Here is a 60948-nt window from a genome sequence, read left to right as displayed (position 1 = left end):
GACCTAAATGCTAGGATCATTCATGGTTGACCTGAAAAAAAAAAAAATCTATAATGATTTCAAAATGCATTCAAATTCAATGCATTTTGAAATCATTAATAGACTATGACATGAATACAAATTATCAATTTTCATATTAAAAATACAAAATATCTTGAATTTTTTTTATTTTTTTATTTTTTTTAGGTCAACCATGAATGATCCTAGCATTTAGGTCTAGGTCTAGGGACACTACAAAACCGGAAAAAAAAATAAAAACTTTAAAAAAATTTTTTTTTTTTTTTTTAAATTCGAGTATAGTCCCACCCCCAATTTTGACAAATGTTCACCCCAAAACGGGGTGGGACTATACTCGCGTCAGTACGGTATTATACTGATCATGGCAATCATGATTGCAGACAACAATCTGTCTATTGGTTCTGATCGTTGGAAGCAGTAAGAACCACACGCCCAATCCTCCGGAACTCCCTAAACGAAGAAGCTAAATCATTGGAAAAATTTTGGAAAAAAAATACAAATTGCATCTCATCTCATCTTACAATTAAATGGAGCAGGCTGTAAGTGTCTTGTGTGATTGTCTTTTGTGGTTTTTTCCCTCCTTTTTTCTGTCTTGCAGTTTGCAGTTATTATTATTAAAGGCTTACTTGGCATAGGTTTACTTGGATCTTCCACAGCTTCAGGCTCTGCCCTTTTCACCAAGCCTTCCTTCCATATTCTGGATTGTCTATTATTATTATTAAAGACTTACTTGGCATAGGTTTACTTGGATCTTCCACAGCTTCAGGCTCTGCCCTTTTCACCAAGCCCTCCTTCCATATTCTAGATTGCCTCATTCTGTTGGGACTAGCATTACACAATATGGCTGCTAGGCCTAGCTTTTCAATCCATTTCAGTTTGTCAGACTGAGTGGCACCATGTAAATAGACTGCTTGTGTGTTATCATGAACAGCTTTGAAGGCACTGTGGGATCAAAGGCATTGAAGTAATCAAAAGAGTCAACATTGCTAATACTGCACATATCGTCGGCCGTATCACATACTGACATATTTGCCAAATATTCATTTCGTGAAAATCTAACTTGAAAATCTAGTGATTTTCATTTTCATTTGCTGCATAATCTTGATTAAAACATTGTCTATTAAAAATAAGTTAAAGTTATAATACAAATATACCATATTTTCAATATAATTCACTTATCAATATCAGAGCATAAGTTATTCTCCAAAAATCAATATTAAATAAAATATGTCACTATGTGAAAAGGACTAATGACAAATATGTTGTGCAAATACTTCACTTTGTGAAACAGTTGCACAAATATGTCACTATGTGAAAAGGACAAATCAGCAATTTTACTGTGCAATAACAAATTCACGCAAATACGAAGCGCAAATAAATCACTATGTGAAACGGCAAATTCTTCAAATTGCAGATACGACATACTGGGCTTGCACAGTATAGGTGATCGGCAAATACGTTGTTATGTGATACAGACATTTAAAGGTTTTGCAAATTCGACAAAATTGAATAAATTAATATGTAACTAATTAAGCCACTTTGAGGCACGGTTTTTATAGAGTAGAACATAACATACCAATTTTCTCAAAAATGTTAAAAGTGTTGAATACGTCAGTATGTGATACGGGCGATGTTATAAGGCCAAACAATAAGGTTGTGTTGGCCTAAATTGGGAGGGGATGAGGGTCACTTATGAGGTAAAATGAAAGAAAACTTGCTTACTATCTTGGCTGCTTGACTGTGGTGTTCTACAGGGGATTTAACATCTTAATAAGACATTATTTCAAAATTGCTCTGTTGTTCTATATTAAGCACAATGAATCTGGCCTATTCCAATTAGGTGTAAGTTGGGACAAGTGTAAAAAATATGCTAAAAAATCAGGTTTTAAAAAAGAATACCAAATTCATTTTGAAAAGATTGTACATTATGGCTACAAGTGTCCAACTTTGGCAGTTCACTTTGATAAACCAGTGATCAGGTAACACAGATGAGAAACTGTTTCACTCATTTATGAATTTGCAAGTCTTATGCTTCCTTACATTAATCAGTCGAGAGATGTAATTAGGTTGAATACGACAAAAATATTATACTTACAACTCTTTCTTTATTTCAGGAGCTTCTTGTATTTTGTATCCAGGTAAACATATAACTCCTTTGGCTTTGGCATCCTGTGCAACAAACAATCAAATTTATCAGATGAAAATTCAAATTTCGTACTCACCTTGGTCTGGGGCGGACATTTTAAAAATGAATTTAGAAGGGCAGCAACGACACCACTTGCATTACATTCCAGATGTTAAATCTACATCATATGCAAAATTTGAGGAAAAATGTATGAGTCCATTTTATTTTAGGGCCATTTGTCTATAACTGGTCTTTACATGTAGCCCTTTGGAGAGAGTGCCTGTTGAGGGCGCTATAACCCCCATTTTAGGAACAAAAATGTGATTTAAAAAAAAACGGACTCGTGCAAATTTTCTAAAATTTTCAGAGTATGTAGTATGAACATATAGAAATATAATCAAGTAGTTACCCTACCTGCCGCTCTTCTCCGAAAAAATAAAAAGTCCTATACCTCAATGATAATGAAACCTAGGTGAATTATCAAATACTCTTTTTGACAATGAACATTTTACCATCATATACTGTTTACATTACAACACTACCGTAGAATTTTATCTACAAGCATAATGGCTGTAATTGAGTGCTTATTTTTCATTAAAGACAAACACCCTCCATAACAATAGCTTGGTCTTATAATAATACTTGCAGTACGAATTATTCACAATGTTGTACAAAATAGCCACAAGCTATTGTTATGAAATTGACCTTCATATACCATAGAATTACATCCTCCACAAAATCATTACAATAGATTGGTCTTTATACAATAATACTGGTCTTACAATAATTCTTGTTTGTACAACCACCTGTATCAGTGCTCAAACTTCAAATAATGTTTAATGTTTTTGTGGAGGGCACTCTGTCTTTTGTCACAAAAACAGTCATTTAAAGGCATATATATACTTGTACTATTCCAGTGGAAATCTATACACCTCATATGAAAGAATTGCCCTTAATCTCCCACACAGAGGGTGTAGATTTCAAATAAGGTCACACATTCAGATAACCCCATCTGAAATTCATACCCCCTGTGTGTAAGATGAAGGTCATGGTATGGATTTTAAATGTAATAGCCCATTTATGCTGATTGCGCCTTTAATTGCACTGTAGGGACATACCTCTTTCCTCTCGTAATAATAAAGCACATATTCTTTGAGAACAAACCACATCTCAGACCATTTATATGTGCCAAGTCGTTTCTGTTTTTTTCTTAGATGGAGTAACCCTTCGCATTCTCCTGGTCCTAGATCCACACATGATATATGCTTGTTTACTGTATACCGTCAGCTTCTTTTTTTCTTCTTGGCACATTCACTTCCTGTTAGGAAAATATAAATGAGAAGCAAAATTTAAAAATCAAGGTAATATTGAATATATTGCGCTTGGGATGAGTTCCTGAGAACAATTGTTGTAGCTCGTAGTGATGTGAAACACTATGATTGTACTTCACATGAGCTCCTGAAAGCAGTTGCTGTAGCTCGTAGGACGAGCTCCTGAGAGAAACTGCCGATGCTCTTTTTAGAGAGATGTGAAACACTATGATTGCACTTAAGATGAGGTCCTGAGAGCAGTCACTGTTGGTCTTTTTATAATGTGATGTGAAACACTATGATTGCACTTAGCATGAGCTCCTGAGAGCAATTGCTCCTGCTTTTCTTCTAACAATTTCTAAAGCTGATCAGATGTATGTATGCTACTGGCAAAATGTCCCCAAAATTACTAAATTAGCGGAAGCATACCCATTGCTGAAAGCAAAGCCATGATTATTCTAGATCACTTTGAAGGCAAGATCATATACAAAGTGCTTTAATTTAATACAAATGGTATCAAGATGATTGGAAATGATAACTTGTCATTTTTGCAGAATTTTTTTCACTAACTTATGTACCAGTTTAAGCACCAGGGTTTAGGCTAGTTAAAAAAAATATTATTGAAGTTTTATTATGTCTAAGAATTTTAGGTCATGAAGACAACACGTTCCATTCAGAAGTTACATGCTTTTAAAGGAAGTGAGACATTGAGAGCACCTATGCAATAAATGTTTTGAGTAGTGAAGCCATTCAACTTGTGTTGTGTGAGTAAAACTATGAATATATAGATCTTCATAGATCAAGTTAAGGTTAGCAACTATTTTAAACTGTTGCGATTTGGTAGTTCACAGCATCTTGCGAATGGTAGTGAGCTGTGGCAAAATTTGCATTGATCATTTCATAGCAGGCATGTAGAAGAATTCAAATATCACAGAGATATACTTTTGTAGGTACTGTGGTTCTTGAGTTATGTAGTAAAGAGGGCTGAAACAACAACACTTTTGTAAAATGTACATAACTCATTAACAACAATAAATCAAGGAAGTTTTCAAAGTATATAATTTGTAGAATGAACTTTTGCAAAACATCAAAGTGTTATTATTCAATAATATATTGATTTAGACAATGAAAATCAATTATTTGGCTGCTTCGACCAACAATACATGGTGTACCCTTAAAAGTGCCTATGAAGAAGACCTGCTGTTTTTTAATACTATTTAAAAGGGCATTTCGTGATCCACAGCCTCATCCCCCACTTTTCTCAAAAAAAGTTGAGATTTTTATATCACTGGAAACCTCTGGCTACATAATGTTTATGTACAAAATATTTCTTGCAGATTAATTTGTTTAGCAAAGATATCGTGAAATTTGAATTTCGTTCTGGTGCACCAGAGCGAAATTACAACACATTGTCTATGGAGCAGTGTAATACACATAATCATGCATAACTCATGAACGCATAAAATCGGAATCAACTGAAATTTTGGGAATAGGTTTTTTTCGTGAATATCTAATGAAAAATGACATAAATAGAGGATGCTAGGATCACGAAATACTCCTTTAATAGAGTAGTGCCCATATTATATGGGCCATTCCAGTTGAAATTCATACACCGGCTATGGAAGACATGACCTTAATCTCCCACACAGGGAGTGTAAATTGCATCTTTTGCATATGAGACTAACTGAAGGGGTGACTAGATTTGACATTTACACCCTCTTTGTGGGAGATTAATTAAGGTTGTCTTCAATTGGGGTGTACATATTTCAACTGGAATAGCCTAATGTTAGTTAATTAATCTGCCCCCAAAAGCACACAAATACAGGCGCCTATTTACTTTTTACATATCTTCATTTCATTCTAATTTAAATTTTTTCTTGCTTCATTGACCCAAATCAAAACAAATATTATTTATTTGCAGAATGACTTCATTTATCACAAGGACATACAGGTGTGCCAGATATATATGCAAATTTCATCAATTGTTACACTAATTAAAGCCTTGAAGATATTCATCAGGACTGTTCATGATAAACTGGTATTTGTAATTTCTTACAACTAGTCCAAAGATTTCCACTTACTTGCAGAAAAAGTGAAAAAAAAGTGGAAAAAAAAAGTGAAAAATAAGTGAAAAATCAACTGGCAACTCCGTTGCCAAGCAGCAGAAATCATCAGCTGTACACAGATCGTCATTGCAACAATAGCATCGATAAAGAAAACTGTCAGTTTTCGAAACGTCTGCAAGTAAGTGGAAATCTTTGGACTAGTTGTAAGAAATTACAAATACCACTAATTAAAGCCATATTGTGTGATTTGCTCCACAGCAACATTTTGCATGATTAGGAAATAAAGGGTAATGCATCGTCCTTTACATCCAAATGTGTCAAGAGGCAGTAAAAATGTAAATAATGGGTGAAGTGCAGCTAAACCCATTATTTTAACGTTTTACAGCTGAGGACATATTATTTGGGTGTCCAAATGATAGGGAATCTTCAATATAGCTGACCTTTGACATAGTGTACCTTTGACATGGCATGCCTTTCATAAAGCGGACCTCCAACATAGCAGAGTGCAACCCTACAGTCAAGCATTTCTCAATACAGAGATCAAAAAATAAATTATATAATACAATATATATCCACTACGCAGTTATTACAATCACTTTATTTGACCAGTTCAAATCATAGCGTACCTTGAACATAGATGACCCTTGACATAGTGTATCTTTGATATAGCATACCTTTCATAACGCGGACCTTCAACATAGCGGAGTGCAACCCTAGCATTGTGTGTTTCTCAATACAGAAATCAAAAACTAAATCAATATAATACAGGATATATCCACTATGCAGTAATTACAATAATTTTATTTGCCCAGTCCAAATCATAGCAGACCTTTAACATAGTGGACCCACAGCGTACATTTGATATAGAGTCGAGCATTTCTCAATACAGAAAACAAAACTAAATCAATATAATACAGGATATATATCCACTATGCAGTAATTACAATAATTTTATTTGACCAGTCCATATTATAGCGGACCTTTAACATAGTGGTCCCACAGCTAACCTTTGATACTTGTATATCAAACCTTCAACATAGGGGAAATCAACCTTAGAGTCAAGCATTTCAGATTTCTTAATACAGAAAACAAAACTAAATCAATATAATACAGGATATATAGATCTACTATGCAGCAATTACAAAATTTTATTTCCCAATCCAAATCATAAATACCCAATAACACACAGTACTTCCTTATGTAGCTACCTGTCGTGGGTTCTTCTCAAAGTGAATTTCCTCTTTTTCCGATGACTCCTGTTTTTCCATCTATAAAACTTTTTATTGCATGTGACCTAAATCAGTCCAGATTTATACATACATCACCTCTGCCTTATATCCATGTTATAATGCATCTATAGTTCATATTAACAAAGCACGTAGTAAACGAAAGTTTCTTAATTCCACAGTTTCAATTCCATGACACAACTGCCAGGAATAATGCCATTCGTGTTCACTGGACTGGCACCTAGGTTCATAAGGATGTGATACTTAAACATAGTTTATATTTTTGTGTTTTGAAATGTTCATACCTGGTTAAGGTTATTTATTTCCTATTTATATGAATCGGTGAATCAGTAAAATTTATTTCAATGAGTAAATATTTCACATTTTCATGGTTGACTTGCCAAACAGGTCATGATCATTATCACTTAGGTTTAAGTGAATATTTTTACAAGGGCTTTATTTTCACAAAATATAGAGGTGCTAAAAGTGAATTTCGAACACAAAAATACTTTTTGAATGTACAAACATTGTAAATATGGTAGTTTGAATCTTGCAAAAATATAAACATGAGTAAAGATCCCCTCTGTTAAGAATTGCAAAAAATCTGTATGAAAAAAATTAAGAGTAAAATTATACAGTAAGTGGAGATAGCTATCAATTCTTAGGACACAGTTCCTACTAACCAATACTTTAATGTACATATTGTGGTCCACTTCCTTGTTTCAGGGTATGAGAGTATATTCAGCACATTTTAGCTATATTATGATGACCATGAACTTATGCACTCTTGTTCTTGACAATACAGTAAACTGCACCTTACTATTGACTGAAATATATCAAATTGAGAATTTGTGGAAATAATTTTTGTCACTAAAATGTAGTCTGCAAACTTAAGACCAGTCAGGTGAAAGAGCTGATAAATTATGCAAATAAATGAAGTGAAAGTCATGAACTTTATTCAAATCTATTTGACCATTTACTGTTTTTATGTGGATAAGCATTTTTAAATTCCAAGCATGAACATATCAGCTGAAATGAAAAGCAAATAAGAGTGTGGGATGTTCTACATTAATCTATTCCAGTTAAAATCCATACCCCCTATTGAAGACATTACCGTAATCTTCCACACAGTGAGCGTGGTTTTCAAATTGGGTTACCTGAATAAGTGACTCCATTTGAAATCTACACTCTCTGTGTGGGAGATTAAGGTCATGTCTGCCATAGGGGTGTATGGATTTCAACTGAATTGCCCAATCCAACCTATCCTTATAGATCTGTTCTGTCATTGACTTTTTCTCTTTGAAAACTATTATTATTATTATTATCAATTTATCATTATTATTATATTTGCACAGGTCACCCTTGCATTTTTAAATAACAGCTAGTGGGGAAAATCACATAATGGGAATTGAACAGAGGACCTCTAGAGCTAAGCTGATGACTGAGCTGGGAAAGACAAGTGGCATTTGAGGGGTTTGCCAACTGAGTCCAAAGAGGAACTTGAAACTCTTTGATATTCAATCCAGGACCTGACTCATTTGGGAAAGACCAGTGGCATTTGAGGGATTGGGATTCACCAACTATGTCCGAATAGGAACTTGAAACTCTTTGAAAATCAGTCTGGCATAAATGACATTCAAAATATTTTGCTCATTTCTGTGTACATGAACACAATGGGCCATTTAAAGTCCACACTCCCCCTGTTGAAAATTTCAATGGAATGAAAACATGTTATAAGCAGCTCTATTTGAATTTCATACACCCTCTGAGAAAGATTCAACCTGAATCTTCTACAGCGGGAGGTTGGGTAATGTGCTAATTCCATTCGAAATTCATACTCCCCCTGGAATTTTCCACAGGGGGAGTGTGGACTTTAAATGGATTAGTCCAATGATGGTGACATCAAAATCACCTTTTTTCATTGTCACATACTGTGTTCTTTCTGTTGACATTGGCCCTCGATTATTATCCATGTGAAATTTCTTGTGGTGAAATGTATCCATTGACAATGGGAAGTTCATTCATCTATATACCACATAATTCGAGCAGATTTCAGGAAGTCCTGTATAAATATACAGACAGGCTTCCTTCCAAGGTCATGCAATAAGTATGCAATTATTGCTTTATAGTAAGGTGTATAATATATATACAATAGTGCTTGCATTGTCAAGCAAAACATTACTGCAGGGGAAGAATATATCTAAAATCTAAATTGCACCCACTGTCATTGTTATTTTTGGTGCTATAAGATATATACATGCTTATATTAATATTTGTTTTGAAAGTATTAGGAATGTAAACAACTTCATTTACAATTCGTGCCTGCTAGGTAAGAATTAAATTTTATTAAATTCCGAAGATATAATACTCAAAATTACCAACTCATAATTGCACCATATGTAACACTATGGCATATTCATCAACAAATCAACTCTATCTTTACAATTACACCCCTTCAATGTTAGGGTACAATATAATTATATATATTTGCCAAAAAAGTTTGTTTTTTGCTACTTCAAATTAAAAAAAATCACATCTTATTTATTTGTGGCATTAGAACAAACTTTGCATTATTTCAAAATTGTAATTTTTGTTAATTTTCGACTAAAATTTGTTTTGCCCATCTTTTATGCCAACAGGCCAAATGCAACTTTATGTCATTTTTTTTAAATATCTCTATACAAACCTTTCCATGCTAAATCAAGGATTTCTATTTTTTTTAGTTTATCCACATATCTAAAATTTTGCTGGACAGTAACAGACACCCAGTCTTGAGTAATAAAAAGTTATTATAACATCATTCTGCTTTTGCTAATTTGCTTGTATTTAAAAAGAAAATGTATATAAATGTCCTGTTTGGGGACTAAAACAAAAGTTATATTATCCATCCACCTGCTGGCATTCCAGGTATCTCAATAAAAACCCACCTCTAGATCCTTCACCAATCACTGTATAATTAGTATAAATAATCACCAACGCAAAGACAAATAGTTTCTATAGAAATTAGTTTGTTACATAGAGCACTGCTGAATCTGAATAGTTACCCAAACCAGAGTTTGATTAAGCAAGACATCCATCTATGATTAACTTATGTATCATTCTCATGCAGCAATTGATGATTTTCAACTTGAAAATGTGAAAGAAGATTGAAAAGCATTATATAGGGTCGATGATGGCTTAGGATGATGATGATATTGGGTGATGCGACACAAGAGGCCGCATTACAACACATTCCTAGGATGCGTTTCAATCTCCTCTTGTTCACGCAGACGGCATCGCGTTATCATGAGTGCCCTACACACACATGGCATCAAGTGATGAGCACATTTTAAAATTGGCATTTTTCTTAATTCCATATCTTTTCCATGAGGCTGTGTGAACCTGACACCAATGTATCAAATCATTGTTTACATGAAAGCTTTATATGATAAGCAGAACACACACATAAATGTATAGCTGTATTAAAGCAACAGAAAACCTGTTCTACGGGAGAAACTTTTAAAGTAGGAACGGGTAGTCAGGATTTTTGACAGTTAAAAAAAAATCACAGACATTTTTAAACATCTGAACAATTCTTGCAAACATATTTGGAAATATTTTGATATGACTTGGAATATTTTGATTTTTTTTCCAACAAATCTCAGTCAAAATCAATATCCATTTTGGATAAAAACAGCAGTTTTTACTTTCATCCAACTAAATTTAAAAAAAATCCCGAAAATGCAAAATCTGGGCAGGTCAGCCCTGTAAAACAGGTTGGGTTTTTTTGTCGCACAACATTAAAAAGGCTATTCCAGTTAAAATCCAAAAACTATGGATTTCAACTGGGATAGCCCAATGGAGATGTTAATTATTTAATGTGCGTAAATATTATATGCCACCTGAATATCTCAGATTTCTGATTATAGTACCCAGAGACCTACAAGTAGATTATTTAGCATATGTGTGAATGCATGTTATTGTGCTATGCCTGCTAGTTATGAGAGTATCACCTGTCCGTCAGACATGATGACTGTCTTGTATGTTGGTACTGATGTAGAATTACTGCTAGGCTAGAAAATAAACAAAATACAACAAAAATCAAAAAGCACTATAATGTGTAAATATCATGAGAATTGGACTGTCAGATCAATTGGGACAATCTTTGATGTTAGGGCCATATAGAGTATTAGCTGTTATGAATTGGTCAGATTGTGGTATCTCGTGAACAGTTACGACCTCTGGCGAATATCTTCATGGTTATTTTGATGCAAGCTTGATGAAGAATTAAAATATCACAGTTACACTTTTGTAGATCTTGTGGTTCATGAGTTATGATGTAAAGAGTGTCAAAACAAAACATGTTCATAAAATGACATATATCTTAAGAACCACAATACATTAAAGCCATTGTTGAAAGTGCATGTTTTACATTCCGACCATTCAAATCTTCAAGGTGTAACTTTTCATTACTCCCATAATCTAGACAATGAAAGCGTTTTTTGGAGTTGAAAGCCCATGAATACTCCGACACGCCTTAAGACATCACTTTAAATTTAATTTGAAGCTGAAGAGAAAAGTTGTTTTCTCTGCCCTGGTTTTGCACCATCCTTCGGTTACCAGAGACAAGCCTGGGGATAGTACGTACCATATGAGTGTTAACCCTGCCCGGGCAGCGATTTTGTGTGTAATGTAGTCTCGGAAAATTGGGCAACTGGATCATGTGGGATGCACGAGCTTGTAGTCGCTTTATACTGTATTGTTTGTATAGTCTAGTGGCGTTACGGTTAGAAAACTTCAAAGAAACATAGAAAGAGTACAAATACTTACAGAGAATTGTGACATCTGTGAGGCTTGTGATGTCTGTGACATTGATGATATTGTTGACACTGTTGACAACTTCCTACATGCAATAAATGTATACAAAGAAATATATTGTTTTAAGTGTTTACAAAATTAAAGTAAAAACTCCATAAAATACCACCATGAATTAAGACTTTCCTCCTGCAACCCGAAGCAGGACCAACAAGAAATGCAGGGACATAATGCTTAAACTGGCACACACCACTTCAAATCCGATGCGATCCCCAGCCAACACCCGATAACGACAGACCTAGCTTGACTAGACCAAACTCTTTTTCTGAATGCAGTTAACGCGGCTGTGTACTCTAGAAATTGAGTTTTTTTGATATGTTTGTACTTTGTTATGTTTTTATAAATACAAGGAATGAAAATCCAGATTTGTAAACTCCAACTGCAATATTTTAAGGATTTTATTTCACTATTCCACTCGTGTTTGAAATTGAAAAGGAAAGAAAATCTTTGTTGTACCAGCAGGATACACGCCGCAATAACGCAAGCAGCTTGCGTGTCGCGCAATTTGTTAACGCGCAAATACGCTACGCATACGCCGACGCTTATCTGCATGCGCGCCGCATCTTATGGAAAAGCACTGATTTCACAAAAACCTAGTGGTCAAATGGCTCCGTTTTAGCTGATAAAATGTGGGTTTTTTCAAGTTCTTTCCCCGATTTAAATATCAAGTTATGAATGGATTTCGCTCAAACTTCTCAAGGGGCCGTGGATTTACCCGATGTTCATGTAATGTAAGGTAGAAAAACGAAAACTGCCGCATTCTCCTGTGAGATTCAATGAAAGTGCAAAATGTGACCACTTTAAACTTCAACGGCCATTATATCAATGTTCATTTTCTCGGTAAAATGACGATTTAGGTACACGATAACTCAATAAATACAGCATCTATATGTAAGCAAATATGATCATCTTAAGAAGCATGATCGACTCGAGAAACGGTTTTCCCATTTTTTTATATTTTGGTCTATTTCCGATTTTGGGCATCATTTTGTGCAAATAGGCGTTTTTGAATTTTAAAAAGTTCATTTTGATGCCTTATATGGTCAATAACTCAAAAATAAGGCCAATATCAAAAACTAAAAAAACGTTTTTGGAATGGAGCCTCAAGATTGAGATAAAAACAAAATGAAATATTTTGGAAAGAGTGTTTTTTTGTTATGATGTACCAAACAAATATTGCCAAAAACTCACTTTTTTGTGATTTTCTTCATAACTGTTGTTTTTACACCAAATCTATATTTATATTAAGATTCATTGATGTCTTGCCTTTATCAAATTTTATACTTTTATGTGTGTTGCGTGGTTAATTACAAAGTTATTGCACTTTTACTACATACATGTCTGAGAGTACACAGCTGCCTTAAGAAAAATATTCATTGAAAAGATAGCTCTTCAAGCGAGAATTGCTCAGTAGTGTGAGAGTCTCTTACATAAATGCCATACATCTGGTGGTAGAGCATTCCACGGAGGGACTAAAGAGAAAGTGCAGCCTCCATAAGAAGATGTATGTCATAGAGAGACGCTGTTTCAATGAACAGAGATGGCAAGGGGTGGGTAATAATAATAATGTGTATTTCTATATTATGCACAAATCCGAAAAAAAAAAAAGCACTCTTGGCACAAGAAAAGCTCAAGAAAAGAGCAAAGAAACCAAACCAAACAACAATAAGTATATGCACAAGCAAAAAACAACAACCAAGGACTTAACCATAAGCAATATTCATTATACTTTGATCAGCTCGTAATCGGCGGGAATTTTAACATCGCGGATTAATATCAATATATGTTATTTAGAGAATTGTCTTGTGACACCTCGCCAGAAGCATCACAAATTATTAATTCAAGTCCTGTTCCTGTCTACTTTCTTTAACATGCACATTGTAGATCTTCCAGATGAACAATATTACTCTTAACGTGGATCTACTTTTTCGGCGTAGTGGTAAAAGCCTAACAATTCCCGCCGATTACGAGCTGATCAAAGTATAGGTGAGTTTTATGAGATGATTTAAATGATTCAAGAGATGTACGAGGGGGTATCCAAAAGTTTTTGACATCACCCAGAAGGAAAAGAGCTATATTGATGAAATTTTGTCAGTGTAATCACTGGTCCTTATGTACATTATGGTCCAAAAATGGTCTCCTAAGTATGTTTACTTTCTTTACAGGTGGCGCTAGATGGGCAGTAGGCGCATAACCTGGCGCATAACCTGCAAGATGGTGAAAATTGAGGCACGCAGCGTGATTAAGTTCCTGCATTTGGAGAGTTAGGCCTACAATGCTCAGAAAATATGTGATGAAATGAAAGCTATCTACGGTGATGATTGCCCATCATATGGCACTGTTGCTTTTTGAAAAAAGAATTTCCAAACTGGCCACATGTCCCTCACAGATGAGCCAAGAAGTGGACGTCAATCATTTACGGATGATGCCACCACAGTGAAGAAACTCAAGAAATTGGAGGATCTTATCATGAAAAGGTTATGCGCCTACTGCCCATCATAGCGCCACCTGTAAAAAATTAAACATACTTATGAGACCATTTTTGGACCATAATGTACATAAGGACCAGTGATTACACTGACAAAATTTCATCAATATAGCTCTTTTCCTTCTGGGTGATGTCAAAAACTTTTGGATACCTCCTCGTACATCAGAGCAAGTCCCTTGATGAAGGTTAACTTCAAACTGGGTTACCTAAAATGGTGAATCCATTTGAAATCTACACCCCCTTTATGGGAGATTAAATTCATGTCTTCCATAGGGGGTGTATGGATTTCAACTGGAATAGCCCGTTAAGAACTCACCTGTCGTTATCATATGACGTCTCTGTGTTGTTATTTGTGTTGATTCTCACACTCTTCTTTTTCTTCTCATCTTCTTTTTTCACAACAGCCGTTGCGTCTGCTTTTGGCGAGGGTGTCTGTTGAGAATCTGATGACGGTGGGCTACCAGTGATGGGAGTCCGTAACCAATCCTCAACTAGATACAAATGAATGGAATGGGTGTCAATTATACATGAAAGCATCAAACCAAGATTATAGTTGTTAAGTGTCTTGTTTATGTCTTGTCTTTAAATTTTAATTTATGTACATCAGGTATTTGTTCTATCTCAAGCTCTGATATTTGTTACAAGAACATGAACAAATAGCAGGAACTAAATGACTGAGCAACATTGTAGATGTCATCCAATCATAATTCTTATACTGAATGTATCAAAAAGATTGTTCTTCATCCATTTTGGTGTTTTAGAAATGCTTGCCTTTTGCAAACGCACCATTGAATCCAATTGAAGTGGAAATAACCAGACTTGTAAATAGAAAGTATAAAGTAACATAATAATTTTAATACAGCCTGTATTTGTAAATGAACTTCAACATTAACTTCAACATATTGCAAAACAAACCTGCCCCTCATCCATCCCCAAGTCCAAATCTTAAAGAATAACACCACCATTTCATTTCAACCCCCAAAATATCCATTAGAGAAATGGTCTATTCCATTTGAAATCCATACAACCCAAGACATGGCCTTAATCTCCACACAGGGGGTGTAGATTTCAATTGCAGTCACCCATTCTGGTAGCCCCATTTGAAATTCACACTCCCTGTGTGGAAGATCAAAATCATGTCTTATATAGGGGGTGTACGGATTTCACCTGGAATAGCCCAATGTAAATGTTAACTGAATGTTGAAGTGGTCAATCAATTTACATCCCTGTCTTTAATTTTAGTTGGAGTACATTTCAGTTATCTTTAATAAGCCTTATCTTGATTTAGAATTTTCTTCTCCTTTGGTCCATATATGTGTACATCCATATCACAACGATGCACTTGTCGGCCGCTACATGTGTCTCATTTCACATAATAGTTAAGAATAAATACCAGACTCATCTCCAAAGTGGGGGTCACTTTAAATCATCCCAAGTTACATGGTTTAGGAATACAAAGAACGTTCCTTAACCATGTGACTTGGGGATAATTTGAAGTGACCTCCACTTCGGAGATGAGTCTGGTATTTATTCCTAGCAATTATGTGAAATGAGACACATGTAGCAGCTGACAAGTGCATCGTTTTGATATGGATGTACACATATGTGCACTTCTCTTTAAAGAGGTTTCATATATGTACCAAGCGACTAATGCATTACCTCAATATCCAGGGTCCACCTTTTTGGAGGGATGATCTTAACATTCCGCATTAAGGACAAGTTCAATCACGAGTTGTTCATAAGTAAACATTGACATGTAAGGTTTAAAAAATAGATTCTGAAAGATGCTACACACACCAACATCGCCTGGTTAATAATAACTTTGTACAGCAGAGACACTAAAATCAATACCCGGGATCAATACACATGAATGTGCTATGCACGATTTGATATTCAGACCATAAATCTTTGGATACCGGGGTAGAAAATGATGAATATCCCCGTAATTTTTATTCTAAAGAAGACACATTTTTTTGCTTGCACTTGAATACATGTGTTGAAAGAATATGATAGTCGTTTGCTTGCGGATTAAGAAAGAACTGTGGGTATTGAGGTCAAAAACTGACAAAAATTCTGATTTTATATGTGCTGAACTATAGCACAGCGTAGGCCACTCGTGAAGGCAGTCTAAAAGCAGATGACCTCATGGCGTATACCATGCTCACTCACCCCCACAGAGGACAGTCACCAGGCTATTGTCAAAGCTATTAAACAGGTCGGAACAAAATGGCCATGCGTGGCTGTGTATTCAACCTACCATGGCGATTTCTGCCATGAAGATATCGGGGCGATGACACTCTGCTACATTAAACTTGAAAAATACAATGTAGTTTGACTTCACTAGAGATAGGACTAAAAAATTGTTTGTTTGCCATAACTAAAGATATTAGGGCCGATCTGTTATTGCACTCTCACCCCTTCCCTCTTTCTCCATCTAGTTATATTCTACTGAATTGTTATAAACAAAGTTTCTGGCACAAGTATACACGCTTTGTCGCCGGGTCACAACAATGAAAAATTATTTATGAAAGAATCATGCATAGGCTAAAAAAATCACGGCCAATCGGGGGACAATTTTTGTTAAATGTGTACAATATACCGAAAGGAAGTTTTTTTCACGGTCGGTCAGGTTACGGTAACAAACAATTGAGACCTGTTCTCACAAAATGAGCTGAAAGTTTCAAGTGATAAAAAGAGACATGGTTCATTGTTCATGTCAGAAAACAAAAGAATTCTTCATTGAAATATTGACTTTTGAAGACCAAGAGAGGGAGCAACCCAAACAAGTTATAAATCATTTTAAAACTTATGATCCAGATAATATGAATCTGAATTTAACTTTAAAAAAGAAAGCAACTTCTGTCTCATTTTGTGGGAACAAGTCTTAATTTTGTTACCCCTTACTTACCTGCAGTATTAGTAATAACCTCAGCAATATCCTCCGGTAAGGATCTAGGTCTTCCATCAGAATGGCGATTACTCTTGGACCCACCAGGCGGTCTTCTTAATTGCATCATAGATGCACCTGCAGTCTCACGACGGACTATCTTCCTGCTGTCATCAAAGGATGAGTCTATATCTAGAGGTTCTGTAGTTTCATTGTCACTATGGGCTCTGTAAAATGAAGTTATTGTGAAATTACTCAGTTTTGTAACATTATTACTATAGTCTATATATCTACCTCCAGTCAGCAGCACTAGCTATGAAGCACAGCATGTTCTGTGTTAGCTTAGCGTTACTTGGTGCGTGTACATACTTTTACACACACGATCAAAGTGGCGCGTATGTACACGCAAGAAACAATGCTAAGCCAACGCAGCACAAGCTGAACTCCAAAGCTAGTGCCGGTGACTCAATCAATCAATCAATCAATCAATCAATCAATCTTTATTTCATTCAAAATACAACAAATCAACAACAGCAATACATACACATTTGAATGAGATGCTCAGAAGGCCAAAAGGCCTGAAACAAACACCCCCTTAACATAATGGCCTAAGATTCATAGTTTATCGGATAAAAACAATTACCCACACACACACACCCACCCCCTCTTTCATACATTCATATAGAACTAACCAGAAAAATAAATTGATGGATAAAGAACATGAAGAACATAAATGTAAGACAAATAAGATTTCATAACATATAATCACATATATCGCACAAGAAAGCTGACATTTTGTGAATATAGTATAAATGGTAGGAGATCAGATAATTTAAGTGATTTTTTTTCAGGGAGAAAAAGAAAACAATTAAGAAGTATAACCAAACGAAGAAGTATTAAGTGTAGATTAATCTTGTCATAAAAAAGTTCCAAATTGTAAAATGTGATACGATCAAGCAAAATCAGTCGTTTGTCGAGCAAAATCAAAATTCAATTTTTCTAATTCAGTATATGTGACTATCCACCACAAACCAGGTGTAAAGTTGCCAGGGCCTGTTCGGAGATATGGCTCAAAAAACTTGACAAAATTCAATTATTGATTACTATTTACTAAGCACTTATCATGTAATACATCACAGTGCATAGTACACGCCTGTGTGTACACAATTAATGGTTTGCATTTTTCTAACATTTGCTCTGATTGGTTCTTGCTATCTTAAGGTCCGTTCATACTACACAGCAATTGCTTTGTGATGCCGATACATTGATTACTTTTTGCCACAACTCAACGCAACTTGTTGCATTTCCACGGCGAGAATGTATTTAACTTTATTGCGATATCGCAATGCAGTATTTTGCGGTATGATGCAGTGCGGCACCGCACCGCAAAGCAATTACGGCGTATGATACAGGACCAAAGTGATCTGAGTTAAAACATGCATTGGGCTATTGCAGTTGAAATCCATACACCCCTATGGAATACATGACCATTATCTCCCAGGGGATGTAGATTTCAAATGGAGTCACTCATTACAGGTAACCCCATTTGAAATTCACACCCCCTGTGTGTAAGATTAAGGTCATGTCTTCCATATGGGGTGTATGCATTTCAACTGGAATATCCCATTTGTGTATCATACCCTCTAGGTCCAGGAGTAGGCTCGTCCCTTTCCCTCATCACCACTCTAAGCGTTGTGGGGTCACTATTCTTTCTGCTCCTCTGGGCGTGTGTTTTCTCCTGCACTGGTGGGCGAATTCGGCCACCGTAGATAGGGAAACTGGTTTGTGGTGACCGTTGATATTGACCGGCTGTACTCAAATTCTTCGGTCGTTTTCTGAGCGTGAGCGTGACTGTCATGGGGTCTTCTTTTACAAGGTCAATGACCTTTTTGTGTTCCCAGGCAATCTGTGAAATTAAAAAGAAATAAATATGGTAACTTTAGTTCCAGGTTGCAGGGAACTAAATCTATTTACTAAAATTACACAGTAATTAAGACGGCCCTATAACAAATATTTGTAAATACGTAAAATATGCAAAAGTTCAGTAATATTCATAAATAAACAAATAAAATGACACAAAACTAAAAGCACGAGAGATCATTATACTTGATCACACTACCAAGTTTACAGTTGATTGGTTATTGCCTGTAGAGCTGCATTGTTGTGGGTGCCAGACATGACAAGGAGGCAATTTTCTTGTTTGACATGCCTGCCACCCTCCAAAAAGATAGTGTCAGTATGCAGTAGTAGAAATTTACTACTGCACTGATACACTGATGGTTGTTTGAACTGCCTTGAACTGTTATGTTGCTGAATTGCAGTTTGTCTGTTTTGCCCAGTAATCTATTCAACAATTTATAAGCTTCCCGACTTCACTTCATTGTATTCTGATGTACCTTTTGATATATTTGCTCAGGCCCGTATGCAGGATTTCATTTGGGGGGGTGCTGATTTTGAAAAAGTGGACCTTTTTCCAGGGGGGGGGGGGCAATTTTGTGAAAAATGAACAAAATTTGGACTTTTTTGTTCAAAAAAGCGTAAAAAAAATGATTTTTTGCTCGTATGCTCGCAAACTCTGAAATTTTTGTATACTTTTCCAAATGGGGGGTGCGACACCCCCCACCTCCTCCCCTGCGTACGGGGCTGTATTTGCTATCTTAATAAAGATAAATGAGTATAACTAGGTTGAATACTCACCACAGTTTGATAGTTAACACATAGAACCTCATCCCCAGAATGTACTTTACCAACAACACCAGCAGCAGACTGTAAACAAAAGTAGGAAATGTATGTGAGAAGATGAAATAGTAGATCCAACCAAGCTGATAACTTCTACTTCATCACAAAGGGTAGTACAACTTATTTCTGTGCTATATTCCATTCACTGCAAATTATTACAAATACTTCATATATTACTAAGACGTCTGTCTTTGTCTGCAATCCCAATGGATTTTAATACTGGGGTAAAAGTATGTGTTCTAGACTAAATTGAGCACGCTAATTGCGAATCTGAAGTCAGAATTTGTCCATCACATCAGGATTTTAAGATATATGTAAGGCCTATCAGCATATTTGCCTAAAATGAGTCTAAAAATGTGCCTCTTATATTCTCACCTTGATTTCGTTCCACCTAATAAGGGTGATGTAAGTGATAAGCATGGTGAAAGGTTCCATCAAGACATTCAGTGATGTGAACTAGGTATCAAGGACGGTTTAACCCTAACATTACGAGGGATATATTTCATAATGTCTTTTTATACAGCATTCTCAGTAAAAACTAACTTGAAAATTTGATGTAAATGTGAGGTAAATTCTGACTTCATATATGAAATCAGCAGCACTGATTTAGCCAAGAATACACAGATTTTCCTCAGTAATGGACAAAAAGTTTTTGTTTGTTGTCCAGTGATAGTGATAGATGCAGCGTAATCGCTCAGTAATTGAGTGTAAATTCAGCTTACATCTATCTAATCGCTATGAAGATAGTAAAACAATAAGATTATTTCATTGTTACCTGGTCTTTGGTTCCAGTTATGAAATGTACACCATCTATGGAAGATGTTTTCAGAAATAAACCCTGAAATCATACAAAATACAATAGAAAATCAGTATAAGTAGTAAAATCTTATTGTATAAGATTGCAAAAAAAAAAAAAATAATAATAATAATCCTGGCAAATCACATATTGTCAAATAGTAACTTCATTTTTTAAATGAGCCATGGTTGTATCAGTTGCTTGCAGGTTTGTTTGATAAGTTGCTTGACTCAATTGTTTATTCAATACTCATCCTGATTACATTATCCTTGGCAGCAAGGCATTAGCCAGAGGGGTGTCTTTAGAGTATCCAAAATGGACAAAAATACCTTATTCTACAAAATCAGGGTGTCCACTTCATATTCACTCCATTATAAAAATCAGAATTTTAGGGTATCCAAATTGAAAACAGGGTGTCCAAATGACACCTGGACACCCCTTTGGCTAATTTATGCCTTGCTTGGCAGTTGAGATTGGATTAAGCATTTCTTTTCTCTTGACTCACAAGGCTGGCAGTAAATTGTTCACTTGATTGTTGGGAGTGACCTTCTTTTCCTTGGTCTTTATCTTCAAATCTGTTTCTCACTTTACTTTCAATACTAGATTTCTATTGTTGCCAATCACAACCCCAGAGGCACACTGCTGCCCAGCTACTTTGTGGCTACTCTAGAGTACCAGTGCATATCTAATCCAGTACCAGTGTACATGTATGTACTAGCCCTGTATGTGTGATTCCAATGTGTGTATTCCAGAGTACCCACACAGGTACTCTAGAGCAATGTAGCTGGGCTGCAGTGTACCTCTGGGGGAACAGCAATAGGAATCTAGTAGTGTAATATTTCTATACTTACCAATTCTTCATCTTGGTGCTTCTTCTTGATGGTAACCTCATCTATAAATGTAGGTGATATAACCAATGGATCTGTAGCTTGCTTGATGGTAGAATCTGTCAACTGCATAAGCTCATCACTCTGCAGGGGTGAAATAAACAGAAATACTTGTATGATATAGGCATTAGTTTCAACACATTTAGTCCATGATGTGGGTGTTGTTGGTAAGCTGGATTTCACGTCCGTATTCTACCAGCAATCATCAGCCAACTAATTGTTGTTTCTTTTTGACATGGCTTGGTACCTTTCTCCTGTGGTGACAGGTCAATATGAGTTCAGATTTCTTATTTAAAGCATGATTGACATGGATGTATTTGACCTTTTTACAATGTCCCATCAAATTTTGAAATCTTTTTTTTCTTTCTTTAATTTCCATACAAATTTGGAAAGTTCTGTTTCAGTTGAGTATTTTTCATGCCGAAAAGATTTTGTGCGATTATTGTAACACGTTTTGAATGTGCCACCAGATATAGGCTTACATATACCTTTTCCGTGTTTTCTGATGACACAGTAGCTTTGTATATTTATGGTGCTGACAAGGCAGTTCCCACTGAGTGGACATGGCTCTTTGACCCTGCAATTATGTGATTGTTGGGGTATGATGTATGCATATTTCTTTCAGGGAAGACCTTGGAGATCACTGAGCAGATTTCTTCTCCTCCTCCTTCTTAGTACAGTCCACACTTGTCATATAAACATACTTTTTGCAAAGTGATTGCAGGAAATTGACAGTGCTGAACTACAACTGGGATTTGATGATCTCCACAACAACAATTTTGTTAATTTCAACATAAATAAAATAAAGACCTCATCAAGTGGTCTTTATAGGAATTTTTACTTGGAGAGGTTGAAACTGTCATGTCCTATATGCCATTATGGCAGGTCAGAGGGTACTCCTGTTAATTTTCAGACTGTATAAAGCTACATCAGGCCCCAACTCTTATTTCAAATGTCCATAGAGATGTTGAAGCCCAATATACACCTGTGATTTGAAATAGCCACATGGATAGCCACCTTTCATAATGTACTCTTACACTTGAACATCAAAGATATAAAATTGGATCGATTCAGTCTATATTATTGGTTGAGCTATGATTTATATTGGATAAGACATGGTCAAGTCCATTATTTAAAAATATTGGACCAGATGTAGTTGAGTCCAATATTTTAAAACTCATAGCGAGTCTAATAAATATTGGGTATAAAGTATCCAATTTTATCATTAAATTTGGATCCAAAATTTTCACAAAATTGGGTCATCAAAACATAATAATGTTGAAAATTAATTTTAAAAAAGTAAAATCCCCTTTGTATTACTTACACATGTCTTGATAGTATTGACAGCTGCACGTATGTCAATGCTCCTTTGTACGGATTGTGTGATATCCAATGCGTGCTGCAATACTTCACGTCTCACCACTTGGAAATCATCATCCCCTTTGCAAAATGGTGGCCTGAAAAGATGCATCAATCAAGCAAATAAATAATTAATTCATCAACATTTAATAATAAAGCAAGCAATCATATAATCTATTACTCATTCAAACAAGCAATCAGCCAATTATGGATGTTTCAACTTAACTTTGATCAATTGATTGATTCAGAATCAATCAATCGATAGGCTAGTATTGAATGTGAGTTTCAACTTAAATTATAATCACGGGATTAATAGAAGAAGCAGGGTACCAAAACTTGAATGAATTTACTTAAAAATGTAGAATATAATTGGATTTACAAAGTGGGTTGATAACTGATCAGTTGCCATTTCAACTTTTAAAGAACCCCCAAACATGTTGAATTTGGTGCTTTTTACATTTTACTTCGCTAAACCACAAACCTAATTTGTAAGAAATAACTCAATTGGATTACATTCAACTCTTTTCTTTCTAAAACACCCACTTTGCATCATGTCCCTCCATTAGTCATATCGTACATTTGTACAAACAAACATTTTCTAAAGCAATGACTGACTGCTGTGGCATAGCCCGAATCATCCTATTGGGAGGGAGCACTGACCATGATTGGGGGCACTGGGCCTGAAGAGGGGGGGGGGCACAAGCAATTTTGCGGCAATTTTCCTATGGGATTTTTTAAATTTTCAAATCGTTAGGGGAGGAGGGGCATGTGGCCCGTGCCCCTATGACGCTACAGCACTGACTTGTTGTCATGAAACTTGTAATGTTGGGTGGGGGGAACAATTTATGCCTCATGCTGTGTGTCGCCATCAAATGCACATTAGTAGATCATTTGCAGGCGCATATTTGTTTTGATTGGATAACAACAAAAGAGTAACTTTTCATAGAAAACAACTAACTTTTCATAAAACTTGGAAATAAATAGTGTTTGTGCCAAGTAATGCTTATGCTGTGTGACGTAGCATCCGTGATTATTCAGCTAGTTTTTTTTATGGTAATGGTATATACACAGAAGGATGTATGATGTTGATAATTGACTGCCAAATGACCTTTTGTTTATTCTATAATTATGCAAGTAATATAATGTAATATCATAAGTTTGTATGTGTCTATGGCAATGGATAAACACCTCCTGGGCCTATGTCATCACATCCTTTGCTTTGTCAGCAGATATGAGGCTATGAAAAAAATGTTTGGTTGTCCTCCACAAATTTTCTCGGGTAGGAGTGGGCAAGAATTTTTTTTAATTTCATAGTCCACACTTAACCCAAATAAGGCGTGTAAAAGGATACTTGATATCACTTTATTCATGTTTTAACAATTTAAAAAGTGTCAAATGACTGTTTTAAAATCTTTAGAATCATAATTCTGAAACGGAAAAACAAAATGTGGAATTTGCAAAATTTTCAAAGGAATATTTGTACAGGAAAGACCAAAAAAACTTTTTCTAGTTTTCAAAATTTGGTGTGGGAAGTGGAAAGCAACCAAACAACTTTTTTCTTTGCCTAATTCTCTGAAGCCAAAATATTGTATAGTCAATAACTTTGATAACATACTGAAAAATATATCAACAATATATTTGGGATGTTGCCAATTGCCAATAATTATAGCCTACGTCAAGAAATTTCACTGAAATGCAGAGGATGGTAATGTGATTTTGAATCAAGAGCCAGACTTAAGAATTAAGATGTAAACTGTGTTGTATAAATTTCAATATCTGAATTAAGATTATTTAGAAAAAAAGGACCAATACTATTATTGTACTTTGTGAATATAACCACTTGAGATAATAGTCTATCTTGTCTCATGTTGAGAGTAATGCCAAGTTGGATTTTGCGATGGCAGATTCAAAACACGCATATTAACCTAATGGAGTGGATTATATGCGTAGAATGGCAATTTTGACCTACGCTGGTGACGCAATCAAATCACACTGATAGGAATATATCACTGCGAAATCTAAAATTAGGTTACTTTAGATAAGACACACTATATCTAACTAAGGAAGTGTGGTATTACCACTAGATTAGTATAAAGTACCCCTTATACTATGGACCACAAGAGCCTCATCCCAATGCCATAGTCCAATAACCTCAATTACATAATCATAGTGCAAAATTTGACCTCAAGTTGCAGAGTATGAGTTTTTGTACCCAAATCTTCAAAGGTCATTCAATGAATGTACAAATGTATTGGGATTTAAGAACTGTTCCCCTGAGATGAGCATATTTGGATCCTAGTGTTATGAAACAAAGGAAGACTGACAAATGATCTCATTCTTTCTGGGCATGGAAGAATACTTTAAAATGCAAATTATAATTAAAGGCCATAAAGATTTGTCTCAAAGCTCCTATTAATCAGTTGGTTTGTGAACAGTGTTCGAATTTAGGAAAAATAAATGGTTGTCCCACGGACAACCAGATTACAATTTCTGGCAGTCCGTCTAAGTTTTTGGTTGTCCGTAGGCCTACAAATGTGACTTTTGGCTAGATTTATGGTTGTCCGGCGGACAACCGAATCAGTATTTTTGGTTGTCCGGCGACTTTTTTAGTTGTCCCGGGCAACCGGACAACCAAAATTTTGAACACTGTTTGTGAATAAAACAAACCCATACTACTATGCATTGCCAATAGTTAATTGAGAGCAAATTTCGCGCGGCAGATTTGGAAAATTCACGATTTGCGCAATTTGTCCGTAATATTCCCAAAATGCACGCATTTCCTCCAAAAAGTTCAAAATTGTAGCTTTTAAATTTTTTAAATATTTTTCTCCTTTTTTCCTTGGAAATATTTTCCGCTAACTAACTTATCAGACTTGGTGTCTATTTCATAATTGCCATGATTTCTTTCAATTTTAGTGAAAACTTAAGTTTTTTGGAAAATGAATACTTTAAAAATGGATATTTTGGAAAAATCTTAAAATTCACAGCCGAACTTAAAATTCCCGATTATGCCCAAAATTTGTTAATTTTGAGATGCAGTAACTTTGATTTGCTAATTTTTTTTGTTGAGCATCAACTATACTAAGTGATAATTTAGTTACTGGCAGCAAAATTGTTTTTCACAAATTTAGCTAAATTTAGAAGTAGTCAAATTTAGAAGCAATCTCATTTGCCTCCCATCGAAGACTAAATTTTAAGTGATATTAATGAAATAATATAGCATTAATAATATCACTTTTTAGTAGATATAATTGTTCCTGTGATGTATTCATTTGTATTCAAAGTTGTTTTGAAATTTAGATCTTAGCATGCATAGGGAGTAACTAATATGGTGTGTGGGTGTAAGTAATATGCACATTTTCTAATGTGTGGTGGACCTTTGAGACATACCTCTGTTTGTTTTTGTTTTGTTTTTATCAATGTGGCATTACCAGAAACATGGGTTTTGACAGTCAAGATCCGAACTGGAGCCCTGACTCAATTATGGACTCAAACACCAGGGACGGTCGAACATCCCCCTTGTACAAGTGTGTGCATAGCAACCAGCTCGAGGAAGGGGAACTGCTCATGTGCACACTGGTTTTACAAGGCTTTTTCCACTATGTGACGTCAGCCCGACCAAGAGAATTATGATTTCATCCAGTCTCTCTCCCCTCTCCCCTGGTGTGGAATATAATCGCATCTGCATGACATTGTTTTTGAAATACCCACCTATCCAACCATGATATAAGTGTCTTAGCAGCCGTCACTGTGTCAGCTATCCTTAGTAAGATATTAGCAGGTAAACTGATAGACCCACTCTGAATATGGGCTGCTTGTTCTGCAGCTGGGAGTAGTTTCTCCAGCTCATTCTTCAGGTTGGTGGCCTTGGTGTTGAGATGTAGCAGCACGGATTGCAGGTTTTCTTCTGGTTGATCATAGTTCTGAAAAGTGTGACAACAATTTTAGCATTAAAGCATTACACATGGTTTGAAACTCTTTTCTTTTTTAAATATCCTAAGAAGCCTGACGGGAAGACTGTTGCGGTCAACTGTTTTTTTCCGTAAATCCCATAAGCCTTGGAGAGCAAAGATGTGATGTCGTCATGGCGATGTTTGCATCAGCGTGACATCAAATATGTCCCAAGCATGGACACAGAACTTATGGTGCCTGGGGCCAGTCTCTTTCTTTTTTGAACCTGAGGAGTGGTTGCCATTTTGATGATTGAAAATTGTGTTGTAATTTGCCACATGGGGGTGCACTAACTGGCTGCTTAAATCCCTTAGAACGTCCATAGGATCTTGGCAACACTCCTGGAAGTTGTCCCACTGACTGACCCACTCTAAAGTGACTACCATAAATAAACGCATGCAAAATACTACTCCACATTTGTGATTTTAAAAAATCTTGCTCAAAATGATGATTGTTTTTGTCTAAAAAGATGCACAATGCTAATTTTAAGTTGTTGTTTTTTACCGATAGTTTGAGACAAAATGGCAATGTCACCCCACCAAATTAACAATCAGCTAACTCATTTTAGCTGATACATGTAGTTTCATTTTTTATTTGCTTTGAATACTTTTGTTTAATACTTGGAAGCTTCTGATGCAAATCATTATTTGCCATGCTATGTCTAATTATACAACAAAATTCATTACTCTCAATTAAGGGATAAACATACTTTGATCAGCTTGTACATGTAATTTGCGGGAATATTTAGGTTTTGCATGTTAAAGAAAGTAGACGAAGTACCATCAATGTTCGCCTAATGGCGCACCTATGCTCCTTTGCCTTAGGGTAAATTTCAGGTACAAATAGAAAGCTCCCTCCTTTAAAAATCCCAACAAGAATTAAGGGTACATGCCCTTATTTGCTGGTGGGATTTTTATGGGAGGGCACTTTTAGTTTGTGTCTAAAATTCGAGTTATGTCAAGGGAGCCCATAGCGCCATTAAGCGAACGTTTACGGTATAGGACTTCAATTAATAATTTGTAATACTTCTTCTCCAATATTGATATCAGTCCGCGATGTTATACGGCCCGCCCATTATGAGCTGATCAAACTATATTACGTACATACCCTACTGCTATTGGGGGGAAAGTGAGACTGTCTCATAATATAATAATATTTCCTCTCCCAATCTGATGCCAAATATTGATTTTATGATACCAACTGTTAACCTATGATTCAATTGTGTTGCCTGAAGCATATTGTACCATTACCATTATATCGTTGTTCGTATCTTGTGTAGCATGAAAAGTTATACTGTACATAAGACATGAAGAGTAAAGACTTAATTGGGGGATTATCCCTGGGGAGTCACTCCCATTGTGGCCTGTACACCATCCCCGATAATCAACTTTTGAAAAGCACCCTAAACAAGGATTTAACCCTTGGCTAAAATGACACCCTAAACAGGGATTTCATTCCTAACATCAAATTTCATACCCTAAATTTCATTTCCGGATTTAGAAATTGCAATTTTGCTACCCTTTTTCCAATTTTTCATGTTTTGACACCCTAAACGCGATACGCCACAGATCGTGCCTACCCACCTAAAAAACGACCCTTTTACACGTTTTCATTATCGCGGATGGTGTACAGGCTACAATGGGAGTGACCCCCCCGGGGGGATTATACAGAATAAAGCTTGTAATCCCTGCTGTAAATGAAGTTTTCACACTTGAGTATTTTTGGTGATTTCTTACATGAAGGAGTATACCATATAGTGGATGACTGATGACTTTATGAAGGAACTATGTGACCGTCCATGACAAAGTCAATGTAAAGTGCTTATCCAGAGATACGTACCAATAAACCTTACAGAAATCGATCGAAAACAAAGGAATTTCAAGAGAAAAATAGATCTTTGAGCACCTATTTCCCAAGCATATGACAAGTGATATATCATTTTATAACTTGTTTATGGAGATTTCAACTCAAATCTAAGATAATCCAAATTGCGACTTTACACTGGGTTCGTTGTGGATGTTCACATATTTAGTTCTACGACATTGAAACTAAAAATTATCAAACTTTCAATATGGATCCTAAAATATTATAACAGGATTATACATGTACAAGAATATCATATAAAGAATGCACTTTGATCATAGATATTATGAATTAGGCAAAGGCTATTTTTGTTTGTTTGTTTGTTCATGTACTTAACATAATGTTTTAAAATTAAGTCCCAAATTACACTTGCCGGATGTAAATTCTTAATGGATGTAAAGCAAGCATACAATGATACTTGTCAAATGTGTTGGAGCTAGGCCCAAGCATGCCATTCTATTACTTGTAAAGTTGTGTGTATTACCTATGAGACCAGACCTATAGCAACAAAGTGATTTGTTTCTTCCTAAAGCTGAATTTATACTCTATCGCCGAGCAATTGCGATGCACCACTCTTGGAAAGCGATGGGCAATCGCCGAATTTTGTGATGCATCGCTTGTCGCTTTTGCATTTATAGACGGCAATTAAAATATTCTAAATGCCACAAAATACATTTTTAGAATATCCATTGGTGTCAATAATTACTGTTTTGAATTAATTCAGTACCGAAAGTTAATAATCGAGATATGTAAATGAATTAGACTCAATTAGTAAAATAATATATCCAGTTGATAGGAAATGATTGGTTGGTGCATTCATGTGTCAAGCGACATCGCTCAAAAGTTGAGATTTCTTCAACTTGCAAAAGCGACATTGTTTTTTGCCTCGGAGATTTGTATCAATTGATCTGCTTGACGCTCTGAAAATGGAAGTAAACACTGAGCATGCATGAGTACAGCTCTTTTCTACAATTTTTAAGCGATCGAGTATTATCAGTATAAATTCAAGGTGGAACATTATTACATTCATGCTTTTCCAAACTAAATTTTCCATAGAGCTCTTCATCTTTTGAATCATTTACTGTTCTACTCTTCTATTGATGTCTAAAGCCCGGGGTCTAAAGTTCTGTTAATATCACCAAGAGAATTCTTATTTGCACTATGAATTAAAATTCTATGAGGCTTTAATCTAGAACAAATACTTCCCTGCTTTCAAAATCAAATTATCAGTTTGAACACAGGCCCTAGTGGTTTGAAGTGTTGACATGCATTATTCAGGCACTAATCCATACACAATATCGCTCTAGTTTCTACACATCGAAAATATTGAGGTAAATATCTCAATATACACCATGTACTTGTGCTGAATGACAGTTTTTGTACTGTGTATATTATTTTAATATTTTTGCATAATTTTGCCTTAAGGCTTATCTATGAAGGGGTTTTTGCTATGCTGGTGTGTTACCATAATGCAAGACTCACAACAGTATCACTTCTTGATACAACTTAATTTGGTATAATTTTGCTGATCTTTCTCTAGAACAAATACTTCTCTGCTTGCAAAATCAAATTATCAGTTTGAACACAGGCCCTAGTGGTTTGAAGTGTTGCTATACATATTCAGACAATAATTCATACACAATATCGCTCTAGTTTCTACACATCGAAAATATTGAGGTAAATATCTCAATCTACTTGTGCTGAATGACAGTTTCTACTTTGCTTTTTATTATTCTAATATTTTCGCATAATTTTGCCTTAAGGTCCTTATCTATAATGGGGATTGTTGCTATGCTGGTGCGTTACTGTAATGCATTACTCAAAACAGTATCACTTCTTGATACATGTATCTTTTAAATTTGGTATAATTTTGCTGATCTTTCTCTAGATCTTTAGGTGTTAAGGGCTCTGATAGTGACGTTTGCACAATATTTTTGTAGGACGTGAGTAGCCTTTCAACAAGGCTTTGCTTGGAGCACCGTAGCTCCGCTCGCCCCCACTAGGATCTTGACAAAGACCAGGACGTGAGAGCACATCAGACACACCAAATTGTATTCTGAGTATGAGGAATATCCTTCTGATATCAAATAATTTTGATTTTTTGAAATTTGTGATAATATAAATTTTATGACAAATTATTTTAATATATTATTTCAATATATTTATTAAAATAAATTTTTTTTTGATATTTAGCAGTTCTCAAAGTAAATCTAATGATACATAAAAAGTGCATGTAGCTGGTATGAAAAGCCATCTATCATAAACTTTTGGCCTTTTTTATAGAAGGGGATACACATTTTTTTTTTTAAACGACCCCAAATTGCTATTATTTGATATCAAAAGAACATTTCTCATATTCAGAATGCAATATGGTACGTCTGATGTTTTCTCAGGCCCCACAAAAATACTATGCAAAGGCTGGTGACCGACATTCTGAGAATGTCTCTATTTGTTATGTGTCACTCTGAGTTCGGGTTAATTGACCCCCTCCCCAGATATCATCCAGTATGTCACTGCTGATCCCCGGTGGGTTCAGTTTGTGTTTAAAGGTAGGACGTATGACTGTTCCAGGATTTGAAAATGACCCCCTATTTCCAGGGAATCGAGGACATTTGCAGCAATTTTGCCCCCTATTTTGCGCGAAATCAAGGAAAATTTGCCCCAAAATACCTTTTTTATCATTTTGAGGACGCATTTTTATTTCAACCCCTATCACAAGGAATCAAGGACATTTTTCCGAAATAAATACCCCTATTTAGACCACTTCAAGCACGCTTTTGAATTTGTAGCGGTAAAACGCGGAGGAAAGTCCTAGAAATACACCCTATTTTTCATTTCAAGAACAATTATGCTCCAAAACACCCCTAATTTGGACAATCGCAAACAATTTTGTCCTCGAAAATTCCGCGGACATTTCTTGAAAAGTACCCCTAATTGGAACCATCATGCGTACACATTGTCAGTGAAGACTGAACCCACCGGGTGTTGATCACACACTTACAATGCTTTTGAGTAGTTCAACAGCTTCAAGTAACACTTCTTGATGTCCTAATTTAGTGATTTTCAGATCATCTAAATCTTGTGGTGTTAATCTCATTAGCCTCTCTCCTGCGAATCCTTTACCAAGAAAGGCTTGTATGTATGGATGAAGACAGTCATCTAGACCTGAAATGATGAATGCAAAAAATGGAGTTAGACAAATCCACAATGTTGATATACAAGTACTGTATTAATTTTCGAAGGCTGTGTTGCATCTATTATTTAAAATTCATGCCGTCGTTAATTTCTTTTTGACATGGGATTGGGGGGATGGGGATGGAAACAAGTATAGTGAATCCAGCACCATTTGGTGACAGAATTAGGTAATGGTACAATTGCGCATGAAGGGTATGACCAATTTTGCCATATTGAAGTTAATTAAACTGATGAAATTTGGTGCAAATGTGGAATAAATTTGCACGAAGCACGCAAAAATGGACACTTTTGGGGATTAAATATGAGGTTAATTTGGTCAGAAACACACATATGTACAGGCATCAACATTGGGAGGGGGATGATTGTATGGGCCATCCCCCGACAAAATATAGGGGGGGATTTATCCCCCCATCCCCCCCGGGATCTACGTCTATGAATTCATACCCTCTTACAGTCCTGAACCAATCAGAGCAAATATTGGAAAAATGCCATTAGTGTATTATTTGTGTACATGTATAATTAATCACACAGGCGCGCACACACACATACTACACATAGTATTCGGACAGGTTCGCATTGGGTAGGACTGCTTTCATTTCTCTTGCGGGTTAATGCATTTATATTTGCTAGCATTTCTCAATATTGTTTGGGACCATTTCGTCTTAAGGGGGTACTACATCCCTCAATAAATGTGTGTCTATTTTTGCATTTTTCTCAAAAACTAATAATGTATATTATAGGGGCAAGGAGTCCAATTACTACACTGGAATTTCAGTGACCCTAGACAAGCGATTTGTTATTTATGATAAGAAATAATGTACCGCTATGATGTACCTCATTTCCTATCATTATATACTGAACCGCTTATCTTGAGTCACTGAAATTTCAGTGTAGTAATTGGATTCCTTGCCCCAATAATACACATAACTTTTGTTACCAGTGTTATTATTTGTTGAGAAAATGCAAAAATACTCAAATTACCACAGGGTGTAGTACCCCTTAAAATGGCAAAACCACTGGATTTTTTTTCTTGTGTATGAAATAGGTTAATAACTTCCCAGCGGGGTTCATACATACTACATGTAGATGCATCAATATCGCAGTATGTGTGCATTATTTTGTACAGTTTCACTCCCAACAAGTAAAATACACAGTTATTATCATAATCAAAACACATGTACAGTCTGTCCTACATTGTATATTACTTTGATATTTCCTATGCCAGTAATTTTAATTACTGGCATAGGAAATATCAAAGTAAAACAGAACTTAAATCCAGTGCAAGAACGCAACACATACGAAACTGAATAGTGAGTAAAAGAAGACAATTAAATAGGATACATCCTTTGAGAATTTTTTGGACATATTTTGTGGAGAAATTGCATCTTAAGATCTAAATCATGCTGCTGTTTGTTTGTTTGTTTGTTTGTTTAAACAGTCACACCGTGTGGAGACACGCTTGGGACCTGATGGGACCAGGCTCAAACAAAATGCTCAAGTGCATTTGGTCAGGAATATGGTTCAACAGAGCTCTTGTGGAACTGCATTGTAGAGAGGGGAGAGTCTACACGAATTGCCAACATGCCCGGGCTAAAATAGCATTGGATTTATTATTAGTTCAATAGCTCACTGTGTTGCAGTGTCCTTTTGTACCAGTACTTGAAATACGTATGCTAAAATTGCACTTTTAATGGGATTGGCCATTTTATTTGTTTATTAATTTATCTATAGATCTGACCTGCTATATTTGATTCAATATTCCAGTCTGTGACTATCTGCATAATACTACCTGCATATTTGTAACTTATGCATATTGTGATTATTTTGAGGTACCGGTACACACATACACTATAAAGTATAGTGCAGCTATGAAAATCACCTTTCGATTTTGTTGTAATAATGAAAGAAAAATATCAATTTTAGTATTGAATGTATGCAGCAGGAAATGAGGTTTGCCACATCCACCCACATAAAAGAACAGTTACCAGTCACTACCTGATGGGCGAAGGCATTATTGAAAATAAAAATACATTACAAATAATTTGCCCCAGGTTTAAAGCCCTGGTTTAGACTGTAACTTAAATCATGATCAAAGTTTGTTTGGTCTAATCAAGAAAACCAACTTCATATTATCAGGCCTTGCCGTTTGAGGCGAGCAATCGCTCTCGCTCACCTCCGCTCACCCAAACTCGATTAGTGAGCGATTTTCCACTCGCCATAAACATTAAATATCACTCGCATTTCAACATTAATCGATTCTGTGCCCCATCCAAGCGTAGAAAGTGAAAAACTTTAGCCCGCTTTGCACGCATTTCAACATAAACACACCGAAGCTCTACCGTACTTGATTATACCCAAATGTGAAAATTTGACCACTCGCCTAGACAGCAAGGCCTGTATTATCAAACATATTTGTATTTCTCTCACAAATGTAGTCATTGCTACCAGTGCCACCAACAAGGGGGGGGGTAAGAGGGGAGTTACCCCTAGGCTGGCCCGCAGTCCTAGGGGCCCTGTAAAAAATAAAGAAAACAAACCTTTATGGGCCCATAAAAGCAAAGAAACAGGTCCTCATCAGGGAGCCCGTAAAACTTATCTTTTTTACGGGCCCAATATGGTCTGTTTTCTTTGCCTTTTACGGCCAGTTTACATGTATAACAGAGATCCACTCAGTTTTACTCAAAAAAAACCTAAAGCTGTGGAGATACATGTGTAAACCTGAAAAAAAAAACGGGCCCTGTAATTGCTCTTGGTGGCACTGATTGCTATAGTACTAAGATTGTCACACTATGATGGTTGATAAAAAAAATAGGAAACCTCCTTTCCTGATACACACAGGTATCAGGAAACAATGAAATAGTTTGACACACAAAAATGTTATATTGAAACACAAACATTATTTTTGATATTTGTACCCGCACATGTATACAAATTACAATAGGCATAGGAATCAGAGGAGTCTTAAGGGGGCTCAGCACCCTCAAATGTTTCTCCAGGAACCCCCGGGCAGGAACCCCTAATAATTCTAGGTGAAATAAAAATTGTGATCAAATTACCCGAAACATTTGTGTTTTTTATTCATTTTTTGCAAAATTGTCTGACTCGGGGGGGGGGGGTATGCCTTGGGCACCCACAGAACATGTCATCAACAAATTTTACTTTGATCACCCCCCCCCCAAAAAAAATATTGAAAATCTTCCTATGCCACTGTGCACAGCTACTGACTATTCTGATAAAAGCCTACAAGCTTTGTGACTGGGTACGGTAGTGTTAATACTGTTGAGGAAGTTATAAATTAAGTGAAATATAACTTAGGCGTAATTCCCACGTGCAGGTATCCGGTTTGCTTGACTGAATTCAATGAATTATAGCTCGTTTCAATTAGCTGCTGCCTTGACTAGCATTTTCAATTGCTACAATAACTTTGAACTAATTCTGATAGCATTTTCATGACCTGTGTATACATGTACTATTAATTTACACTTCGTGCACATACAGTACCATATTCATATAATGTGACCAGCTCCAACAAAACCCGGAATAAGTCACCAGACATGTTTTTGAGTTATAGGCTTTTAAATAAAGATGACATTCCCATTAAAAAAAATTTAAAATTTTGGAATTCTTAATTTCATGGTATTAGACTATGGGACTAAGTGGACTTTCAAATCCTTGAAAGTAAGTTCATTAATTTAAAGAGGTTTATTTAATCAATAATTAACAGTTGAGCTATGATAATCCCTATTCAATCCTGTGTTAGGCAGGAAATTAATTGGCTCATCACTCAGAATAACAAGTTGGCAAAATATCAAGGTATCATTTACAAAATTATCCATATCTTGAAAAGTATTGATGCTATAAATATAATTTTGGTATCATTTTAAATCTTATTAATAGTCTAGTACTTACATTTTCATGCAAATCATGAAATGTCAAAAATGCAACTTGTTCAATGTATTGTCAGAATGGGTCACATAAACTATATACATGTACATTGTAAGTCAAAAACTGCAGGTGGATTGAAACACATGGCTTTGTTTTTTCTTTTTTTTTTTTTCAATTTCATTTTTAATACCATATATTTCTAAATCTTAGTTAAAACTGCATGTTATTGTTTTAGGGAGATCTTGGACTAATTTATACTTTCATGTTTAAAAACTTTTAAAATCATTAATTGAAAATATATTCTGAAAACAAATTAGTGTAATGCTTTCCTAAAAGTAAAATATTTTGATGGAGGACAAAAAGTGTACCCTTTTTGAAGGCTAGTACGATCACCCAATCACCCTACATACATTCTTCTTCTTGGTACAGTTCAACACCCCTAGTGGGGAAGGCGAACCGGAAAATGGTGTGCACTTAATGGTTGAGCTATTGGAGATTTGTTACTTGTGCTTTGAACTGCTTGGGTTCTTCAATGCTGACGATTGACTCAGGCAAGCTATTCAACTCCTTTAGTGTTCTAGGTATGAAGGAGTTCTTAAAGCAGTCCTTTTTTGTTGACAGTTCTATGAATGATTTGCTGTGTGTACGGCGAGTAGGACGCGTGACCGGGCGTAGTAGTGTTCGGATAGGGATGGACAGGTAACCCTGATATGATTTCTGGAATGTTGAAAGTCTAGCTATCTTGCGTCTTTGTTGGAGTGTCGACCAGTTTGAGTTCTTAAGCATTTCTGTGACACTTGCTCTCCTGTCGTAGTTGTGTTTGACAAAACGGATGGCTCGTCTCTGCACTGCTTCCATTTTAGATCATTGGATATCTCTACTCCAAGGTATGAGTGTGAGTTTGTTTCCTGAGGATGGTGTTTGCAAGTGAGTAACTGTGTTTTTTAGAGTTATGTGAATGAGTCATTTTAAGCACAAAGCATTTCTCTGGGATAAACTTCATCTGCCACTTTTTTTCCCACTCTGATAACCGGTCAAGGTCTGTCTGCAGTTCGTCAGCGTCAAAGTCGTTCGTAATTGTCTGGTAAATAACACAGTCGTCGGCGAATAGTCGAACCGTGGAGGTGATGTTGTCCGGTAGGTCATTAATGTATAGAGAAAAAGTTGTAATTGGCACCCCTTCATTTGGCCAGGCCAGCGAAATACCTGTGTCTACAGGTCGCCAACCTACTGATTGGCAAGCGAGGGGATTTGGGTTCGAATCCTGAAAAGAAAAAAAAACTTTGTTGTTCATCTTCTCTCTTTATTCCTTCCTTCTTTCCTTATCCAAAAAAAAGGGTGTACGGCATTATGGTCAAGGGCCAACCACTGGTCAGCAGGCAGTATCTGGCCTATTGAGAACCCTTGATCTAGAGGTCCAGCAAATGTGTGCAGTTCAGGCTGGGGGGGTACTCACATTTGGTTTTAGGTGTGCCACTGAGAATTTGAAATTTGGACCCATCGACATACCAAAAATTTTTGGCCGAATTTAACCCTTAGAATTGTCTTAGTTCTTACAAATGTTTACCAAAATAGTAGCGAAATTTCAAATATTTTGGCTAGATTGAGCAAAATTGGGCTATTTTTCAAAGAATAAAAACAAATTCAGAAAAAAAGGACCCATCCATAAACCAAAATTGGTCACGAAAAAGGAGTCATTGATAAACCCAAAGTACGAAAATGCTACCCATGTTTGCGGCATGTCCCCGTATGGCCATTTGTACTGAGTACCCCCCTCCACGTTACTTCATCATACATGTAATTTAGCAATCATTTCTCCTCATTAAATCATTTACATGCCACACATCTACGCAAGATATACACCTATGTATCCTTAAAACAATTATGCAACATCCTCACAGGCAATTACTATTTAAATTTGGATGCAAATGACTTGTTTTTTATTTGCAGATTTCTTCCGATACAACCGACTTGTTTTTATTGATGTCATTTATATGCTGGTCATCTTACTGACTCTATTAATTTATTTGGACTCAATTTAATTACATCTATAAATAGGATAGACAGGAAGACGTAATTGCAAGGCAGAATGTCATGACTTCCCATGATGCAATGCACAGAATTAAACAAGAGGACTCAACTGCCATCTTGATACATGGGAAAAAATTGGAGGTATTCATGTTTTGCACCAGAAACTATTTGGTGCTTGGTCAGTGGCGGCACCAGGAACTTTTTTCGGGAGGGGGGGCAAGTGATTTCCAGGGGGGCAGGATTTTGCCCAAAATTGCCGCAAAAAGGGGAAATTTGTGAATTTTGGGGGTTTTGCTTTGAAAGTGGGGGCCTGGGGGGCAAACTGGTGGGAGGGCAAGAAAAATATTTGGTGGGAAAATGCCCCATTGTACCGAGCTGATCCTGGTTGCGAGCATGGTATGTTTCATCATCATCATCAACCATTGTTGGTCCACTGCTGGACGAAAGCCTCAGCTTGTCTCCACCAGATAGCTCTGTCTCTAGCCTTGATGAACCAATTTACTATTCTCCAGTATTGGTCATCTTTCATCTCTTGCATGGTCTTTGTGGTTCCTGTTTCCCACCATACATGTAGGTCTCCATACACCATCCATCTGTTTAATGCCTTTGAGCTAGAGATATCTATAGACTATAGGGCTATATATAGGCCTACACATAATGTAGATCTTCATCTAAAACCATTAGTTGCATAGAAAATGTCTGACATCCCCTGCTGATCATAATCAGCAGTTTTTCTTAGTTGTGGGGTAGAGGATGTGGTAAATAATGGAAATTTAAGGATTGCCTCATCATGTTTCTAAGTGATTACAAAAATTGCAAATTTCATTTCATTTTAATAAAAACAAATTCAAATCTGTTCTCAATCTGTTTGCAAAATGTCTGTAATGATGATCTAAGCATTAATACCTGTTTTAATGAATAATGATATCATGACCTCAGTCATAGTTCACTGAAAAAAATGTGACGGGAAACTAAATCATTTCATTTCATTAGCCTATACTGATAGTATTCCGTTGTCATATTCTGGAGCAGAACTGTTTAACTTTTATTGTAACCCAGTCCCTGATCATTCCTGATAAGACCAATTCCACATGATCTTTAAAGGCTTAATGTACGATTTCCTTCAAATTTTAAATTTGTCATTATGGGAGATTGGGGTTAGTTGGAACGCTGGGGTAAGTTGAAACATTGTATTTTTTCTGACACAAAAAATAATTTGGTAAAATACTGGCACCTAGTAATAGGTATTAGTAAGGGTCATCCACCAAATTAGCAACAGCACTGATGCCCCACCAGTGTTGGCTTGGGAAAGGAATATCTGTTTTTTGACTTACTGACTAATTTTTATACCCCTCAGAAAAGATGCGTTATCTCCATGTTGTTTGAAGATTCAGGGGATTATTTTTTGAGTATCATAAGCACTAGTAGTAAGTCCCAGAATAATGTTAAATAAAAGTTTTATTGTATTTCTTATTTTGTGTAATGAACTTTGAAATATAAAAATAGGCATCGGGGTTAGTTGAAACTTTTGAGGTGGGGTTAGTTGACACGTGAAAATCACATAGAAAAATATGGTTAAAAATTTGACTTTTTAAAAATTTGTAACAGGTTTACCATATCTTCAATATTGCTTTAATATGGTTAAAAAGCAATAATACAAGCAAAAAGTGCACACAGAAAGTACATTTTATAATATTTTAGGCTTCATATATTTTGGTCCATGGCGACACTCGTCAATTGTGTCCAACATATTGACCCGCACTCCCACATATTTATTTATTCATTTTTTCACACTGATTGTATGTTAAAGGGTGCCTTCAAGGGAAGTATAACCCTAACAACACAATAATAATTATTTTGAAATTTTTACAAGCCGTGTTTCAACTAACCCCACCCTATGTTTCAACTTACCCCAGGGGTGGGGTTAGCCGTTAGTTGAAACACTTTTTTTCAAATTTTCAAATTGGATTATATGAATAATCATAAGCAGGTCCAATAAAGTTTAAGGCTGTATTTGTAGCATGTATGTATATGTTTATACTGATATGGTTAGTGTTTCTTGAAAGTAATCGGTTTGCGTTAAAAAGACGATTTTGTGAAAAATGTTTCAACTAACCCCAATCTCCCCTACTCAAAATGCTGAAATAATACTAGTAATAATGATCGGGAATGGTTTCTCAACTTTCTGTCCATTTTGAGCTGAAATAACGAGGTAACGTGAAAGAAACACTGCTTGTTATTTTGGCCGTTTAACACGCAGTTCTATGGGCGGCCATAAAGTCATAATTTCTTGAATTATGACTTTATGTCGAACTTTGCTCTGTTTACCTACAAACACAACAAATTTGGCTGATTCCATTTAGGTGCAAGTTGTGACATGCATGTGTAAACATTACAAATATGCAAAAAAATCCAGGGGTCGAAATAAGCGGTAGCCCGATAGCCATGGCTGTTAAATTTTCTGTCGGGCTACTGGGTTTTATCTCCATGTAGCCCATCGGGCTATTGATACTTGCTGCTGTGTTTAAGCTCCATCCTCCATGCCTGACAATTAACAAGAGTCCGATGTTGGGCCAAGAAAAAAATGTTTTAAGGGCTATTGAATTTCCGCCAGGGCTATCAGAAAAAATGTCTAGATAGCCCGGATGGCTATCAGGAAATGGTCCCTTATTTCTACCCCTGAAAATCAGGTTTGAAAAAATTCATATTATAAGATCGTACATTATGACTTCAACTGCTTTCTATAATATTTTGAGCAACTACAACACCTTGGACCAGTGCAATATGAACATGTATTTAAAATGAAAGCAACCTCATGAATCCTTTTTGTTCAGTGTCTACAATGTAAATAGTCTAATTGAAAACTAAAATCCATTTCCGTTTAGCCTTTGTAATCCAGCATGTCCAGCTTGATGATTTGTACAACTTGTACTGTACAACCACTGTAATTTTGGCTTGTCCTTCTCGCCAGCGCCCGGTCCACGGTTATTTCCGCGGGTCACTTCCGGGTTCAGTATTTGTATTACCCCAATCAATGCCTACAATGGGTGGGCAAATCTAAAAATCGAAATGATCGTGCAAAAGGTTCATGACATCTACATGCACAAAATCCCATCTGAATAAAACAACACCACGATCAAGGTCTTGTGCATCCTAAAATCCTTACAAAAATGCTGCAAGAAAGAGAATGACGAGAGATTTGTGTCCACCGACAACAGAGCTACTACTGTCAAAACATACGGCGGCCATTGACGGCGCGACGGAGCATGACTGCAACATGCGAGGATGATTTCCCGTCGGAACTGTAAACAAACCAGCAATATATTTACCTCGTAACCAGTCGGCGACTTCTTTAGCCGTCCATCGTTGAATCTGCAAATTTGACATTGTGAGAGGTACATCGCTTTCAGTTTCGAAACAAAACCTCTCCTGTTCTGTCGGTCTTCGGGAAATACACTACTTTATGGAATGGAAGTGCACTGCCACTCCATGGAAGTTCATAACAAGAAGTCAACCAGAGAAAATAAAGGTAGAGAAGCGACACTCCGTACAATTAACGTGCAGACGGCCTATACCGATGTGAGGACAGAAAATGTGACTCTCCTGCTAGTCTCGGGCGCGGGCCAGACTGTATGCGGTATGAACAAAAACATAATTAACTGGTTGTGTAGGAGACTAGCAGGAGAGTCACATTTTTCTGTCCTCTGTTGTCCTCCGGAGTGTCGCGGTCCTGAGTCAACGCACTTTCGCATTCAATCAGCTGTGAAATAGTTTTGCACTGGGCTGACATTTATAAATTGTTTTAACAGATACGGGCGAGGAGGAGGGAGAGGAGGCCTACTCCCCGCGGGGGAATAGCCCAATTTTTCCGTAATCTAGCCAAAATTTTCAAAATTTTCCCAAAATGTTGGGAAAATTTGGGCCTACTCCCTATGATTCCAGAAAAACACGGCACTATCTTGGATTACAAAAATAAACTGAGCTCAAAAAGAAACTTATAATTTTTCACAAGGTCATCTTGAAATCCTGTCCATCAAATTGAACCAAAATTACACACAGGTTTACTTCAATAGGCCTACTCTACTCTTAACACATGTCAGTAACCAAGCAGTTATCCAACTGACACAACAGCAAAATGCACTGACATGGAACAGCTTCCTGGACAACATTCACAGCCCAGCCCTGTTTCATGAAAAAAGTGTATGAAAAGCAGAAAGCAGCACCGTTTTATGATCTGTGCAAGGATCTTGTGTGCATTCTCACAGATTTTGTGTGCTGGGTGCCAAATGTTGAGCTGTGAAAGTGGAGGAACTTCCAGGAAGCTGTCCGATGACAGTGCATTTTGCTGTTGTGTCAGTTGGACAACTGCTTGGTTACTGACATGTGTTTTGAGTAGAGTATTACTATTAAAGTAATCCTGTGTGTAATTTTGATTCATTTTGATTGACACTAGTGACCTTGTGATTCACAAGTTGTGAAAAATTATAAATTTCTTTTTGAGCTCAATTTATTATAACTTGTTATCCCGTTTTTCCAAATGAAACATAGCGAATCCTAATCCTTTAGACAGTCCTTACTGGCAATGGAAGTCAAATTTTAATAATTTGGTAATCATGGTAGGCCTAATTATGCAAGAATTTGGTAACTTTTTGTATCAAGTCTATAGAATTTTTGACTGTAAGGTGTAAGAAAACAAAGTTTTCCTTCAAATTGTAAAAATATTAATTTTTTTCTTTTATTACCAGTTAGAACTAATTTAAGGATTACGATTTAGCTAAGCCTTAAAAAGCTATTTAATTTTATGTTTCATTCGTTGAATTTTTATAGGCCTGTGCTGTATTTTTCTAGAATTCCGGGAATCATTCACCAGCCCTAGGCATAGGCCTACTGACACGGTGCTACCGGGCCTATATGCTATACCTGCAGTGGCACAGTCATTTGGGTTTGGGGATGGTCAAAGTAGGCATACAGCATCATAATCTGTACAATATGAAACATTGTAAAATGTCAACACTATAATAAATGTTATTAAGTTTTACACCCCTAGCCCCTTTTCAGTGGCAGCGCTACGGGCAATATCACCCCAATCACACACATTTCCACTTTTTGCGCGGGCAATTTTGATATTAAATTAGATCTATTTTGGTCGAGCTATGCGTTTTAAAATAATTGGACGAGTCCAATATTGTAAAAACTCTAGTAGCGAGGACCACTTGGACGTAAAGCATCCAATATTGATCATTATTATGTTTTGGATCCATATTTTCACCGTGGATTCATCAAAACATCATAATGTGCAAAATTGGTTGATTTTGCCCCACCCGCCACCCTGCCCCCGGTCGATAGGGCCTATCATCCACCGGACACTTGCAGACGCGTGTAGCCAAATGGTAGGTCTATAGGCCTATTGCTGACCTAATGTAATTTTTAATAGAATTGAATGACCCCAGTTTGTTCAAATGATCACCGGGAAATTTTTTCAGGGAGGGGGCATGGGGGCCGTGGCCCGCGGGGCAAATTTCATGGGAGGGGGAATCGTTTGCGCAAAATTGTCGCAAAAAGTGGAAATTTACGTAAGCTCCCCCAAAAAAAGTGGGGAAAGAAAAATAAGAAAAATATGGGAGGGGTGGGGCATTAGTGCCGCCACTAATCACGATAATTTTTGATGAAATCGTTTTCATGTCGACTTGCATTAAGCCTATGTAGGCCCTAAACTGACTGTAAATTAAATTGCTGCTGTTTTCCTTCCAGGATCTGAGTTGTTTTTTTTTTGGTTTTTTTGAGAACACAAACCTGCATGAATAGTAGGCCTACAATGAAAAAAGGCCTATAATAGGCCTACACATGGGTCATTCAACATCTATAAAATTGTTGATGTTGCATGCAGTTGCACACAGAACTTCTTTCATGTCGAACTATTTCATATTTACATGACTTTTTTTTATTAAATCAACTGGGGGTAGTAACCAGGTGACAACTTGGGTCAGAAAATTCTATGACAGCTGTGGTCATGAAATAAAATGAAACATGTTTGGGCCAGCACCCGGGGGGGGGGGCACTTCAATTGGAAATGGATGTAGGCCTATAAGCCTAGGTGTATAGGGCCGGGCATTTTGTGAGAGCAAAATGTAAAAAATATGGGGTCATTGGGTGAGATGAGAGCATGATTTTTGGTATTGTGAGAGCAAAATGTAAAAAATATGGGGTCATTGGGTGAGAAAATGACCTTTTTTTTAAATGGAATCTTTGAACCGAAACAGTGCCACAGAAACCTCGAAAATCGAATTTCTAGTTATAAATGGCTTCAAATTTCTTTTCTTTTTTTTTCAAAATAAGTAACAAAATCAGTGATAAATGAAAGTTGCTGTTCAAATTGAACTTGTAAGGGTCTTTGGGTGACAGATCAAATGGAAAAATAGGGGTCTTCGGGTGACAGTCTGTGTCACTGACAGAGCATGTATTCGTAAAAAAATATGGGGTCTTTGGGTGACAGCGATGCTGAAAAAGGGGGTCTTAACAGCCCTACACACGCGTCACCTCCAAAGTTGGCGTGTTCCTCCCCCCACACACACCCATGGCTGTTGCGTTGCACTCTGCGTTGCATGCAAAAGGGGAAAGAGCCGGTGGGATGGGTGGCAGTGAATGTGAGCCTTGTAGAATACGAGGCATTCAAGAGCGTTTCTATACCTAAACGATAACATTTACCTACAATTGCACAGAAACAGACCAAAATCTTTAGTATATGTGATAAATCAACAAACATGCTATGGGATGAATCAATATTTAGTGCCTCAGATGTGAATATGAAGTAATTTTACCCAAAATTTGCAATTTTTCTATGATATTGATCAAACTTTAGGAAATTAGCTTTAAAAACACTACAAATTATTGAAGAGGTCGTGTCGATAATTTTTTAATGTAGACTGTGCTGATTTTTGATTATTTTTGTAGTACACCACAACGTACGGTAGTACCATCTACATTACCTATAGCTAAAATATATTTATTTCAACGTTTATCATGTCAAGGCAAAGTAGTCGTGCAACCGATCCCAGGAAAGTGGTAAGTACATGCATTGATGATTGACTGGGTAAGCTTTAAGCTTACCCTAGTTCACCACGTAAACTTGTATGGCTTGATACGCGTCAAGGTGGAGGCATTGCGGCTCAAAATTCGGACCGCTCGCCATTAAGTTTACTGATTTCTATGTTTTGAAATTTGTTGACGTTTTAATGATGCCCGATTTCCGGTCGATTATTTTATCTGTGTCACGTCACGGGAATGACGCTGGTGGGTACCAGGCTACCAGCCAAACTTCAGAAAAAAAAACATGATCGCCGATATTACGATGTGATATGGGACTTACATAGGATACACAGAGATATTTCTTGCCAAAATTTGACCATTTCTAGACAAGTTGGCCCTACTTTGTCTGCGTTATGTGAAAAAGGACAGTCTTAAGTCATGTGTAAGTAAGTATACGAGCAACGCTTTTGATGTTTTGGGAGACTGTGAGGGATCCGAACAAAAAAATGATGGAGCGTATTCTTGACTCTGTAATATTCCTTCAACACGCTGCCGTACGGTAACAGTCTTATACGATGGACAGATAGTATCAGTTTGTGAATGAGGACATCGTATAAGTTCCTTGTACTAAGCTTACCCAGTCATGCTTTGTAGTACTAGATTCAATGCAAGATGATCATTGCATTGATGAATGAATTATGGAAGTACTATGAAAAATACCTAATTCTTGATCATGAGAGGATGTACCTTCTGTGTACTATTGCATCAGCATTTATGCCTTATGGAACAACATATGAAGAGCTTTGTTTCAAAACCCCTTACAATTTACATCCACTTCAGAAATTTTGAGAAAACATTAATAAATCATCAAAAAATCATTGATTTAAAAGGGCCTGCAGCAAAAGCAGTTTTTGGCGGGATGCCTGAGTAGGATGAGCATCCCACCAAAAACTGCTTTTGTTGCAAACCCCCTTACATCAGTGACTTTTTGATGTTTTCTCAAAATTGCTCAAGTGGATGTAAGGGGTTTTGAAACAAAGCTCTTCATATACTGTCCAGTGATAGTGATAGTAAGAAACATCCCACCGTCGGCGTCGGCGGCGTTGCGTCTTTTATTCATTTGGACGACAACACGATTGCAGGCGCCCAAAGACTGAAGACCAAGGCATGATAATGATGATTGGTCAATTCTCAAAGATGTGAACACCGTAAATTGACGCAAATATCTGTGTGCACCCAAGTTGGCTCTCATGATCTTTTTTGCCCGGGGTGGGTAGACTGCGGAACTCAGTCTTCAATGATAGTCAGAAATTTATCTTTTGGTCGTTACATGACTATCATTTGAAGACTGAGTTCTTATGATACATCTTCCGAGGAGCAGTTTCAGACAATAGCTCGGGATTATTGGGGCAGAGGTTATCTTTTGAATTCTTTCATGACCACTGAAGCATAGCAGGGGTAGTGCTAGGTTGCTTTTTGGGGTCCTGGACCCACCAAAATATAGTTCGGACCCCCTGTTTTTAAATTTACTGCAAGTTCAGGGGTCCCTGCAGACCCCAAGTTTTTCAATCTAGCGCTATTGCAGACATACTATTTATGCTGCATTTGTGCAACTCGGACTCACCAAACTCTACTCCGGACCCCCTACTTTTTAATATTCTGCAAGTTCAGGGGTCCCTGCGGACACTGGAGTGTTTAGTTCTAGCGCTACCCCTGAGCATAGTCACGCCTGTCAAGGACACTCGTCGTGAATTGAAAGACCATGTCACTCGCCACAAAAGTGTCAAAGTTCATAAAACACCAATTTGGTGTCTTTCCGCTCCTCGGAATATGATGCTTAAGGCCTTTGACTGGGGGGTGGAGGCACTCTCAGTCACTGTGGCATGCGTAATGTGCCTGTCAATATGATTATGAATGATGCTACAATAGATCCCCTCAAATTTTGTATAAACATGGAGAAATCATGGCTTTACGTACACATACCAAAAGTGCTTACTCAGTGGCTGTATGTCCGACTATGTCGCAAATTTGGCCCCCAGGTTTTGGCCCAGTGAAAATTCTATTTTTAAACTGTACATTCATTTTAACAATTTGAGGAATTACTGAGCCAAAATTGAGCCAATTAATTTTTTTTTGGGGGGGGGGGAGGGTGCTTCATTTGGCACACCCAATGTCCAGCGAGAGTAAACACTGCATACCAATAATGTTTTTCTTTTTCTCCCATGCAGTCTCAAGAGCTTTTCACCCTCACATATGGAGCACTTGTAGCACAACTTGTAAAAGACTATGAAAGTGATGAAGAAGTCAACAAACAACTGGACAAAATGTAAGTTAACATATATACCGTAGGCAGATCTACAAACAGGTGTTAGCTGGTCACCTGTCCACCTGTCATTTTGGACTTTGATTTGCTCCTGGAACAGGCAAGATTGATGCTTGTGGCACAGAGTTTTCTTTAAATGCTTAAAAGTGGGTTTTTTTACCCCTTCAGCTACCCATATACCCCCTCAAATGCTTAAGCATCATCATGAAAGGGTAAAAAATTTAGATGGGTTTTTTTACCCCTTCAGGAAAAAGCTTAAAGAAAACCCTGCTCTGGCAGATGGTAAATTCTAATTTTAATGCTTGTTCAAGTTACAATGTACATTGTATGAACTCAAACACTACGCTGAATGAAGACGCCGTGATGGTGTCGCAAGCTACGTCTTTGCTCAACTCAGACTCTGAAAAGGTAACTTTTTAAGCTTAAGATCAGACTAATAAATGAAGGGGAACAGGTCTGGTCTTTGTTATAATAAATCAATGCTATAGCAATAGCTTTTTGAACTGACTGAACCCCAGGAGGGGAAGAGGTCTGGTTTTTGTTTATAATAAATCAATGCTATAGCAATAGCTTTTTGAACTTCACTGAACCCCAGAAGGGGAAAAGGTCTGGTTTTTGTATAATAAATCAATGCTATAGCAATAGCTTTTTGAACTGACTGAACCCCAGGAGGGGAAGAGGTCTGTTTGTTATTTTCAGTGTAACATTTTGGACAGACAGAAAATAACAGGCACATGCCAAGTGCTTACAGTAACAACACCCTGTTCAAAAACATTGTAAAAGTAGTTAGACCAGTTACTTAGAAGAAACAGAAATTATGAATGAAGTTTATTCCTTGAAATAGTTTATGTATTAAGGATGATGGTCAGTGACAATGACAGCAAACATATGTGATCATCCACCACGAAGTGGTAGTAAAGTCGGCTCTTGGTCATTTTCTGTTTATAGCAGATTTTGAAAGAATGCACTTTCAGCTTTCAAATGACACCTCAACCAGCTTCATCGGACATCTGGAAGTGAAGTTATGGTTCACAAAAGGTCAAATTCCTCATATATTTTACATTTAGAAATCCATATACTGTTTTTGATTGTATCTCAAAATGGAAAATGCCGACTTTACGACCAGTTTGTGGTGGATGGGCACATATTTGCTGTGTGAATATATTTTTTGTTGGCCTGGCATTTTGTGTTCCCTGATGAAGAGTTGGGTGAAAAGTGTTTACTCGAAAGCTTAGTTAAATACTGATGTACATGTATAAGGAGGTTGTTGACGTCTGCAATATCTGATCTTGTCTCATTTTTACTGGATGATGTATTACATTTATTTCCTTCTTCAATTTCAGGGGGTACAACATAGGTGTGAGATTAGTAGAAGATTTTCTTGCCAGATCAGGAGTAGGGAGATGCCATGATTTCAGAGAAACAGCTGATGTCATTGCAAAGGTAAGTTGATATCAGAATTATGTCATGATCAGAAGGTCATAGAATCGAAGGATTGGCGTGATTGAGTATTGCGATCCCCAAGTGCGTGTCCACACGACTCAATTGAAACCTAAAATCCTTAAGTGCGATGCCTGAGGTTGTCATCTTTGGAATTGCAACCAGAAGCTTACTGTGACCTATCTACATTGTATTGCACCAAATTGAACCATATTAAATATAATTAAACCTGAAACCAACATCATAAGTTAAGCTCAGCACTCGAAAATCACAAAATGTATCATTCACAGTCACACAGCAGTAGCATCGCTCAGGGAAATCCCCTTACGCCCTAAATTTCTTGGGGTAAATTTGGGGGCAAACTTAGGGATTGGAATCCTTGAGAGTGTTGACAGGGTAAATTTCCCCAAGTTTATGCTTGAGTACTGCACTAAAAAGCCCTCTTGAGTACTGCACTAAAAAGCCGAGCTGCGTGGACCTGCCAAATGCGTATTCATGGATCAGGTGTATCTGTCAATCAATACCGTAAAAGGAGGTAACTTTATTTGGCATGCAGGGGTATTGGGTAACTTTGACAACTTTTTACATGGTCAATTTTACAGGTTAAATTCATATAAATCTATCAGAAATTGATTTTCTTTCAAACAAGATTTCTTTCTTTCTAAAGAAAATAGATTTCTGATAATACTATACATATGTACATGCAGAGTAGAACTTGTAAAATGTGACTGAAAAAAGGTTGTCAAAGTTACACTGCATGCCAAAGTTACCCCCTTTACAGTATTTGTCAAATTTTGAACATTCATGTAAAGAGTGATCTTCAGGGTCACACACTGAGGTCGAAGGTCATATGAGATCAGCTTGTAAAATAGGCTTAGAATGAAAGCAATGATCATTCAGGAATAGTTCAATATAAAATAGATACCAATCTTCAGGAACAGTTGTATTATGGGAACCATCTTGTAATGGTGGTGTTCACTACCCATAATCAGACAACCAATTTGGGTCCATTGTCTCTTTCTTTGGTCCGTAACATCTAAATAAAAATTAACTGGGGCATTGAAAACAAATAAAAGTGCACTTCAGATACAAAATATGCATTTCATGGGATTAAGAAGAGATGAAGCTGTCCATTGGGTTCATCAGTCAACCACACTCTATGTAGCGATTCTGGTATGAAATTTTACCAATTATATACTTGTAAATATCCTCCTTTTTGCATGGAAATGGTAATTTAAAACAAAAAGCGCAGTGATTTATAGTGTGATATGCACAGGCACAACACCTCAACGTTGATCCACAAGTCTCAGCACACTTTACAGTTAATTGATTAAATTGATTAACAGTTAATTGTTCAAATTCTAATTCCTATAATTTGAATTGTTCGTTTTGTTTTTCTGCAGACTGCATTTAGAATGTTCCTCGGTATCACGCCCACCATATCAAACTGGAGTGCTGCGGGTGACGAGTTCTCTTTAGTCATGGAACAGAATCCATTAACAGATTTTGTAGAATTACCAGAGGAGCACGGTCAACTCAACTTTTCCAATATTTTGTGTGGTGTCATCAGGGGCTCATTAGAAACAGTGAGTTTTTTTTTTTTTTTTTTTTTTCAGCAGAGACAAATTAATAAACTTAAATAATGCAGTAAGTTAAGCCCAGAAATTGAGCTGGAGACCTCATATTTGATGTTGCTACAAAATTGTGTGCCCCTAATATAGATTGGGCTAGAGGGGCAGATTTTCCGTTTTCTAAAACGACAAATTCTGTGTTTTTCTGTGATGAATATTCTCAACTTTCCATTTTCTTTCAAGCCCATGAACAAGGTCTACTTACTACAAAACACCTTGTCTTCATCATGATAAAAATATCCACAAAATTATGGCTTTTCTGCTCTATATTGCTGACAGAGACCTAACTTGTTAGCTGTTTTTTTACTTGCATACTTGCTCATCTTTGCAAGTAATTATTAAAAAGTGTGAAAAAATGATGCCAAATTCACCTGGAATTCACTCAATTTTCCTCTTTAAACTTTTTTCATTTTCAGTTGTATTTTATTGGCATTGGCGACATATGCGCTGGTATTAAATAGTGATTTTCTTTGTCATTTTTGAAATTCTACCAAAGAGGAAAATGAAATTGCATTGTGCTAGAACTTGAAGTATCGAAGTATACAAACTTTACAGTTTAATAATGGGCAGAATAAATTTATCCATGTATGGAACTTTTGATTGAGTATTGATTTCATATGTTGAATGTGTGGTGGCAGTTTTGTGTACAAGATCAAACTCCTTTCTATTTTATTTTTTTATTTTTTTATTTGTACAGGTTCAAATGGATGTGAATGTTAGATTTGTACAGGATATACTGAAAGGAGATAATCAGACTGAAATTAGAGTGAAATTCATCAAGAGATTAGAGGATGCATTACCAGCAGGAGAAGAATAACAAATGTGTGGAAAACTTGGCAACAAAACACATGTTTATACCCAGTAAGGGAGTCTGAATTGATTTCCCTCCTGTTGTCCATTTGGATTCCTCGAGGCAGTGACATATAGTTTGATCAGCTCGTTATCGCCGGGCCATAACATGGCGGATTAATATCAATATATTGTATTTCGAGAATTGTCTTGTGACACCTCACTGAGGCTCACTCACCAGAAGCATCACAAATTATTAATTCAAGTCATATACTTTCTCTACTTTCTTTAACATGCAAAATATGGACCAGACAATTCAACTATATCACTCTTACCTACTTTTCGTTGTAGTGGTAAAAGCCTAATAATTCCCACTGATTACGAGCTGATCAAACTATAAGTGCATGCTCCAGTGGAGGCAGTATTAAGTCATGTGCTTTGACTCAAAGAGCTGCTGTGTTTATATGGGTGATCAAAGGTGGTTCATCTGTACATGTGCAAGGTACCTTCTAGTCATGTCTCTGTGCTGCTGGTCTAATTATTTACCTACACTTGGACATATCAGCAAAGATTTCATCACTTACAGACCAATGTGGCTCCTACCGATGCATTTATCCCACATACATTTGTACCATAGTGGAACCTGCTCCCATCAGGGGCTGTATCTGTGCCATTCCCGGAAGCCTTCAACTGAGTTGCAATCCTTTCATTAGGCTGTTGCAGTTAATGTCATTACACTTAGGTCTGGGTTCTTAATCTCGCCGATAAAGTCTGCGGCGTGCCCGCAACCCAAGACGCAGACCCAAGCCGATGCGCCTATGCTGAGAAATAAAATACTGTTGCGATATGCACTAACAAAATGTGTGTCTGCTCGATGAAAAGCCATGTTCAGTCATCCGTTCATCGGCTTGATCGGCCCAACTCCTACATTTCTCGCAACCGGCTTATAACACTTGACAACAATACCCTTACAAATTAGTGTCCTTGAGTGCGTTGATTCTTTGCGGATTATATCGACTGATCCGCAAATTGCTCACGGTGAGTAAACTCAAGTACGTACTACAATAAACATTAATATAAAGGTTTTGAGTAATGAATGGGAAACCGCAGAGCAAGAAGATGGCAAGATGTTGCAAACTCGATGCCCATAACTGCTCGCGAATTCGCAACCAGGTATATGGCTACACTATATTAATTCATCGGCGTGCTGCGGCTTGAATCTGCAAGACGCAGTAGAGCCATCGAAATGCTGCGAGACGACGCAGAGGTAATCGGCGAGATTAAGCACCGGGTCCTTAGGCAATAGAAACAAATTAATTTGTTCTCTTGATCAAACATCTAAGCTTGGTAGATGCTTATCATTTATGAAGTCAATTAGTTTACTAAGTACTGTTAATTGTTAACATAGTAATTCTTGCTTGTAGTGATATTGACCAATATAAATTTAGCATTAATTCTGATTAATTAGTTGATAGTTCATTAATAACAAGCATCGAAGCAGCATCGAGGGTCGATCCAAAGATTGAACAAATTTGTTTCTGGTGCCTTATGTTTCTGTAACTTTGTTACTGCACTTGGACCACATGCACAGATGCCAACTTCATGGACAGAAATAAATGTTTTATGGGACACATCAAATCAAATATTCAGCAAAAATTTACAATACGTCTGCCCATGAGGCAAAAAAAAGTGTTTATTACTTTGCCATATATGGATATCATTGTTTATATACCTAAAATCATGTTTATCTTGAGTGCAACAAAATATTATCCACAGTGACTGTTTCATGATTGACTTTGATGTTTATATGATGATAATGAATCTAGAAACTTGCTAAATATATATCCTATCCTGAGCAAATGTTTTGATAGATTCTCATGAGGTTCAGAGCCATAATAAGAACTACAACCTAAAAGATTTGGCATCTTGGTCTGTAATGTGAATGTGATGCAATTCAAATAATGGGTTATTCCAGTTGAAATCCATACATCCCCCAATGGATGGAAGACATGACCACACAGGGGGTGTAGATTACAAATGGAGTCACCCTTCCAGGTAACCCCATTTGAAATTCACACTCCTGTGTGGAAGATTAAGGATTTGAATTGGAATAGCCCAATGTCACTGTTTCAAAGAAGAAGAGGAAGAAAAATACACAGCAGTATCTTTGTAAAAATATAGGAAGAGGATTATGAAAAAAGAAACTAGTACATTTTATATAATATAAAACCAGGGCTAGAATTTCAGTAAGAATCCTCCAATTGATTCTGGCAAAGATTCTTGTAAACTAATGTGCATGAATTCAAATTGATTCTTGCAAGCTTTTCATGTTTACATGGAATGAATTGGGTGAGAATCAAAGGATTCTTCCCGGGATTCTTACAATAGTTGTCTTTATTCTTGCACCATGCAAGTAAATTCTACCCTTGTGAAACTATCATATTTGGTATTGTTGTGCAATATAGCAGATAAACGTCATCCATTTTGATAGTATGTTATATTTGGAGGGTAGGGAATAGGTATCAGTTGTGTTGTGCAAGTTTTTATTCATGTCAGACTTTGTGTGCATATCGGTAACTGGTAATCCAAATTGTGCGATAGGCATTTACGATGGGAGTTCATATCAATTGTGAAGTTTTTAGCGGGTTTAGAACTGTCGAGCTTTCATCAGGAGTAGCTCTGACTTCTTCAGGACAAAGTACCTAAAAATGAGAATGAGACATGTAGACCAACCCTTGCCTACTGTAAAGAGCCGTTAACTGAAGACTGTCTCTTTTCAACAGAGAACAAGCAGATCTCGCCTACCTGCTGATGTAAAAGGTTTGGTGGCTCTAAAAAGAGCCGTTCAGTCTTCAGTGAACAGCAAAGCCACCAAACCTTTTACATTAGCAGATAGGCGAGGTCTGCTTGTTCTCTGTTGACAGAGCCACCAGTAGGCAAGGGGTGGCTTACATGTCTCAACTGGTAATCCATTTATGCTACAGAATAAGAAGAACAAAATATACTTCTGCAAATATTTTAATTGATTGAGGACAGCTGACAGTGAATTCTTGTGCAACACACAGGGTATTTGCCATCATTTTCTATTTTCCAAATTACATGCTCAATTGCACAAGGGTGGGGTGGTGGTGGTGGGGGGGGAAGATCATGATTTGTATTTTTGCTTTTATGAAAATATTTTTAACAGGTTTGGACTCCACTGTAATTTATTTTCATATTTGACAAAAGTCTGGTAAAATGTCGCATATTTGAATAGTAGTTTTGAAAAATCATTTATATCAAATCCAGTAGTGAAAGATGATGTTATATTTACTCACGTTTTCAGTGACGTTTCACTCTTAGGAAAAAAGGTGCAACTTAGAACCTTTTTTGTCCTGTATACAGAAAACCTTAAAAAGTTCTATAAAGTACCTTAAAGATTTAAATAGGCCTAGGAACGTTCGAATTAAATAATTCGGGGACTCATCACAAAGTTAAGAAAAGTGAAAAGTAGTGTTAACCTTTTTGGTACTAAAAATCGTTTTCTTGGATAAAGAACCCTTTTTTCTGCTCTACTTTGAACCCTTTGAGGGTTCTTTCTTAATGGTTCCTTAAAGGTTCTTCAAGCTTAAGGTTATAGAACCTTTTTCTTGGCTACAGAACTGTTTTCGGTCTACAAGGAACCCCATTGGTTTTTCACCAAAAGAGCGACAAACATTTGAACAGTATAACTTTTTAGCCCAAAGGCAAATTTTGGCCTCCAACATTTTGCAAAGGGCACACTCACATTATGACATCATAAGACGTTACAGAAAATTTGGAACTTGTAATCTGTATTCGACAGCCGTGTGGAGAAAGTTAAGCAAATCAGTGATGATGCCTTGAATTTAGATACCACCCTTCTTCAGGGAAGCAGTCAAAAAACAGATAAGAGGTTTAATCTTACCGTCTTAAAAAGCTTCCGTTTTTCACAAGACATTCCTGTTGCAGAACCATTAATGTTGATCAATAATATAAATATTGATTACTTCATACTAATATTGACATTGTATATAATTTAAGTATATTGTTCCTTGTACATTTTTATGTTAAAAATAGAAAAATAATGTAATAAAATACGTATCAAGAAATGTCATTTTGCGTGACAGATTTTCTATTAGTTTATTATAAGTGACCTATTGTTTGTTGCGTTTGTCACCATCATAGTCCATTTCGCCCAAATCACACAAAAAACGGAAACGTTGAACATGTTGAATGGGAGATTAGTATCTTCTCTTGTTTTGGATACATGAATAACTAAATCAGTCATGAAATATTTTTAATGATTTATCTATTCGGGTATTTCAATTTTAATACCTGAGATATAAAGGCGTTTTAATCTCCGTTTTAATAACTAAGTAATGTAAAGGTATCCTTTTAGTTTATCATTGTTTGAGTCCAAATGTTCGCTTCATATTGAGTCTGATAGAAACGTTTGCACAGAATTATTTATGGCACCTGAGAGCACACCACATACGCCAAATTGCATTCTGAATACGACCATGTCCTGATGATATCATTTTTTTTTAATTCGCGATATAATACACATTTTTTGGCAAGTAATTAAAAATCTACATTTTTGTCATATAGCTAACAGTCCTCGAAGTAAATTTTATGAATCGAATGATACGTACTTATCGTGTATGTATCTGGAAGGAAATAAACCCGGCCATCATTTGAACATTTTGCCCTTTGGTATTGAAGATATACATTTTTCCCAAAAGAATTGTTGGTCTTATTGATGAAAATTGTGTATCTTCAATACGAAATTTCAAAACGTTCAAATGACGTTCAAAATCGAGTAGAAACATAATCTCGCATAAAGTTGATGATCCGCTGTTCACAATAAGGGCGCCGCCAGCAGGTTTTGCGATGTAATCGTGATGTATCATGGGAAAAGGTCGACATCAAGTCCGCAATACGAATATTACCATGCTATTACATAGGAACACGTGACAATATTTTTTAGTTTGTCAATATAACGGTATTACACGAAAAAAAAAAGAAAAAAAATTAATTGTGCACATTTCAAATCACATTATTAAGTATTATTGAGTATCGATTCGCGTGTAACACCTTTATTTTGACAAAGTAAAAAATATTGTCACGTGTTCCTATGTAATAGCATGGTAATATTCGTATTGCGCGGACTTGGATGTCGACCTTTTCCCATGATACATCATGATTACATCGCAAACCGCTGGCGGCGCCCTTATTGTGAATAGCGAGAATTAAACTTCAGAATTACTTATTACTTCAAAATGAAAATGACCATGTGATATTGGAATTTCAATTTTGCGTAACAAGTCGTTATTTACATCCACTGACAATGAATAATGGGAATTCCCCCAAAACATTTCCGGTCTAATAATGACTCAGTCCCAACCAGAGATGATCCAACATATCAAAGTTCACCGTTTATTGACAGTAACATGGTAATATCTAAATACACGCGGAAAAGTTGCAAACGTCTTCATTTGTAATTTTGAAAACCAGAATAAGTAAGGTAAGGAACTGAAATTATCGTATTGTGTCATTTTGAACTATCTTTTTCTTCGGAAGGGGGAGAGGGTCCCATGATATTCGGGGTGGGGTCATACATTTTGGAAAGAAAAATGGGGGGGGTCATAACATTTTGATGACCAAAATGTATAGTCACAAGATGACCACAGAATAGTGTGTTATTCAAAAAGACCGATAACAATTTTAGCCTGTTTAGGGGGTAAGGTCTTTCGGTGATGGGGGGAGGGGGTTATAAAATGTTTGTTGTCGAAATAGGGGGGGGGCGCAATTTTATTGACACCGAGTGTTTGTAAATTTGGACCCACCCCTTCCGAAGAAAATAATAGCCCCCAAAATGTCTTGAATCTTACTGGTATGCCAACGGTCTTGTACTTTTCTTTCATTTTAAGACTTGATATGATGAAAATGAAGATTAGGGGGCCTATTTTTATGAATATAATTGCGAGTCGGATTTAAAATATCTCATGGGGAATTGTAATTTAAGTTACATGTATGGCATATTTCAATTTTGCGTGCTATAAATAGTATTAAAAATGTGCGATTTACACAACTAATTCAATTTTTTTCTGTTTGAATGTAGTTATCTTATCATTTATTGAGAATTTAAAAAAAAAAAGTTGCGTATTAATATGAAGGTCGACCATAATTCAAGAATTCCAAGACCTAGATGTTATAACTTTGAACGCTATACAACTACCTTTTCTTTATAAAATAATTGTGATTGTTTTAGAAAAATCAAAAATCGATCACGTATCGTATACAGGCCAAAAATCCTACATCTCACAAACTTGTCATTTCTTGTAACATCAGATCGACGGAAAGGGTACTATCATAGGCCTACTTATAGGCTTGTGGGGAGGGCATGTGCGAAAAAATAATCGCGGGCCGGCCGCGAGGGGGAAGCACTATTTTGAAACTCATAACAAATGAGTGGGATCAAGAAATCATTAGGGACATTTTGTTGTTCAATTACGAGTTTGAAAACGTTAAAACACGCAAAATGTAGGCCTATGTACTTATACTGACTCTCGATCAGCCCAAAGTGGCAGTAGTCTTTGTCACGTCAAGAGAGAGAGAGAGAGTGGGATCAAGAATATTTTGCAGTGGCGGCGATTTCCCCCTCCCAAAAAAGAAGGTTCCCTCATAGGGCCCTCCAATCAGATAAAACAAATCGCAGAAAATTCATTCTATTTTGCCAAATTGTTATTTTTTAGACCAATTTACCCCCTGAAATTAATTTTCCCAACCCCCCATGTTTACCGGAAGGTTTCTGGTGTCGACTCTGATATTTTGGTAGACATACATTGCGCATTTTGTAAAATATGCCATTTGGAAATTTTATATTCCCTCTCTGGGGCGTATAATTAAGAGTTTTATAGTTTAATATACCAGTAATTGTGTTTGATGCATGCTTGTTTATTGCTTAGGCACCTTAAAAATATATATCTGTTTAACGTTGTTCATCTTCAATCAAGATAACTAAATAAATATCATTAATCAGCAGCTAACACGGAAACGGTCATCATATAGTCATAAACTGAGTACAAAGGTTACACCTAAAACATCACGCCCACCTCATTTTCAAATCAGATGACTTGGATGAGGAAGACGAAACATGGAGGATTCCAGTGAGATATGTAAGTGGAATTATGATGGATTTTTTAGCATTTTTTTTGCGGAATAATGCGAAAACTGTCAAATGAGGCTTGTCTAGGGGCGAGTTGCTGCAAAATTGTAAATAATAAGTGCAAAATATGATTAGGCGGAGGCGCCGTGTTTAGCGTTATGTTTGGATATTTTATTATTCCCGGGTAAGCCAGTGGAAAATTAAGAATACAATTTAATATCTTCCACCCGGGGAAGCCGGGAGCGATTACCCGAGAGCGATTACCGCACTTAGACCTTTTCATTTTTATTTTTTAATTAAATTAATATATGAACTTCGATTATATTTCGCTTTAATTAAACAACAACTCATCTTGTACAGGTGTATGCGAGCAGGGAATCTCCTCAATAGACACATTGCATGCGGTTGCGAATCAAACCATCGTGAATGGAGATGTTTACAACGTGTCTGGAAATCTAATAATACATCAAGAAAAGAATGCTTTCACTGGCTGTAAGTATAGAATTAGTAAGGGACCGGTCAATATTTACGCCAGGGGGTGAGACTTTTGACAAAACAATCGACAAAATATGTCGCGTTCCCCCCTCGCGTCTGCTCAAAACTTTTGACTTTCCCGCTAAGTTGTTTTCAAATTTTTCTCCATTCAAACTAAAACTTATCACCCCCCCCATTCACCCTTAAAACTCCCCCAGTCCCACTCCCCGGCGTAAATATTGAATATTGAAAGGTGCCTATTAACTTTCTGTTATATGAATGAACGAACGATATCTTTAAAACTCCCTAAAATGACGTGTTTGATATTATTGTGCTATGATCAACTAAATTGCCCAAATGCTTACAAAGACACAAAATTGATCGTTAGAAGGCCGATGTAAAAAAACATGTATCATAAAATACAAAACATTCAAATAAAACAATTAACAATCATGAAAAAGGAATAACTGTCGAAAGGTAAATCAACTTATGTGTTTCTTTTTTTCTTTTCCCCCCTTTTTTCTAAATGAAAGCTTTGGCGCAGTCTATAGTTACAGATCTCAAGGAATACTACCTAAACAACCTCTGCAAGAAACCAATCTACCCATGGTGTCCTGATAAATATGTGGATCTTGAAAGCATTTACATTCCTGTGACCATAGACATCGATATACCCGGTCCACGTCCAATTAAACAACGCATCGACTACCAAGACTTGTTCAAGTCTACTGAGTGTTGTACGCGATTCATACTCTCCGGTAATCCGGGGCAAGGAAAGTCTTCCTTCTGCGCGAAGCTTGCTTATGATTGGTGCACAGGAAGTAATCTCAAGGACATCGAACTTTTATTCATTCTTCAACTTGGATCATTGAACCACACAAGTGACATTGAAGATGCAATATGTTCTCAGTTGCTCTCTATTGATGCAGATAGCACAGCAGTGGGCAAATTGATCAGGGAAGCTGGTAGATCGGTTGTAGTTGTGCTAGATGGGTTAGACGAGGCTCCTCCTGATATGATGATGCAACTAGAAGTTGGTAATCTTGTACAAACTATCAGACACAACCATTTTAGAGATTGCCGTGTGTTGATCACAACCCGACCATGGAGAGTACGCGACGTGACCCAAATCCCAGCATACAAGAGACTTGAATTGCAAAAGATGAAGAAATCAGATGTAACGAAATTTGTCGAAAAGTTTTTCGGACAAAACAAAGATGATTTCATGACTGTAAATTTAGGGAAAGCTCTACTGCGGTATATTAAGGAGAATAAGCTCATTGTGGATATATCTACACCGTTGGTCGCTTTGCTTATTTGTTGGTTTTGGTACGAAAGAAGAGGGAGTGGAGGAATTCCTGATAGACTTTGTGAGTTGTACGATCAGATGGTAACTATCATGTTTGCACATTGCCAGCAACAACGGGACGAGGAGCAGGTAAGACAGGGCTTCCCAGACCTTTTTCCGTTACCCAAATTTCAAAAGAAATATATGGCACGACCAACAGCATAATACAAAATAAATGCTGCATGCTGTTACTTTAAGTTCCAAAGCTTAGCCGCAGCGTATACCGGGAATATTTTCCAAATGAAATGGGGGCATAATTTCCAAGTCCCACTACCAGAATGACTTTACGTAAGAAACGTTGTAAATAAGTTAGTAAGTAACCAGAAAAACTTACTTTTGGTCAAATGTTACCACCGACGTTGCGGCCAAAACCTTTGGCCTTCAACAGGGTGGATGAGTTAGGTTCATCCGAGGTCAATCAATGAGGAAGTTGCTTGATGACCCGATACCAACCATGTGAGTGACATATTCACTCTAACGCTCCTGTTAAGGGACGGTTGGGATCGGTTCATCAGGCAACTTCCACATCGATTGACCTCCGAGTCGGATAACCCATAATCATCCACCCAGCTTAAGGCCAAAGGTTTTGGCTGCAACGTCGGTGATAACATCTAACCAATAAGTGAGGTTTTCTGGTTGACATGATTTATTCAATTATAATTCAATACGAAAGCTCAAAACTTTTCTTCCAAGCTACACATACTTTAAGTACATATCATTAGATTAATAAAATGTACTTCGAAGACTGTTAAATATCAACAATATCAATTTTTAATAATTTGCCGTAAAAATTTTTTTGTATACGAATTTCATAAAATCAAAATTATTTGATATCTGAAGGACATCAATTCCTCACCTGTAGAATGCAATTTGGTGTGTCTAATGTGCCCTCAGGTCTCACAAATATACTGTGCAAACTTTGCTATCCGATTCCTTAACATACGCAAATCTAAAAATCGTGTTTTTTTTCTCTTTCAGAACGTTGAAGGGGAATACCAAAAACCCAAGCGTTTCATACACAGAGTTGCTACTGTCTTTTTACCATTCCAGCAACGAGAGGTACCACGGG

At 36.7% G+C, this 60948-nt stretch overlaps 2 protein-coding genes across 3 annotated transcripts; one reads left to right on the top strand and one right to left on the bottom strand.

Moving 5' to 3' along the window:
• Window positions 1–751: 751 nt before the first annotated feature.
• On the bottom strand, window positions 752–41184 carry LOC140140774 (connector enhancer of kinase suppressor of ras 3-like). 2 transcript variants are annotated; one of them, XM_072162515.1, is made up of 15 exons: window positions 41010–41184; window positions 31571–31734; window positions 26467–26678; window positions 22721–22853; window positions 21361–21480; window positions 20489–20551; window positions 19672–19740; window positions 18615–18880; window positions 16996–17201; window positions 14404–14578; window positions 11555–11627; window positions 10738–10797; window positions 3262–3461; window positions 2114–2187; window positions 752–960 (listed from the first exon to the last, which is right to left on the bottom strand). In XM_072162515.1, exons 1-13 carry the CDS (start codon window positions 41065–41067, stop codon window positions 3414–3416), a joined length of 1647 nt encoding a protein of 548 aa, XP_072018616.1. In that variant the 5' UTR covers window positions 41068–41184; the 3' UTR covers window positions 752–960; window positions 2114–2187; window positions 3262–3413. The 2 variants fall into 2 exon arrangements, with proteins under 2 accessions (XP_072018616.1, XP_072018617.1); XM_072162516.1 differs by lacking the exon at window positions 10738–10797.
• Window positions 41185–44574: 3390 nt separating this feature from the next.
• On the top strand, window positions 44575–52158 carry LOC140140776 (trafficking protein particle complex subunit 3-like). The gene is made up of 5 exons (XM_072162520.1): window positions 44575–44742; window positions 46935–47032; window positions 48373–48472; window positions 49873–50055; window positions 50798–52158. Exons 1-5 carry the CDS (start codon window positions 44701–44703, stop codon window positions 50915–50917), a joined length of 543 nt encoding a protein of 180 aa, XP_072018621.1. The 5' UTR covers window positions 44575–44700; the 3' UTR covers window positions 50918–52158.
• The last annotated feature ends 8790 nt before the right edge of the window (window positions 52159–60948 follow it).

This window comes from Amphiura filiformis, chromosome 19 (assembly GCF_039555335.1).
Source record: "Amphiura filiformis chromosome 19, Afil_fr2py, whole genome shotgun sequence".
Classification (NCBI taxonomy): domain Eukaryota; kingdom Metazoa; phylum Echinodermata; class Ophiuroidea; order Amphilepidida; family Amphiuridae; genus Amphiura; species Amphiura filiformis.
Note: the sequence above shows the minus strand (reverse complement) of the source record. Positions and strands in the feature narration are given on the sequence as shown.

Excerpts from the sequence above, each read along its gene's own strand:
- LOC140140774 (XM_072162515.1), bottom strand. The coding sequence starts at position 41,067 with ATGTCAAATTTGCAGATTCAACGATGGACGGCTAAAGAAGTCGCCGAC. Across the intron at positions 26,679-31,570 it reads TTGAACTACTCAAAAGCATT|AACTATGATCAACCAGAAGA; the intron begins GTAAGTGTGTGA and ends CACACTTTTCAG. Across the intron at positions 11,628-14,403 it reads ACGTCATATGATAACGACAG|GAAGTTGTCAACAGTGTCAA; the intron begins GTGAGTTCTTAA and ends TATTGCATGTAG.
- LOC140140776 (XM_072162520.1), top strand. The coding sequence starts at position 44,701 with ATGTCAAGGCAAAGTAGTCGTGCAACCGATCCCAGGAAAGTG. Across the intron at positions 48,473-49,872 it reads CAGCTGATGTCATTGCAAAG|ACTGCATTTAGAATGTTCCT; the intron begins GTAAGTTGATAT and ends GTTTTTCTGCAG. Across the intron at positions 50,056-50,797 it reads TCAGGGGCTCATTAGAAACA|GTTCAAATGGATGTGAATGT; the intron begins GTGAGTTTTTTT and ends TTATTTGTACAG.